The sequence below is a fragment of the Pyrus communis genome, chromosome 3 (genome assembly GCF_041283825.1).
Source record: "Pyrus communis isolate YQ-2024b chromosome 3, ASM4128382v1, whole genome shotgun sequence".
Lineage (NCBI taxonomy): Eukaryota > Viridiplantae > Streptophyta > Magnoliopsida > Rosales > Rosaceae > Pyrus > Pyrus communis.
Genome location: NC_142567.1, coordinates 20,194,881 through 20,266,763, shown reverse-complemented (window position 1 = coordinate 20,266,763; position 71,883 = coordinate 20,194,881). Strand labels below are relative to the sequence as shown.

At 36.2% G+C, this 71,883-nt stretch overlaps 5 protein-coding genes across 9 annotated transcripts in view; 2 read left to right on the top strand and 3 right to left on the bottom strand.

Annotated features, from left to right (window-relative positions):
- Window positions 1-335, top strand: part of LOC137716511 (uncharacterized) — a 5,751-nt gene extending 5,416 nt beyond the window's left edge. For both annotated transcript variants that reach the window (XM_088691241.1, XM_068455967.2), the window contains one exon: window positions 1-335. This exon is cut by the window's left edge and continues 453 nt beyond it. In XM_088691241.1, coding sequence (XP_088547367.1) covers window positions 1-180 — 180 coding nt within the window. In that variant the 3' untranslated portion in view covers window positions 181-335.
- Window positions 336-14,997: 14,662 nt separating this feature from the next.
- Window positions 14,998-18,360, top strand: LOC137716110 (splicing factor U2af small subunit B). 3 transcript variants are annotated; one of them, XM_068455505.2, is made up of 7 exons: window positions 14,998-15,129; window positions 15,569-15,655; window positions 15,773-15,854; window positions 15,992-16,118; window positions 16,198-16,629; window positions 16,859-16,881; window positions 18,070-18,360. In XM_068455505.2, exons 1-5 carry the CDS (start codon window positions 15,043-15,045, stop codon window positions 16,607-16,609), a joined length of 795 nt encoding a protein of 264 aa, XP_068311606.1. In that variant the 5' UTR covers window positions 14,998-15,042; the 3' UTR covers window positions 16,610-16,629; window positions 16,859-16,881; window positions 18,070-18,360. The 3 variants fall into 3 exon arrangements, with proteins under 3 accessions (XP_068311606.1, XP_088547366.1, XP_068311607.1); XM_088691240.1 differs by lacking the exon at window positions 18,070-18,360 and adding an exon at window positions 17,837-17,951; XM_068455506.2 differs by lacking the exon at window positions 16,859-16,881.
- Window positions 18,361-18,615: 255 nt separating this feature from the next.
- On the bottom strand, window positions 18,616-22,022 carry HDA3 (histone deacetylase 3). The gene is made up of 10 exons (XM_068455507.2): window positions 21,876-22,022; window positions 21,307-21,377; window positions 21,014-21,219; window positions 20,385-20,407; window positions 20,243-20,293; window positions 19,983-20,146; window positions 19,575-19,652; window positions 19,380-19,464; window positions 18,994-19,105; window positions 18,616-18,901 (listed from the first exon to the last, which is right to left on the bottom strand). The coding sequence occupies exons 1-10, from the start codon at window positions 21,886-21,888 to the stop codon at window positions 18,841-18,843; spliced, it is 864 nt and encodes a 287-aa protein (XP_068311608.1). The 5' UTR covers window positions 21,889-22,022; the 3' UTR covers window positions 18,616-18,840.
- Window positions 22,023-24,632: 2,610 nt separating this feature from the next.
- On the bottom strand, window positions 24,633-25,930 carry LOC137715515 (uncharacterized). Its single transcript, XM_068454864.2, has 2 exons — window positions 25,194-25,930; window positions 24,633-25,077 (listed from the first exon to the last, which is right to left on the bottom strand). Exons 1-2 carry the CDS (start codon window positions 25,600-25,602, stop codon window positions 24,884-24,886), a joined length of 603 nt encoding a protein of 200 aa, XP_068310965.2. The 5' UTR covers window positions 25,603-25,930; the 3' UTR covers window positions 24,633-24,883.
- Window positions 25,931-44,297: 18,367 nt separating this feature from the next.
- On the bottom strand, window positions 44,298-51,888 carry EMB1211 (MORN (Membrane Occupation and Recognition Nexus) repeat-containing protein). Of its 2 annotated transcripts, none has more exons than XR_015960845.1 (11): window positions 51,129-51,870; window positions 50,870-50,941; window positions 50,316-50,405; window positions 50,029-50,202; window positions 49,408-49,498; window positions 48,458-48,520; window positions 48,299-48,365; window positions 47,605-47,708; window positions 47,314-47,440; window positions 45,129-46,961; window positions 44,298-45,000 (listed from the first exon to the last, which is right to left on the bottom strand). XR_015960845.1 is itself a non-coding variant. In XM_068455120.2 (11 exons), the coding sequence occupies exons 1-11, from the start codon at window positions 51,794-51,796 to the stop codon at window positions 44,569-44,571; spliced, it is 2,631 nt and encodes an 876-aa protein (XP_068311221.2). In that variant the 5' UTR covers window positions 51,797-51,888; the 3' UTR covers window positions 44,298-44,568. The 2 variants fall into 2 exon arrangements, 1 of the variants encoding a protein (XP_068311221.2); XM_068455120.2 differs by having other exon boundaries at window positions 46,219-46,961; window positions 51,129-51,888.
- Window positions 51,889-71,883: the final 19,995 nt, after the last annotated feature.

Sequence of the window (71,883 nt, the reverse complement as noted above, 5' to 3'; positions counted from 1 at the left end):
CTTGAAGGGAAATCATCAATTGTTATTCCAAGCATTTTGCTTGCCAGTGTTCCAGTTACCTCGTTCATATGGCTGCAATTTCCATTTCTTGTTGAGTTAGTTATTTCTACGTATGGACCGGGGATATTTGATAGGAACCAAAAAAAAATTGTTTTGAATTCCTATGTTATCTTTAGTTAGGTTTGTATTTGTGTTAAAAGTACGAAACTCACATTTGTGTTGTCTCTATGTTAAGCTTAAAAATTTGTCATACATTAAGAAACTTGTAAAAAGGAGCCAATATATGCGGCTTTCTATTTGGCCAATAATGCGTGTGCATTTTCTATGTTCAATAATTTATGTTCTTCCATCCTAAAAGAAAATTCCAACTTCAATTTAAACTTATGAGTTTTTTTTTTTTTTTTTTGATCTAGGTACCCTTGTTAATATTGTAGAAGAGAGAAAAAGAAAGGGGATTTTAAGAGAAAAATGTTATATTTCGTTATTTGATTACAAAAATACAATTAGAATTTAGAGCATCGCTATATATCGGAAGCTGTTGCTTTTACTGATTGCTATCAATACAATGCGCAGCGCACTACACACTGACAACAAACACTTAGCATGCTCTAAAAAATTTCTCACAAGTTTGGACTTTGAGAACATGAGAAACCTTTTCGAAAATGCTATCAACGTTAACAATGATGAATTATAAGACATTATCTTATGACATATAGTGTATCAATTCGTATATTGGATACACTAAAAAATTTCTCTCACAAGAATCACAATGGGCCAAGATACATGCATTAACCATTGTCCATATATAAATTGATCACCTAGAAAGACAATTAAAATTCCTTGGTAGAACTCTCTACCAACTTCCAATTTCAAGGAGTATGATTTTTTCCCCTCTAGGTGCCTTTCTATTTGAATGATTACAATTAAATCACGTTAACACTTTGTGTTGACTTCTTTATAGGGAAAAATAAAAAGAGGAAAGTGAGAGTGGAGGAGAAAGAATTCTACTCTCAATTCCAATGCCTGCTCTAAGCACTCAACCATCACATTCACCAATGCATGTAAACAACACATGCATTCACCTTATAGAGAAAATTTTCAACTCAGAACATGGGTCAGTATACCACGTGTTATAATATAAGTGAAGAGACACTTAAAAAAAAATCTCTCCGCTACTTGTATTATGCTGTGTTTTGAAAACACTGAAAAATCTCTTGAATTATACCTCTACTAACAAAAAGACAACCAATTTATGTGGTTGTTAAAGAAATGTTGAGAGCATGGGATACATTGTCTTCTTCTTCAATCATAAATCCTTTTTACAAAAATTCTTCCAACTCCTTTTAGAAGTCGAATTTGAATCAAGCTAAATATATATATATATATATATATATATATATATATATATATTTTGTTCGAAATTAGGCTGAAACCAATTATTTTATCCAAGTAAATATGACAAAAAACTTTTCTCATTTTGCATATTTCTCTTTTCACGTGTGAACGGTTGAGATTTAATTATTAACTACTTTTTAGTTAAATCTCAACTATCATTCATTCGAAAGAAAAATGTGGGAATGAGAATTTTCAGCGTACAAAATGTACATAAACGGGAGGGTGTAATTGATGGGCGACCACGTGCCCTAACGCAAACCCTCACGTGAACCCAATTTCACATAAACACGTCCAACTGTCCAAACGAACTCTCTAGAAGAACAGAATTGAAAACTACGATGTCTAATCTCCCCTTCCCTCAATATTTATAGACGTACCCGCCGCCTCCGGCCACCGTCTCAAGCTTCCTCCCTTCCCTATTGATTCGCAAAAACCGAAGACACTCATGGCGGAGCATTTGGCTTCGATATTCGGGACGGAGAAGGACCGAGTGAACTGCCCTTTCTACTTCAAAATTGGGGCGTGTAGGCACGGGGACCGCTGCTCCAGACTCCACACCAAGCCCAGCGTCAGCCCCACGATCTTGCTCTCCAACATGTACCAGCGGCCCGATATGATCACCCCCGGCGTCGACGGCCAGGGCCAGCCCATCGACCCCCGCCAGATGCAGCGGCACTTCGAGGTTTCCCTCGCCCTTCTTCTTCATCGTGTCGAAAATCGGAAATCCTTTTGCCGTACTTGCTTTAATTTGATGTTGGTTTATGCTGTACGAATCATGATTCAACAGAAACCGCTTTGATTTTGTGTTGTTTTTATTGGTAGGGTTGTTTGATTTATCATGGATTTATGTGTTGTTTCTGTGGATTAGGGTTTATTGTTATGTGGATTCCCAGTTTGTGATTTATACGCACACAAATTAAACCCTCTTTTCGTCAAATTGTAGTATATGTATAAGTAGGGATCGTTCTGGACCGGGGATTAGGAGGGATTGTTAATCACTTGGATTTGACTAAAAAAAAACGTAAAAACACAAAATAAATGTATTTCTAACTAATCTAACACTTTAAAATAAATGGGGGATTGGTTTTGGACGAAATTAAACTAAAATAGAAACTTGGAAACAAAACAGATTGTACAAACGAAATTGATGGAATAGAATGAAGAAAAAAAACTAGTTAGAGGGTTCCTTATCCACACATGAACATAAGCATATAATTTGACTCCCAGTTATGACTTCAACAAACGATGAATGACAATGCTCCAAGTTAATTAGGTCCGCTTAAATTAACCGTCAGATTTCCCTAGATTCATTGGATTGAATGGGATACGCATTACAACCAAATTATTCCTAATCAAAGTCTCTCACATGGAATACGCATGATAGAGACATTCAACAAAGATCATTAAGTTCAACGGAAATCATAAACATTGACTAGGCATTCATAACTATGGAATACGCATGTTAATCCAGCCTAGGGTTTACTAAACACAATCGTGACTAGCGATTTTTACTACTCATGAATATAAGTTCATAACGATTAGGTGAAATTCCCTTATATCCTAGCATCAAGTCTTAGGCATGCAAATTAAGTGTCGACCCTCAACCCACATACATAAACAAGTTCTTAATCAAAACAGAAAAGTAACCCACATCTAAAGTTCATGAATTCATAACTGGAGTAAATCAAATCATAACCAACATATGTCCATGGCTTCAAATTCGCCTCTAACTAAAAAGAAATTAGTTTCACATGTTTAACATAATTGAATAACAAGTTAAATTAAACATGAAAACAGAAACAAGAAAAGAAAGAACAAATGGATGGAAAGTTAGCTACGGGGTTCATCTCCACATATGTTATACTTGCATAATAAAACGATTTCCAATTGCATTTCAACAAATCATTAATTCTCAACGCCCCGGGTCAATTAGGTCCGCTTAAATTAACCGTCAAGTTTTCCTTAAGTTAATGAATTGGATGGGTTAGCGCAACGCAATTCACAACATTCTCCAAAAGTCCTTTACGTGAAAAGCACAATAAAGATACAATCAAAGATCATTAAGCATCATGAAAACTTTAAGTGTTGACGAGGCATTCGTTACTATGGAATACGCATGAAACTTATGCCAAGAATTTATTTAACGCGATTGTTTATAAGCAACCTCCACTACTTGTGAATATAAGTTCGTAACTATTAGGTGAAACTCACTTATATTCTAGCGTCATATTGATGCATGAAAATTAAGCGCGCATTCTTAATAAACATTCATAAATAAGTTATCAATCAAACGGTTAAACAAATTGAACCACAACTTATGAAACGCAATTAGAATTAATCAAATCAAAATGCAAGCATAAACATATATTTCGAATCACCCCCTAGCTAAAGGGGGTTTAGTTTATTATAACTTTGAAATCAAAGAAATACCTAAACATTCCAACAACTCAAACTTGAATTGTATGAACGTTTAGGCACTCTTCTCTTCCATTCCTCATACGTACAAACAAAGAGAATTGAATTTAAACATTGAAATCAAAGAAACACCTAAACATTCCAACAACTCAAACTTGAATTGTATGAACGTTTAGGCACTCTTCTCTTCCTCGTTGTTGTAGCACAAGGTCTAAGGATAGTTTGATGGTGTGAATGGTTTGGGGAGTGGTAGTGTGGAATGGAGTGAGGATTGATGGAAATGGAAAGATGGTTTTTGGATTCTAAGGGAGACTCACGGCTAAGAGAGAAAGGGATGTGTTTGTGGTGTGTTGTGTATGAAATGAGATGTCCATGAATGAATGAATGCAAGGGTATTTATAGGAGTAGTGGAGGGAACATATGGCTATGTCATTTGTAGGTGAAGTAGGTGGATGTTGTAGGTGAAGTAGGTGGATGTTGTAGGTGAAGTGGGTGGATGTTGTAGGTGAAGTGGGTGGATGTTGTAGGTGAAGTGGGTGGATGTTGTAGGTGAAGTGGGTGGATGTTGTAGGTGAAGTGGATGTTGTAGGTGAAGTGGGTGGATGTTGTAGGTGAAGTGGATGTTGTAGGTGAAGTGGGTGGATGTTGTAGGTGAAGTAGGTGGATGTTGTAGGTGAAGTGGATGTTGTAGGTGAAGTGGGTGGATGTTATGTTAAGTAATAAGTGATAAGTGATATGATATGTGGTTATGATATGATAAGTGGTTAAGTGGTGATGATAAGTGATAAGTGATTAAGTGATATGATATGTGGTGATGATAAGTGATAAGTGCATGTGGGTTAACTAATGAAGGAAATGCATGTGCAATGACAATGTGTTAGAATGGATGTGTGTTATGCATGGCATGATTGGGATTAGGAAAGGTTTAAATGTCCTAAAACTAAAGAGAACAAGGTTCCAACACTTTGGCTCCAATTAGGTCTTCAATTTCGTCCAATACTTTGGCTTCAAGCATAAGCTATCCGTCCTTAGCCCAAAAGTGCTCCAAAAGTCTCCAAAATGCATCTTTTTGCTCCTTTAGCCCTTTGGACCTACAAACACACGAAAATAGCTTAAAGTACTAAAATAACTAAAGAAACATAACGTAAATGTACGAGAACAAGCCATTTAAGTCGCATAAATATGCTCCTATCAAATACCCCCACACTTAGCTTTTGCTAGTCCTCGAGCAAAACAGAAAAACAAAACAAAAAGAACAAAACACAACCTACACCTTCCAACAATCGTATCAGGGACTTCCAATGCACATGACAAGTTAAAAATCATTATTCTCACAGATTTGAGTCATCTTTACACTTAAGTACATTCTTAATCATAGTCACCACATACTAGTTCACAATTAAGCAATTAAAACACATTTCAAATGTAGTAACATGCCTTTAGAGAATTCCCTCAATTTCTTACTAGATGTACTCTCGTTTTTCACACAGATTTTCTGACTACACACCCTACACTAGGTATATGTGAGAAGATTGATGTAAACATGTAGACGAACACTCACATATGTTATAATAAGGAAAGCATTTTCTGGAGTTAATAAGCATGTTTAGATATGATCTCATGAATGGAATGCTACTACTTAGACGCGAGAACCAGTGACACCATAAGCTCATACCAAGTTCAAACTCCACAATTGAAATACATAACACTCAATATAGAAGTCAAAGGGTAGTAACGGGGCTAGGGTATTGGCTAACAATGAAAGGTGAAGGATAAACAAACATTCTTAAAGCAATAGTGAGCAAAGTATTGAATTAGGCACTTAGAATTCCCTTAAGAACGCAGAAGTCAACTTTGAACACCCAAGGGAAAATCACACAAAACTTAGGGCCATATTCAACTTTTTGGACCCTTTCTTCAACCATCAACGCTCGTGAGTTCATTCTTAGTTATTTTCACTCCTTTTTTTTTTTTTTTTTTTTTTTTTTCTTTTCTTCTTTTTCTTTTGAATCTCAAAACATACATATAAACGTAAGAACAAACTTTTACTCCCCCACACTCATTTTCTTGCATAATGTAACTCAAAAGGAATTCATTTAAGTCATGCTCACTAAACTTTAAGAACAAGGGTATAGGAAAGTCCTACTCTAAGCTAGGTAAAGGGTGATGTGGGTAAACAAGGAATAAAGGCAAAACGAGGCTCAACGGGGTTAAAACTTACAACATATACGAAGTATAGGAAGTAAGGCTATTTGGCTATGGTGGTGGTCACTACACAACTTCTTCTTGAATATGTGTTATGCAAATCAATAACATGCTTTGAATGAAATGGGCATGAGTTCTAGCATTTGGAACTATATGATGAAACGCCTTCTAAGTAGTAACCAAGCAAAGAATAATGAGATCATGCAACGACTTTAGAAAACAAGAAATCACAGATTATACTCTCCAAAGAACGTTATAGGCTCAAGTCTCTCAGGGTTGTAGCGTTTGTTTGAGTTCCTTCCTTCAAGCATGTTACAAAAACGAATTTTTTTCTTTTATGATTGCATGTGAAGTCATACATTATAACCATAACCAAGCATATACCAAGAGTAAATCAAACTTTTCTCTATGTTTATAACTCTTCCTAACCGTCATGCAATTATAAACCAAATCCTTATCATTGTGTTGGAAGGTACCCTAAGACACAAACACACAAAAACGACTCTTAAAACAACTCTTTTTGGGTTTTTCAAAACAATTTTTCAAATTTTTATGGGATTTTCGAATTTATAAAACAAAACACACTAAAACACTCTAAAACAACTTAAAAACACCTTAAAACAGCAAGGAACAACATTAGAAGTTATGGTGGATAAAACCCTACGAATTTGCATCAAAACACTTTAGTTACCCCCCCCCCCCCACACTTAAATCAAACATTGTCCTCAATGTTTTAAGCATAGATTCACACAAAACATAAGTAAACACACAAAAAGCAACTAAACATATTAAACATGGCATAATGTAATTAACAAAGAGAAGAGTTTAGGGACGCAAATCTGGTTATGGAGTGTAAATTCCCTCTTCTCCTTGGTGATTGCATTGAGGCTTTGATCTTTGTGATTCCACAGGCTTACTCTTGAACTGGTTTCTGCCCATCGTTGATTTTCCTTTGTGCTACTTCTTGAACTGGGCAGCAGGATGGTTCTTTTGGTTTCCCCCGAAGGTCTGAGCTTCCTCCTGTTATCTGTTTCTTTGTTCAATCTTTGCAGGAGTGGTCCCTTCTCTGGAAGTGTAACAACCGTTGAAGATGACTACTCGAGAGCAACGCTAGGTAAGCAATCAGGAATAGATTCCAGGCAGTTGGCTCCAGATCGGAAGACTGACTCCAAGTGCCGGCTGATTGCTTCTTTTACTTTGCCATGCAAGTAAGAACAAGGACAAAGAAAAAGACAGGGAAAGAGCATGATATGAGATACTTTTGCTTTTGACCTTGATGATATGAGATACCTTTGCTTTGAAGAAGCGGTGAATGAATCAGCACATGCTTCAATCCGCCGTTTCCTCCTGGGTCATATGTACTCCAGGCATCTGGTATCATCTTTGGGGAAGAAGAAAGAATTGAGTATTTTGAAAGGCTTTGCTGGGAGTGCGCCCTCAGAGGTGAGGGAGAGTTGGGCATTTTCTTCAGGTTTGCCCTGCCATAAAAGACGAAGGTCGACATATATAGAGATAATATCAAGTGGTGGTACTTTTTACCCTTGTCGACAAACGTTTTGATCCCGCAAATCCGGCTCTTTGAAATAGTGGCGCCTCTTCGATCTTTGAATACGCCTCTTCGATTTCTGAGCTGGCGCCCCTTCGATTTCTGAACGACGCCCCCTTCGCTTTCTGAACGACACGTGGTAGTGCAGATGCGGCTCCTTTTGACAAAGCTGCACGCGTCTTCTGAAAAGCAGAGAAAGCGTCGCCGAACTTTGCGCTTGTCGGCTAAAGATGTGTAGATGCGATGATGGCCTCCACGTGTTTTCAGCTTTGTCAGAAATCTTTTGACAAAGTTGAACGCGTTTTCTTGAAAAGCCGAGGGAGCGTCGCCTAAATTACGCCGGAAAATCCGGCTCTTTGAATCGGTGGACGCGTCGTCTTGGCTTTTTATAGAGCTATCAATCACCCCAACACACACACTCTGAAGATTTCCCATTCCTGAAACTCGACTCCGGCCCTTTGTGAAATTTTAACTCCATCCACCCCTTCTCTTTGAACACTTTTGAAAAAAAATGGCAAACTCATCGAACCTTAGCTTAGATTTGAGTCTCAGCAGCGATCCGGTTGCGCCCCGTCAAGGTAATGTATGGCGCCCTTCTTTTTTATCTTCTAACGGTCCTCTTTCAGGTGAAGACTCTGTGATGCAGGACGCCACAATAGCTACAATAGTAGCTAAAAACCTCCTCACTCCAAAAGATAGTAGGCTGCTGTCAGGACGGTCCGATGAGTTGGCCGTTCAAGAGTCCCTCGCACTTAGTGTTCAGTGTGCGAGTTCTGTGTCCAACATGGGCCAACGCCTGCTTGCTCGGTCCCGCCAAGTGGAATCGTTGATGGCCGAGGTGGAAAGACTTAAGCAAGAGATCCAGCAGCTTAAGTACGAGAATAGAAGTTTGCATGTGCTTGCAAATAACTATTCGTCGGGGATGAAGAGGAAGCTTGATGAGCTGCAAGAATCTGAGGGTCGAATTCACAGTGACCGTCAAAGGCTTGCGTCTTATCTCCAGAGGCACCTTTTTCCTGGGTCATCCAGCGCTTGGCCAAGTATTGAGGCCTGGAATGCTCTAGCTCCGATGCCTCCCGCTCCGATGGTTTCCGCTCCGATGCCTCCCGCTTCTATGCCTTCCGCTTCTGCGCCTCGTAGTGGGGCTTCACGCAAACAACCTTTGTGAAGCTCCACCTTTCTCCATGTTTAGTATCTTTCTTTCTTTTTTTTTTTTTTTTTTTTTTCTTTTCTTCTTTTTCTTTTGAATCTCAAAACATACATATAAACGTAAGAACAAACTTTTACTCCCCCACACTCATTTTCTTGCATAATGTAACTCAAAAGGAATTCATTTAAGTCATGCTCACTAAACTTTAAGAACAAGGGTATAGGAAAGTCCTACTCTAAGCTAGGTAAAGGGTGATGTGGGTAAACAAGGAATAAAGGCAAAACGAGGCTCAACGGGGTTAAAACTTACAACATATACGAAGTATAGGAAGTAAGGCTATTTGGCTATGGTGGTGGTCACTACACAACTTCTTCTTGAATATGTGTTATGCAAATCAATAACATGCTTTGAATGAAATGGGCATGAGTTCTAGCATTTGGAACTATATGATGAAACGCCTTCTAAGTAGTAACCAAGCAAAGAATAATGAGATCATGCAACGACTTTAGAAAACAAGAAATCACAGATTATACTCTCCAAAGAACGTTATAGGCTCAAGTCTCTCAGGGTTGTAGCGTTTGTTTGAGTTCCTTCCTTCAAGCATGTTACAAAAACGAATTTTTTTCTTTTATGATTGCATGTGAAGTCATACATTATAACCATAACCAAGCATATACCAAGAGTAAATCAAACTTTTCTCTATGTTTATAACTCTTCCTAACCGTCATGCAATTATAAACCAAATCCTTATCATTGTGTTGGAAGGTACCCTAAGACACAAACACACAAAAACGACTCTTAAAACAACTCTTTTTGGGTTTTTCAAAACAATTTTTCAAATTTTTATGGGATTTTCGAATTTATAAAACAAAACACACTAAAACACTCTAAAACAACTTAAAAACACCTTAAAACAGCAAGGAACAACATTAAAAGTTATGGTGGATAAAACCCTACGAATTTGCATCAAAACACTTTAGTTACCCCATATGAGATACCTTTGCTTTGAAGAAGCGGTGAATGAATCAGCACATGCTTCAATCCGCCGTTTCCTCCTGGGTCATATGTACTCCAGGCATCTGGTATCATCTTTGGGGAAGAAGAAAGAATTGAGTATTTTGAAAGGCTTTGCTGGGAGTGCGCCCTCAGAGGTGAGGGAGAGTTGGGCATTTTCTTCAGGTTTGCCCTGCCATAAAAGACGAAGGTCGACATATATAGAGATAATATCAAGTGGTGGTACTTTTTACCCTTGTCGACAAACGTTTTGATCCCGCAAATCCGGCTCTTTGAAATAGTGGCGCCTTTTCGATCTTTGAATACGCCTCTTCGATTTCTGAGCTGGCGCCCCTTCGATTTCTGAACGACGCCCCCTTCGCTTTCTGAACGACACGTGGTAGTGCAGATGCGGCTCCTTTTGACAAAGCTGCACGCGTCTTCTGAAAAGCAGAGAAAGCGTCGCCGAACTTTGCGCTTGTCGGCTAAAGATGTGTAGATGCGATGATGGCCTCCACGTGTTTTCAGCTTTGTCAGAAATCTTTTGACAAAGTTGAACGCGTTTTCTTGAAAAGCCGAGGGAGCGTCGCCTAAATTACGCCGGAAAATCCGGCTCTTTGAATCGGTGGACGCGTCGTCTTGGCTTTTTATAGAGCTATCAATCACCCCAACACACACACTCTGAAGATTTCCCATTCCTGAAACTCGACTCCGGCCCTTTGTGAAATTTTAACTCCATCCACCCCTTCTCTTTGAACACTTTTGAAAAAAAATGGCAAACTCATCGAACCTTAGCTTAGATTTGAGTCTCAGCAGCGATCCGGTTGCGCCCCGTCAAGGTAATGTATGGCGCCCTTCTTTTTTATCTTCTAACGGTCCTCTTTCAGGTGAAGACTCTGTGATGCAGGACGCCACAATAGCTACAATAGTAGCTAAAAACCTCCTCACTCCAAAAGATAGTAGGCTGCTGTCAGGACGGTCCGATGAGTTGGCCGTTCAAGAGTCCCTCGCACTTAGTGTTCAGTGTGCGAGTTCTGTGTCCAACATGGGCCAACGCCTGCTTGCTCGGTCCCGCCAAGTGGAATCGTTGATGGCCGAGGTGGAAAGACTTAAGCAAGAGATCCAGCAGCTTAAGTACGAGAATAGAAGTTTGCATGTGCTTGCAAATAACTATTCGTCGGGGATGAAGAGGAAGCTTGATGAGCTGCAAGAATCTGAGGGTCGAATTCACAGTGACCGTCAAAGGCTTGCGTCTTATCTCCAGAGGCACCTTTTTCCTGGGTCATCCAGCGCTTGGCCAAGTATTGAGGCCTGGAATGCTCTAGCTCCGATGCCTCCCGCTCCGATGGTTTCCGCTCCGATGCCTCCCGCTTCTATGCCTCCCGCTTCTATGCCTTCCGCTTCTGCGCCTCGTAGTGGGGCTTCACGCAAACAACCTTTGTGAAGCTCCACCTTTCTCCATGTTTAGTATCTTTCTTTCTTTTTTTTTTTTTTTTTTTTTTTTTTTAACATAAATAAAATCAAACGGCATGGAATTGGTCCTTGAATGGAAGGTGATACTTGAAGTGAACCGGCAATGGTTTGAATTCTAGTGTAGGTGCTTGATTCATAAAAAACAGCAAGTTAGTATAAAATGTAAAGGAATTTGAAAAAAACTTACTTGTTTTGTCCGACAAGAACTCAATGACAAACACCACTCCTTTGAAAGTTTCAGGGATATTGGACTTGGCCAGATTGCAAGTGATGGTTATGACTTGTCCAATGTCATCAAATTTAACTTCTTTGGATTTTGTGGTTTCAAGAACGTCCTCTTTGATGAATTCATGACATTCCCTACTTGTCACCTTTGAAAGGGCTTCCAAGATGTCTTTTTCACCTTCTTCTTCCTTGGAAGTCATGAATCTGCAAGGAATAGGGATATTAGGTGGAATGGGGTTAGAACTAATTGGAACAACCTTACTTGAATTAGATGGCGTAGGAGCAATAAGTGCTTCCGGCAAAGGTGCTTCAAATCCTCCCTTCGGATTTACAATGGTTGAACTAGGGAGTTTGCCTTGGTCGCAAAATTGTCCTACGAACTCCGCTATCTGCCCAATTTGCTTTTCCAAGTGATCCAACCTTTTGTCTTCTTGTCGAGCCTCATTGTCTAGATTTTGTGAGCCCTGCACCAAACAAATTAATTCGTTAAGCTTTTGATTATAATCTATTGACGAACTTAAATTTGGTTGGGCATATTGAATATGAGGTTGTGGTGGCTGCCAATATCCTCCTTGTTGAGCATTTTGAGGTTCCCACCACATAGAGTTTGAATGATCACTCCAATCCGAATTGTAAGTATTGGAAAACACGTTATTCCTTGATTGAAGATTAGATATATCAACTCTTTGCATTTGGGACCTTTCCATGAGCTGTGACAAAAGAGAAGCGTTATCAAGTGCCATGTTGTTCTTAACAAACAAAACACAAATAAAAACTAAATCTAAAAGACAATACAGAAACAAACAATCCAAGGGATTAGCAAATTTTCTAATCCCCGGCAACGGCGCCAAAATTTGATGCGTGATTTATACGCACACAAATTAAACCCTCTTTTCGTCAAATTGTAGTATATGTATAAGTAGGGATCGTTCTGGACCGGGGATTAGGAGGGATTGTTAATCACTTGGATTTGACTAAAAAAAAACGTAAAAACACAAAATAAATGTATTTCTAACTAATCTAACACTTTAAAATAAATGGGGGATTGGTTTTGGACGAAATTAAACTAAAATAGAAACTTGGAAACAAAACAGATTGTACAAACGAAATTGATGGAATAGAATGAAGAAAAAAAACTAGTTAGAGGGTTCCTTATCCACACATGAACATAAGCATATAATTTGACTCCCAGTTATGACTTCAACAAACGATGAATGACAATGCTCCAAGTTAATTAGGTCCGCTTAAATTAACCGTCAGATTTCCCTAGATTCATTGGATTGAATGGGATACGCATTACAACCAAATTATTCCTAATCAAAGTCTCTCACATGGAATACGCATGATAGAGACATTCAACAAAGATCATTAAGTTCAACGGAAATCATAAACATTGACTAGGCATTCATAACTATGGAATACGCATGTTAATCCAGCCTAGGGTTTACTAAACACAATCGTGACTAGCGATTTTTACTACTCATGAATATAAGTTCATAACGATTAGGTGAAATTCCCTTATATCCTAGCATCAAGTCTTAGGCATGCAAATTAAGTGTCGACCCTCAACCCACATACATAAACAAGTTCTTAATCAAAACAGAAAAGTAACCCACATCTAAAGTTCATGAATTCATAACTGGAGTAAATCAAATCATAACCAACATATGTCCATGGCTTCAAATTCGCCTCTAACTAAAAAGAAATTAGTTTCACATGTTTAACATAATTGAATAACAAGTTAAATTAAACATGAAAACAGAAACAAGAAAAGAAAGAACAAATGGATGGAAAGTTAGCTACGGGGTTCATCTCCACATATGTTATACTTGCATAATAAAACGATTTCCAATTGCATTTCAACAAATCATTAATTCTCAACGCCCCGGGTCAATTAGGTCCGCTTAAATTAACCGTCAAGTTTTCCTTAAGTTAATGAATTGGATGGGTTAGCGCAACGCAATTCACAACATTCTCCAAAAGTCCTTTACGTGAAAAGCACAATAAAGATACAATCAAAGATCATTAAGCATCATGAAAACTTTAAGTGTTGACGAGGCATTCGTTACTATGGAATACGCATGAAACTTATGCCAAGAATTTATTTAACGCGATTGTTTATAAGCAACCTCCACTACTTGTGAATATAAGTTCGTAACTATTAGGTGAAACTCACTTATATTCTAGCGTCATATTGATGCATGAAAATTAAGCGCGCATTCTTAATAAACATTCATAAATAAGTTATCAATCAAACGGTTAAACAAATTGAACCACAACTTATGAAACGCAATTAGAATTAATCAAATCAAAATGCAAGCATAAACATATATTTCGAATCACCCCCTAGCTAAAGGGGGTTTAGTTTATTATAACTTTGAAATCAAAGAAATACCTAAACATTCCAACAACTCAAACTTGAATTGTATGAACGTTTAGGCACTCTTCTCTTCCATTCCTCATACGTACAAACAAAGAGAATTGAATTTAAACATTGAAATCAAAGAAACACCTAAACATTCCAACAACTCAAACTTGAATTGTATGAACGTTTAGGCACTCTTCTCTTCCTCGTTGTTGTAGCACAAGGTCTAAGGATAGTTTGATGGTGTGAATGGTTTGGGGAGTGGTAGTGTGGAATGGAGTGAGGATTGATGGAAATGGAAAGATGGTTTTTGGATTCTAAGGGAGACTCACGGCTAAGAGAGAAAGGGATGTGTTTGTGGTGTGTTGTGTATGAAATGAGATGTCCATGAATGAATGAATGCAAGGGTATTTATAGGAGTAGTGGAGGGAACATATGGCTATGTCATTTGTAGGTGAAGTAGGTGGATGTTGTAGGTGAAGTAGGTGGATGTTGTAGGTGAAGTGGGTGGATGTTGTAGGTGAAGTGGATGTTGTAGGTGAAGTGGGTGGATGTTGTAGGTGAAGTGGGTGGATGTTGTAGGTGAAGTGGGTGGATGTTGTAGGTGAAGTGGATGTTGTAGGTGAAGTGGGTGGATGTTGTAGGTGAAGTGGATGTTGTAGGTGAAGTGGGTGGATGTTGTAGGTGAAGTAGGTGGATGTTGTAGGTGAAGTGGATGTTGTAGGTGAAGTGGGTGGATGTTATGTTAAGTAATAAGTGATAAGTGATATGATATGTGGTTATGATATGATAAGTGGTTAAGTGGTGATGATAAGTGATAAGTGATTAAGTGATATGATATGTGGTGATGATAAGTGATAAGTGCATGTGGGTTAACTAATGAAGGAAATGCATGTGCAATGACAATGTGTTAGAATGGATGTGTGTTATGCATGGCATGATTGGGATTAGGAAAGGTTTAAATGTCCTAAAACTAAAGAGAACAAGGTTCCAACACTTTGGCTCCAATTAGGTCTTCAATTTCGTCCAATACTTTGGCTTCAAGCATAAGCTATCCGTCCTTAGCCCAAAAGTGCTCCAAAAGTCTCCAAAATGCATCTTTTTTCTCCTTTAGCCCTTTGGACCTACAAACACACGAAAATAGCTTAAAGTACTAAAATAACTAAAGAAACATAACGTAAATGTACGAGAACAAGCCATTTAAGTCGCATAAATATGCTCCTATCAAGACTCCACACCAAGCCCAGCGTCAGCCCCACGATCTTGCTCTCCAACATGTACCAGCGGCCCGATATGATCACCCCCGGCGTCGACGGCCAGGGCCAGCCCATCGACCCCCGCCAGATGCAGCGGCACTTCGAGGTTTCCCTCGCCCTTCTTCTTCATCGTGTCGAAAATCGGAAATCCTTTTGCCGTACTTGCTTTAATTTGATGTTGGTTTATGCTGTACGAATCATGATTCAACAGAAACCGCTTTGATTTTGTGTTGTTTTTATTGGTAGGGTTGTTTGATTTATCATGGATTTATGTGTTGTTTCTGTGGATTAGGGTTTATTGTTATGTGGATTCCCAGTTTGTGAAATTTTCAGAATTGGTGTGATTAAAAAGTGCATCTTTAATATTTTATCATCTTTAAACATTTAGGGATTAATTTAAACTGTGAGTTGTTAATTATACGATCTTAAACCGCCGAATGCTTGCTTTATACGAAGGCTTTGAAATAGTTGAAAACCTTATGAGAGTGTTTGTGCAAATCCTTTTGTATTCTGTATAGCTTATAAGAGTGTATGGGACTTTGCAGGAGTTTTATGAGGATCTATTTCTGGAGTTGAGCAAGTATGGCGACATTGAAAGTCTGAATGTCTGCGACAACCTAGCCGACCACATGGTATGTTATATTCAACGGAGAGTTAAGCTCTTGTTCGGTTTTCCTTGTTTATGTTTTTCGTTCAACAGAAAGATTATTGATATTTGATTCGACTGGGAAATTTATTCATTTGGGCAGGTGGGCAATGTGTATGTTCAGTTTAGGGAGGAAGAACATGCTGCAAATGCGCTTCGGAACCTGAGTGGAAGATTTTATGCTGGTTAGTTTTTCTCTGTATCTTTCATCTTTAGAATTTGGTCTCAACTCTCAAGGTTTCTACTGGTTATGGTTTGTATTCTATGTAGGCCTACAATTTATCATATGCTGAACTTCTGGCCCTTGGTAAATCACTTGCAGGTCGTCCTATCATTGTTGACTATTCACCGGTGACAGACTTCCGTGAAGCCACCTGCAGGCAATATGAGGAGAATACATGCAACCGTGGTGGATACTGCAATTTTATGCACCTGAAAAGGATTGGCAGGTAAGTTTTCTTGTTATTTTTTTGTAATTGCAGAATGTACTGATAACCTAATATTATTTTTACTTTGTTAAAATGTCAGGGAATTGAGGCGTGAATTATTTGGGAGCTATAAGAGAAGGCATAGTCGCAGTCGAAGCAGGAGTCGCAGCCCTTACCGGCATCGTAGCTATGAAGAGCGCTCTCATGGTAGCCAGGGTCATAGTAGAAGGTATGATGATGAGGATCGCTATCCTGAAAGCTGGAGCCGGAGGAACAAGACTGTAAGCCCCGGTCGAAGGAAAGGACGCAGTAGAAGTAGAAGCCCTGGAAGAAGAAGAAACCACAGTCCGATTAGAGAAGGAAGTGAAGAGAGACGGGCAAAGATTGAGCAGTGGAACAGGGAAAGAGAACAGGATGAAAATGCTAGTAAGGTCAACACTGACCGAAGTAACACTAATGGGCATGAACCAATGGAACAACAGTACAATGGCCATGAGGAACGGCAACAATAGCAGCTTCCAGATAAATGAGGGTATGACTACTGAGATTATACGGCTGTATTCTGGTTTTTGCACACGAACACACACACACACACACACACTCTCTCTCTCTCTCTCTCTCTCTCTCTCTCTCTCTCTCTCCCCCACACCCACACACTCGTCAATATATATTATACATGCTCAATCACGAAAGAAATTTATGTTTCAACAAGAAGCATACGTTCAATAAATATAGCTTACAGCACATTTTCCACTTTGCAGGTGGTGTGCAGGTTCATTCTGTGGTATGGAATTGAAATAACTTTGCATTTTTTATCATTCATATTGTGTGACTGTGTGCTCTCTGCATGATATGCCTCAATACATTCCTCCCTACTGCCCTAGATCTCTATTCTTAGATTGAACCATTCACTTCAAACAGTGTTCCTTCATCAGTTTGTCCTTTGTAGAAACCAATTAGGGTAAACCCTAGTTAAGCATTCCTAACAATACTACATTTATGTTTGGACGAAGAAATTTAAGATTACTAAAGAATTTTAAAATGACTGAAATTGAAATGACAGGATTTTATTTTCTAGAATTTGTAAATTTTCTTGTTTGGTTATCCTAAAAGAACAATGGAATTGAATACTGAATTTGTTATTTTTAAACTCTCAATCATAGAAATTGGGAAATGACACCTATTTACATGAAATTTAAACTTGGGAATTGAATGTCCCAAATTCCAAGTTTTTTTTTTTTTTCTTTCTTTCCACGTAGAAATTTTAAATTTCTATATTTATGAATCCAAACAAGGAAAATGGTGCATGTCAACTTATAAATTCTGATTTTTATCCAAATTCCAAGTTTATTTTCCTCATTCAAATATAGTGTTAGTCTTCAAATAGGAAATTCTTTAGAGGCTTGATTATTTGAAGCACAAATAATCAAAAGTTTATCACAAAAAGTAAATTAGATTTGGAAATCTGTAAAGAAAATAATATAACGCTTAGTTCGTAGTAGTATAATATTGTAGCATAGCCATCCCCCTCAGCTAAGAATTTCTGTTTGGGAAGTAGGGGCGGATCGCAGTCACTCTTGCATCTCTGTATGAAATAGGCCCCGTATATCTTTCTTGTTCAATTAGGACGGAAAAAGGTTTTATTTTGTTCTTATTTATGTTCATGAAAGCATTCCCTAGTTGATGTGTTGCAAACGTGTGAAACTTGTTTGCTTGTTTTGCATGCATCACAATTTCAGTCAGGATCTGTGACTACAACAAATCAAGAGTAGTGAATGATCGAATATCATGGTTCAGTCTTGGGTTTTGTTTCCTTCTCTCTTTGTAGCTTAATATCTTTTTCTGTTTCAATTTACGAGAAAAAAAGTCGAGATCTTACGTTCTTTACTAGTTTTGCAGGTTCAGGTTTCCCTGCTTCTATGGTGCATACCTTTTTCTTTTCATTGCAGCTTACCATGGAATTTGTGTACAGGTTTGCTGGTGCAGTGTTTCAGGATTCAGGCGAATGTAGTGGTTATTCGACGTTTGAGGTTTCATTTCGGGAGTACGAAAGTGCCTTTGAATTCCATGGCTCGAACAACTGTTGTAGGTTGTTTACAGTTTGTAATTGTAGTAGTCTAATTATGGTGCAGGTTGCGTGTGGCAACCAAATTCTCTTATGTTGTTGAACGAGTTGGTTGATATATTTGAGATTTCAAGGATTATTATTTGATGTTTTTAGTGGGAATGATCATATTAAGAAGTTATTCGGTTTCTGTTATTATTTATTTGTATATAATTATTTTGGTTAATTTTAAAGCATTAAGTTTTCTTCTTTTATTGGAAATCTTAATCCCTATCAGCCAAATTTAACCCTAAATTTTCTAGGCTAAAAAGAGAGACAAACAGTTGTCGAGCCATGGTTATTCACTCATTTTGAATCCAAAATGACTATGCGATGCAATACAAAAAAATTGCCTCTGACCAACTTCACTTTATTTACAAAATTTAAGACACAGGTAATTGGATTATAGTGCGATTAAAATCAAATTAGACTTTGGGATTCATGAGGAATATCCAATACAAGAGACTAAAACATAGGTCCAATTCAAGATATTAACTATAAATAACAAGCCGCGTATTTCAAAAACCTCGAGGACAACCACTACGCCCAAAACATTTCACACATCACCCTCTCTACTCTGAATTATCAAAATAATTAACATATCATAGGCGTGCAACGCTTCCGCACGTCCCTCTCATTCTACTTAGCGCCGTGCTTGGCCTTGTTGTGAGACGAAAGAGCGCCATCAGAGTTGAATGACCTGCAACAAGCAACACAACACATAAAAACCAGCAGCAAAATACAGTCCAACGCCAATAGTAGCGAAAATAAACTGTTATAGCCTTCACATACTTGCTGCATGTTTTGCAAGAGTGATCACCGCCAGCAGAATTGGGTGTTTGTGGAGTCTTTCCGCCCTTCTTTGCAGGGTGTGGTGTTGCAGTGTGGGCACCCTTCTTTCCATCTGTAACAGATGCAACAACTTTAACAAGTCCATAAAACCAAGCACCAAGTAAAACGAGGGAAATTATCTTGCTTCTTGTTTTCTGAATCAAACTAGAAATTTATATTGCATGTTGTGCAGTTTCCTGAATCGTTATGCATTTACATCACATGTCGTCCATAAAACATGCAAGAAACATTCCTAATACGACCACTAACGCTAGAAAACAGAAAGAATCATTGCAGTGATATTACACTAAAAATGCTTCTTTGTGTGTGAGAAAAAGGAAAAGTACCAGTCTTCTGTGGAGTAACTTGCTTTGCCTTCTTAGCAGAGACGGGAGTTTTTGGGGCAGACTCATTGGGCCTTTTCTTGGAGTCCTGCATAAATAATCAAATTATGAACAATTAGAACTCACAGAAAAAATAAAACTTAAAAAACTAAAAGCGAAAAACACACTAACAAGAACCATATGAATTCATTTGATTACCTTCTTAGGCGTTGGGGTGTCCTCTTCTTTCTCACTGTCCTCATCATCTTCATCACTACTATCAGCTCCAAGCATGTCCTACAATACGAAACGCAAATTTTGAAAGTGATTATTAGATACAAGCTAGAAACTGGTAATCTAAAAGCTAAATCCAATGTTAACATTTGACCCAAGAACCTCCAACAACAAACAAGTTGAAACACAACCCACGAACAAATCTTCAGGACCAAAGAGGAAAAAAATAAAACTCAAACTAATCTTAGACATTGGTTAAAACCAGAACATTTGAAATAAGTTAACTTGTGTGCAAATAGTTCATAATCTGTAGTTTTTTGGTATAATTCATAACACTTTTCATTTCATACTTATAAAGGAATAGCCATATTCTTAAGAAACCCCTTTGGTTACCTCATCAGAACTTTCATCATCATCATCAGAATCATCTTCATCTGAGTCATCAGAATCATCCTCATCCTTAATTGGCTCTTCAATCTTAACCTTCTGCTTTCCAGAAGATTCTGGTTTGACAGCTTTAGTCTTGGGTGGAGCTGGCTTTGCTTCAACAATGTTACCTGTGCACAATCGAAAAACTGGTTAGAATGAACTGAACTTTCCCACGCATTCCCGCGCAACAAAATAAAAAAGAGAAGTCCAAGTGCAGCATTTACCATTGCCAGTAAAATTCAGTGGGAGATCCTCTTCTGATTCACTATCAAAATCTACAAGGAAAATTGTAACCACATCAGCTGACATTGAATAATACATTAACGATAAACACAAAACAGAGAAGTAAAATATAATAGAACTTACCAGATTGGTCCTCGTCGGATTCAGTGGCAGCAGAAACAGCAAGTAGTCAAGGAACACATGGAGAGACCAAATATTGCAACATTCATCAACACTAAATTACAAAATCAGCATTATAATAGTTCCATGCAATACAAAACCCCAGTTCATGAAAACTTGTTTCCCCCCAATGATAACTAGCATGGAGGAAAAAAACATAATAATGAACTCATACAATTTTGATCCCCAAAAGCAATAGATAGAATTGCTGCATGTTTTGCATGCATTTCTACAAAAGACAACTGAACAAAAACTTCATAAAACTACAGTAAACTAAATTTTGAGAACACAATGTAAAACCAGAAAGTACTATAAGCCAATTAACATATTCCCAAATTTAAGGTGCACACCCAACCCAATCCAACGATACTACACCCGCTGATGAAAAGAAATATTCAACAACCCAATTAAAGGTCATCCAAAGAAAGTACCAACCAGCTGAAAAAAAATAGCAATAGGAAACAACTGACTGAGAACCGCTTTTAACATGAGACTCCACCTTATCATAACAAGATTAACGCATTAAGAAAGAAAGTTTAAATATCATGCTCCAACAATCAATTTAGCATAAACACAAACAACTGAAAGGATATTTTGCAATGTAAGTTTTATAACCACAAAAGTGGACACTCCCGCTTTTCAAGTTGTGAGAGAGCTCGAATTCTTTGTCAAAGACCAAGTCAAAGGGAATCTGAGGCATTTTATCAGATGAGAGATTTGCCAAAACAAGCTTCTGGTCTCCGACCTTGACATGGATAACACACTGATCACCTCCCTTCTTTAACTCGCCCAGAGTTGCCTAGCGAACAAGAAACTATTAAGAAACTTGCGAACGCATGCCATGTACAGTGATTCAAAACAAAAATTAGTGGACAAATCAATTAACCTGTGACAAGTGGATAACATAGCTTTCCGCTGGCACTACCTTTACAGGCTCTCCAGCCTTAACTTCAACACCTAAACCAACAAAAACGGAATCGTTATTCAGAGTACAACAATAATTAATAGCATAACATCTGCAAAGACAAAATATCCAGGTACATTTCATTACATAACCACAAAAAGCATATTAATCACCACTGCCCTTTTAAATCCACATTGTCTACAAAAACCCGAATAGGAAACGATGCAGGATACCATTTTAAGAGACCGTAAACCCGAAACGCTCATGGAAATCATCAAGTCAAATAATTACACCGATTTCTGAACACAAGAATTTTAGCAATCACAACAATTTCAATCGCAGAATCACATTCATAAAAGTTATCGGTAACGGAATGCAGAGCAAAATAAAAACACAACCCGTAAGCCAAAAAATTTCAAACTATCGAACACAGAAAGCAAGTTTTCTCAGAGCAGACGAGCAGAGCACACAAATCATAAGAGTAGGAAACCCTAGACAATGAATTCATGCGAGACGAAGAATAGAAAGAGATATAGATAGAGACGAATTACCCCAAAACTCCATTGAAGAACTGTGAGAAAGTGAGAGAGAAGCGGGGCTAGGGTTTTTGAGAGTGCGCGACTGGAGAGGCGGAAGATGGAGGGTTTAAGGGGCGTTTTATAAGCGAATTGCCGCCAGGTTTCGTGCTAGGGTTTTTGAAGACTTCCTTGTCAATCGCAGTGTGGGGATGGGCCTGGGCTTTAGTTTAAAGCGGGGCCGAGGCCCAGATCAGAACGAATGATTTCAAAGAAAACTTCCCGTTGGACGTATTTCTTTCTTGTTGAATAAATAAACCTAATCAAGGTTACAATTAAATAAGATCTAATTACGGACTTGCCAGATTTTAAAAGATGTTATGTGCCTCTGATAGGATATTAATCCGAATTATAATACAAAGGAGATAGATTTTCAAACGAGAAGTTTTATATGAACCCAATCTGAATTGTATTAATTTGGTTACCATTTTAACACAACAGAAAATTATAATTCTTAATATCTTAAACACCCTTTCAGATAAGAATCTCCTCTTCCTTCCTTAGTAGTAATCAAAGCAAACTTGAAGAAGATAACCGTAAGACCAATTTGTTATGTTCATAATTGTCAGTTTATAATACTCATCCCAAAACCATACAATCAAAGTTTTAATTATTGGATTTAGAAGATATTATGAGTGGAGGTAGACGACATGGATTTGCTCTTCGAGGGTATGGTTTTGTTAACTTACCCCTAATATCCAATAAATAATCCCCAATTGGAGGATTTGGAGAAACATCATCACCCTCGTTTTTATTTGATTGTGTCACACGTATGTATAGATACTCAACCTTTGATGTTGTGTTAATAGTTTCCAAAATTTAAAATTACTTGAAGAAGATAACAGTTGTCGGCGATCTTAAGGAGATATTTTGCGCTCACTTGGGTTCGTTTTGCAAGAAATTATAGAGGGTACAGAGGTCTGCTAGGTTTTGGCTTATTCGTTGTAGAGGTAAAAACAACAATGATTACTCTTTTTTATTTTCTTATCAATATCGCAAAATACCAGTTCCTAATTAAATTCTAAAGTAAAACAATTTAATTTAAAAAAAATCCAAACTACACATAATAAAAAATTAAAAATAAATAATAAACACTAAGAGGTAAAAGAGTAAAATTTAATTGAAAAAAAGAATCTAAACTAAACATAAATAAAATTACAAATAAATAATAAAGAATACGATGTAAAGAGCAAGATGCTATTTCTTATTTAATTATGGGCAAACTTGGAAGTTGATTTATATATATATTTTTTTTTTAGTTGGTGTAGAAAATAAAATAATTTGATCCAAATAAAATTTCGTTTTCAAAATCATGTTCAAAGCTGGACATTAATGAAGAGATTCTCAATCATTCAACAAGATTTCAAACATATATCTCTAATACTTTTAAATGATTCCAAATCTCACATTTCTTTTCATTTTGTGATCCTCGATCCTGTTTATGTCATGATGTGATTTAGTTTTCTTCATCATTCATTGCAAACAAAACAATCTCACACTTAATCTGCAACCATTTTTTTCGAATAGTATTTAAAATATCTAAATATTGAGAATAAAAGCAAATTGATTGAATTTGAAGAAATTACGAACTCATTAATATGTATTGAACAAAAAAAACTAATTAATAAGTTGAACACACAAGGGTTTTTTTTTTTTTTTTTTTTTTTTTTTTTTAGAAAAAAATGATATTATCTACACTAAGAGGGAGGGAGTAGGTGTAGTCTCACAATGAGCTAACAATAATGTGGTTCAAATTCGCCTTTGGCGAGAATTGAACCTAAAACCTCTCACTTACAAGTGAACAGAAATACTGCTATACTGTAGTACTAAATGGCAACACACATTTAGTTGGCTTCTTTGTAATGCTCATGTCTTCATTATTGGTAAGCTCATACCTATCAGACTTATCTTTGGGCTTTCCGTCATCTCGCTTTTACCCTTCCCTTGCTTCTCATGGACTCTCAGTATTGGCCTTGATCAAGGAGCTCTTCAATATGGTCCCTCAATGTTCGGCAATTCCGAGTAGTATGACTTGTGCACTGGAAGGAGCAAATACTCGTTTGGCTACTTCTTGGCCAGGTGTTCAGGTACGTAGGGGCTTCAGCCGTTTGAGAAAAAGCTTGTCCCTGATGTTGTGAAGGATGTTGTTGACTGTAATGTTCAGGTTTGTATACTACCTTGACTGTGGTGAAGCTGTCTTATCCCTTCAACCCCTCCTATCGTTCCGTTCCGGCAGAGAGAGAAATGTAATTTTCATATCTATGATCGCACAACCAATTATTCATGATTGACTAGATCATTGATGAAAACAAAATATCCAAATACCCAGGGGATTCCTTAGATATGATGAAAATGGATGTTGTTCTATCATTGATAAGAGGTCTCTCTATAAATAATTCGAATCATTGTTTGAAAAGGGGAAGGAGTCCTCAACTTGTATGGACAGAGAGAGATTTATTCAATGACATACTGAGAGCTCTTAGAATATGTCACCCTTAGGGCTTTCTATTTGATTGTATCAAACTTGTCTATCAATCGTATAGACATTTGAGACTTATGCTAAATTCTCTTCCTATTATATATATGGGTGATACTATTCACACTCTTTTTTACCTTCTACACACCTTTTATTATTTATGTCATTTGATCATCTTTAATTCATTCGACCAGATAGCTGAAAAATAAATGTGTAAATAACATCACCGTATACGCATCTGTCAATCATTAGACACGTTTCACACATCAACTTGAATATTTTGTAATTTTGATACACATTTTGCACATCAACTTGAATATTTTGTAATTTAGTGCACTCGCATAGGAGGCCACTGAATAAATAAGGAGGGCTAAAGTCAGTGACCAAAATACCTTTTTGTTTTGCTAACAAGGAACACTACCCACCTACATATACACACGCTGCCACATGCATTTTTGCAAAAATAATTAACATCTTAATTAATTTTGCCAAAACTAATTAATCCCAATTACAACAAGAAATCCATGAACTTAAGCCACGCAAACCCAGTTCGTGAAACTTTCTCCGCCTCTTTCAAACACGAAGCGGACGACGCCGTCGCTCCCCCGCCGCCGCCACCGCCCCCGCCCACAGCTATTGCGTTTGGGCATAGAAAAAAGTTCCTGGATCCCAACTCCATCAGCTTCTTCTCCCTATCCAAACCTGGCCCAACAAAAAATTATCGCAGTCAGTACGCGCTGGACACGTGTCAATCCATTATATTCGAAGTTAAACGGTGGCCGTTGATTTTATAAAGCGAAAAGACAATAAGCGCTTACTTTCTAAGCTGAACTGCGAGTAATGGAGGTCGAATAACGACGGCTCATCGGAAGGCAAGATTGGACGGCGACCTTCCTTGCCGTACTGCCGCACGGCCGCCGCGACCAAATCTCCGACCTTTGATTCCGGCGACATCACAACATGTACGGCCCCGACGCTCCCCTGGATCGTAACGTTAAGGAGCAGCTTCGTCAGCTTCGGCCGTAATTCCGTCGACGACACCGTTGTTCCGACTGCGTTCCTGAACGACGCCATGTCCGGCACCGTTTTGGGCCTCCGAAGCTGTGGCGGCGGTGCCGCATCCGTGAACTGGCCGTGGAACGATGACGATCGAACAGAGAGCGGTCTCGGCCTGCGGTTCTTCTCTTCCGGCTGCCCCCTTCGGCTAGAAATCGTCGGGCTCGGCATTTTCCGTAAATAACTAATACAGGCGATGACGAAAACGGAAATAACTACTTTTGTGGCGTTTCGTTTTGAGCGGGTGGAGTGGTTCCGGTTACCTCAAGCGGCGGTATCGGAAGAACCTGGGGCGAGGGAAGCCGAGAGCAGGGGAAGAGCTTCGGCTCTCAAGTTTCCGGCAGCCGACAGCAATCATAACCTGCTTGGTATAACCGTAATAACCATAAATCCGACGAGGGCAAAAGCGAGAATATAATGGAAGGGTGGAGAGGGCTCAACAAGGCTTTACGATCGATCGAGAAACCAGCCCCCGCCCTCGTATGGGTTTTATACCCGCAACGAGATAAGGGGTAGCCTAGAAATTAACACGAATTTTCCTAGTGTGGTGACCGGGTACTGGCTATTGCCCGTTAAATAGAGGGAGCGTCGTTTTGTTTGTTTTTTCAGTATTTCGGGGATTTCTCTCGAGTGTTGAATTCTTTTGTGATGGAAAAAAATATCGAGTTAGCAATTTGATTAAATTTTACATAGTGTATTTTTGGTGTTTTATATACCGAAATTTCGACTATAATTATATATAATTAGGGTTACGATTGTTTTTCTATCAGTTATTTGGGTTGAACATAGTTTAGTAACTTTTTAGATGCACATTTTCTCTTCGGCACCTCACAGTTTATTGTTATTTTCCGTGCTAGCATTATAAAATTTTATACAAAAAATATGAAGTGTTAGAAAATTCAAGAAGAGTCTCACTCTGTAACTTTCTAAAATATACCCAAAGTCTGACTCGGAATTTGAAAATTTTAAAGGGGTCTCAATCTCATAATGCAGCAACTTTGCTTATATTCTTGCTTTGTGTCAATGAAATAAAATAAGAATTTGAAATTAGTTTTCTTCTTTTATTGCCTTTAATTTCTTAACATATTATTTATCTCATCCACTAATTTACTTTTGAACTATTATAAATTAATAATTTGATGCTATTGCATTTAATTTTAGGAGTCTTAACAAAACACTTCCGGTACTGTTCAGTTTTAACGAAAAACCACATTTATACATTTCCCTGGTACTATTCACTATACCTTTAAAAAGGGCTTTTCATTAAATGGGAAGTTTTTTTTTTTTACTTTTCGTTAGTTTTCCTTTTAATTTTTTGGTCTAGAAAAGTTACAAATATCTCTACTAATTAATAAAACACTCATTATCAACCAAAATCCTATGAAATTACCAGTTTAACCCTCTAATTAAAACAGAACATGAATAAGAAATATGGGGCATAAATATAATTTCACACAACCAAATTTTGTTGTTTTTCTTAAAGTCTCACCTACATGTAATCCTAACACATCTCTAATTAAAAAAATAAAAAATAAAAAAAATAAAAATAAAAAATAAAAAAAACTTCTCACTCTCACATTCTCTATCACTCTCTTCCTCTATCCTTCTATTTCAAAAACAAAAATAAAAAATTTTCTCACACACTTTGTGTGTGCCCATCTGCTAGTATTATTTATAATTGTTGCGTTCTTGAAATGTGGTTCTTTTTTTTTCTTTAACAAATGATATTATCTACATTAAGGAAGAGGGGGTAAGTTTAGCCTCACTGTGGGCTAGCAACGTTTTGCTGCTATGTGTGCGCATCATTCAGTCAAACCATCTCAGCCTTGGTTAATTGACTCTGGTGCCACTTCCCACATCACCAATGAGCCAATATTTCTTCTCCTACTTCCTACACTGGAAATGACAAAGTCTACATTGGCGATGGTAAAGGATTGTCTATTCATCATATTGGTTCATCATCTCTGCACACTCCACATAATTCCTTTAAACTGAGCAATGTTTTACATGTTCCTTTCATGAAACACAATCTCCTGTCTGCTTATCAGTTTCTTAAGGATAATAACTGTTCATTGACTCTTGACCCTTATGGATCCACTGTCAAGGATCGCATTTCGGGGAAGATGCTTTTGCACGGCCCTGTTAGGGATGGTTTCTATCCTCTCCAAGGTTCCACCAGTCTCCATCAATCTCCCTCAGCTCTTCTTAGCATCAAAGCACCTGTCACACTATGGCACAAGAGCCTTGGACATCCTTCCTCCTCCATTTTCAGAAGGGTTATATCTACTAATAATCTTACACTACAAGGCAAGAAGAGTGTTGATTTTTTCTGCTCAGATTGTGCACTTGCTAAGAACCACAAGCTTCCTTTTGGAGTGGCTTATTCATCAACAACTCAAAGTCTCCAACTTCTGCATTGTGATCTATGGCGACCTGCCTCTGTTACCTCTAATAGTGGTTTCAAGTATTACCTCCTTCTTGTTGATGACTTTAGCAAATATAGTTGGTTTTTTCCATTGAAGTCCAAATCTGATGTATTTTCTACATTTGTTACTTTCAAAAGCTATGTAGAAAACTTCAGTGGCAATAAAATCAAGATTCTGCGCTCAGATTCAGGGGGTGAGTTCACCAGTCACTCCCTTGCTTCTTTTCTTCGTGCACATGGTATATTACATCAATTTAGTTGTCCACATACTCCTGAACAAAATGGTTGTGCAGAGAGGAAGCATTGCTATCTTGTTGAGATAGCTCGAACATTACTTGTTGCCTCTCATGTTCCTCAAGTGTTTTGGGTTGAAGCCTTCTCCACTGCCATATATCTTATTAATAGGCTTCCTATTTCTGGTCTTACAAAGTCTCCATCGGAACTTCTCTTCAATCAGTACCCAGATTACTCTAAACTGAAAGTTTTTGGCTGTCAATGTTATCCCTGGCTTAAGCCTTACATTCCCAGCCAACTGGATGCTAAAAGCAAAAGTTGTATGTTTTTGGGATATAGTCTACAACATAAAGGCTATAGGTGTCTTGATCCTGTGACAAATAGGATCTACATATCTTGCCATGTTGTCTTTGATGAACACTCTTATCCATTCAAGTCCCTGCTGAGTCACAGTTCCAATTCAGAGACTTCATCTCCAGCATATTCTCTATCCTTGGATCTTCACTTCCGCAAATATGTCTCAAGTTCTCCTACAACTAGTACCTCTTCATAATCACCATGTCCTTCTGCACTTACTCTTATTCCTCAAATCTCACCTCTACCTGAAGTTTCTTCATGCACTTAGTCAGTGGATCATTCTCCCAGTTCTGTCTCTCTCAGTAATTCTTCTCTAATGCCTATTCTGCCAAGTCATCCCCCAATTTCTTAGAATACACATCCTATGATTACAAGATCTAAGGCTGGAATATACAAGTCTCGAGCTTATTCAGCAACCAAACATCCAGTTCATGTTGATCTTGACTTTGTTCCTAGTACTTATTTGCAAGCATCAAAGCATGCTCACTGGAGAGCTGCCATGCAAGTTGAATATAATGCTTTAATCTCCACAGGAACTTGGTCTCTTGTTCCTCCTCATCTTTCTCAGAATGTAGTTGGTTGTAAATGGGTTTTCCGCGTCAAGAAAAATCCTGATGGCACTCTTGACAAACACAAAGCCCGCTTGATGGCAAAGGGATTTCATCAGCAAGAAAGAGTTAACTTTCAAGAAACCTTCAGTCCTGTTGCTAAACCCGTTACCATTTGAATTCTTTTTACACTTGTTGTCCAATATAATTGGTTCTTGAATCAATTAAACATTAGCAATGCCTTTCTTCATGGAGACTTAAAGGATGATGTTTACATGCAACAACCCCCATGTTTTATTGATTCCAACTCTTCCCATTTTGTTTGCAAGCTGAAGAAATCCTTATATGGTCTTAAACAAGCTTATCGAGCTTGGTTTGATAAATTGTTTCAAGCCCTTCATACCCTTGGGTTTCACCAATCCTAATATGATGCTTCTTTGTTTGTCCTTCATGGACCTCAGTTAGTCATTGTTCTTGTTTATGTGGATGATATTCTAGTTACTGGCCCCAATTCTCAACTCTGTCAATAATTTATCCAACAACTTAGCACTCAGTTTCCAGTGAAAGATCTTGGTCCTTTACACTATTTCTTGGGATTGGAAGTTCACAGATCTCCCAATGGCCTCTTTCTCCATCAGACCAAATACTTACTTGATCTCCTCAAGAAAACAAATATGGAAGGTGCCAAACCTTGTTGCACTCCTCTTGGGTCTCAGAAGTTGGACCACAGTGGGCCTCTCTTATCCAATCCCATTGACTATCGTTCTATAGTTGGTGGATTACAATATCTCACTTGGACTCGAACGGATCTTGCATTTACTGTTAATCAGATCTGTCAGTTTATGCATGCTTCAAGAGAACAACAAATTCAAGCAGCAAAAAGGGTTCTCATATTTCTTAAAGGTTCTATTTCTCATGGTTTATGGTTTACTAAAGGTCCTATCGCTCTTTCAGCTTACTCTGATGCTGATTGGGTTGGCTGCACATTTGACAGGCGGTCCACCAGTGGATATTGTGTTTTTCTTGGCTCTAATCTCATCAGTTGGAGTGCAAAGAAACAAAGCACTGTTGCTCGTTCCTCTACAGAAGCTGAATATCGTTCTTTAGCTCATACTGCAGCAGAACTCACTTGGGTTTGCAAAATTCTCAAAGATCTTCATTTCCCTCTTCCTACTCTACCTACCCTATGGTGTGATAATATCTCTGCAATCTCTTTAGCCTCTAATCCTATTTTTCATGCTCGAACCAAGCATGTTGAGATTGACTATCACTATATCTGGGAGTTGGTTCTTGCAAATCTCATCAAAGTTCAATATGTTTTGTAGTGAAGACCAATTGGTTGATCTTCACACCAAATCTTTGTCCAAGAGCAGGTTCTCTTTTCTTTGTTCCAAACTTCCAATTGGAATCCTCACTGATTCCTCCTTTAGCTTGAGGGGGTGTAGTATGGCAAATGACAAGTCATCCAATATAGTTACTGTTAAATAGTATGATAAAGCTAAATGTAATTAGTTCTGTTAGTTACTGTAATTAGTTAAGATAGTTGAGGGTATTCTTGTAACTAGCCTAAGGCAGCTAAGGCTATATATATTCACATCTGTGTAACTAATTTATTCATTCAATACAATTAGAAAACTTACAGAGAAAGTTTTCTGTTTCTATAGACTTCTCACTTATAAGTGAAGAGGAATACAACTTGGTCGTAGTACTAAGTGGCTTAAAATGTGATTCTTAGAACAATTAATAACTTATAATAAGTTAAAGAGGAATTTGGCTAAATGAAAAATATATAAGCAATTATACAAGGACAATACTTTGAAATGATTAGAAAATGCCTAATATATTGACTTTCTGACATGATTCAATTAAACGATATCTCATTAACACACCTCAACCCGAAATGTCCATTGGGACTCTAAATCGAGTTGTGTTGGCCGACACTTGGAGGGTGACGAAGCCATAAAGTGTAGTGATGTGGACAAATGTGAGTAAATTTAAACCAAGTGCCTAAGTATAAGAGTGCGCTGTGAGCGGGAATGAATCCATTTCACATGTGATGTCAGAGTATAAGTACAGTACAATAAGATAGGGTGAGAATTATACCATCCAAGGTAATCGTTTACACCAATATTTGCCAACAATCCTCATCGATATGAAAGCTCAGCTATTGAAACCTGAAGGGGCGAAAAACAAGGGTGAGTGGGCCTAAAAATAAAGTTTTATAAAAACCTTTTTGAAAACATTGTAACCCATCGTCGTAAAATAAGTATAGTTTCCAAAATATAGTTATCATGTATAGTATAAAAATATTTACCGTAGCCTGCAAAATCTCAAGAATTCATTACGGCACAATATCTCGTAATTAAGGTAGGATATCCAAAATCATAAAATCTCAATAGTGATATAAGTAAAATTAGGTCCTCAAACAATCTATGCTAGCACACAAGTCGGAATTGTCTAATGCGACCTTTACGACTGAACTGATGCTCATAAATCGCTAGCACACGAGTCGGAGTTGCCTAATGCAACATGTACGATAGAACTGGGTGTAATATACGTTCTAGTGCTACAATCACATGAAGACTGGCGCTAGGCGAGGTCACCTACGAGTTAGAGTTGCCTAATGCAACCTGTATGATAGGACAGTCACCTACTTAGATCTAAGGCGAGCGTGCAGTGTAAAGGTGAACATACACGTGAAAGATTGGCTCTAGCCTTGGGCGAGTTCTAACACCAAGGTGCAGCAATGATGAGCAGACTACATAAATATAAGCATGCCATAATGATTCAATAATTTTAGTCAACATAATAAACTTACCTACGTATCCCATAGGTTTTAGCATATTTCATAAATTCCGTCATTTCGCTAATTCTTATAAACTTTAGTCTAATTCAGGTGTATGTAAGAAATTCTTTTTCAAATGCATAAATGGAAACTATCAATCGTATATATAGACTACAAAAAGGAAAATAATCACTCACCTGAAGTCTGCGCTACAACTCCCTAGCACGAATATCGAGGCATCATGAACGATCGTCGTCTAGAACAATTATCAAATCGCGTCTCATAATTCTTATCAATAGAACACGTAAATTACATAAAACACATCCCCAGGGACATTTTAGAATGATTTTTAACCCATTGACCAAAAGTCAACCGTCGGTCAAAGGTCGACGGTAGGGTCCACAAACCTACGTAACTCGATCTGGAAGATCCACACCTCGGATTTTCGATCCGTAACTTCCCAAGAGTTTCAATAAGCTCCTAGAACATCCTAAAGTTTTGAAACAATCCAATGGTCGGATCTCTACCAATCGCTAAAATTAAGTGAAGGCTGACGTTTAGGTTTAAAAACTTAGAAAACCCATCTAGGAAGATCCATACGTCAGATTTCTAATCCATCAATTCCTAATATCCTTAAATATTACGTACTATAACGTATTAAGGTTTTGTGACGATCTAATGGTCGGATCGTCGAATCATAAAATGGTCAAGTGGTGTAGTATTCCATTTTAGGTTCAAACTATCGAACTATAACAAACGGTGATTAAATTGAAATCAAAACATTGAATTTAACTTAAAAAGACAGTGTCGGCCCACTGGCCACGAGCCGATGCACGTGGTAGTCAGCCGCCCCAACTAGCCGGAAAATCGAACAACTCCAAAAATTCCCAAATTTTACAGGAATGAAGATCTCAATGAGTAGAGCAAGTTTTATACATGTGGCCAAGTCCAATTTGGCCAGAAAAAGCCTCAAATCGCCACGAACCTACCGGAAACCCTAGAAAATGGTGGTTGTCGATTCGTCATCTCCGATACTTTGATGCACCAACCAAGGCTTGGGACTGATTCTTGGGTTCACAAGGAGTCGAACCATGGTGGTGACTTTGGAAACGGCAGATCGTCGCCGTGGGTGCCTTCGGACTTGTCAAATAAGAAAACATGAATTCGTCGTGAAATCTTCACTAACCGCCGTCAAATTGGTGTGGAATTATAAGAGGGAAGGTCGTTGAGTCGAATGGTGATAGTGGGAGACTCCAACTCGCTGGAAAATAGACGAAAATGGCAACGGAAAAAGCTGCCAAAAACTGGGTCAAGGGGATCCGGCCCTAGTTAGCTGCTCTCCCGCTTCTCTCATTTCCCTCCTTGTTTTCTCCCCCCATTGGTCATCTCCTCACCTCCTTCTTCTAGTTGGTCCATCCTCCTCTTTTCCCTCCCTGTTCTCCTTTCCTAATTGGGAGAAATATATACAATAATAATTAGTAATTTTTAGTACTTTTCGGATTTGTAGTTCTGTAAAACCTTCATTGTAACCCTGGCTTCGATTTCGATTTCGCTTACGCCTACACGTTCGTAACGTCGAATGCTTCAAGAATACGGTAAAGTGATAGCCCATACACGTCACGAATGACGGTCAACAAAAGTCAACGATCTCGCCTTTAGTGGTATTTTCGTAAATTCACTCTTTTGAAATTTATAAAATTGTAAAATTAAGAACGGGTTGTCACACTAATAGTATTCTTTTATTATTATTATTATTATTATTATTATGAAATTGGGCTAAGGCAATAAATGAGCAATTATAATAATTTAGTTTGAATTAGTATTTGAAGATAAGCAAACATAAAAAAATTTAATTTTTAAATAATAAAATATGAGTTAAAATATTATTGAACCTAAAGTGCAAAGTTAGCATTATCCATGATACAATTGGAGGTCGAGCTTAGGTAATAAACCGGCTAAATAACGTTTTTTATCTTTTTTTTTTATGTTTTTATTTTAGTTTCTTCAAGTTTGACGGTCAACCGGCCAAGCTGCGTGTGCGGTGTGGGCTGGGTTACCGGTTTTAACTGTCTAGCGGTAAGATCAGTTGTCAGAATGCAACACGTGGATGGATGATTGTGGTGCGGCGGTGAGCGCAACGTTGAGACGTCATGGATTAGGATTCTTTCTTCTTATTTTCATCTTCTTTCATTTTTTTTCCTCTCATATTTTTTATTTTATCTTTTTCTTTCTATAAATAATTCATATGAGATGTTAACGGAGCTTAACCGTCATCGTTCAAATAAAAGATGAAGAAAGAAAGAAAAAAAAAAGATAGGAAAGAACCCTTCTCTGACGTCAAGGTGGCTAATCATTGCTCAGTCAGGGAAGGCGGCTATACCGTTGTTTGAGTTTCACATGCTCAGCACGTGTAGGTAAGCGATGCTAGGGTTACGCTGGTCACTCGAGTTTTAAGCACGTGTCAAAATTAAATGGTTTCGTGGGGTGTAGCCACTTGCTAGTGGTTCGTGGAAGTTTCAGGATAAGCGGTAGGCGGTATGGCAGAGTATGGATCCTCGAGTCTCTGTGGAATTGAAGCGTGAGTGGAGAGGTCCACGTGGTAAAATCTGAGGGGGCTATTGGGCTGGCGGGGACATGCGATTGCCACGTCGCCCAATCAGGTCGTGTGGGCGGAAAACAAAACGAGTCATTTGAGGTCACGGTGGAGTTATGTATTTTGTCGCATACAAATTAATTTCATAATGCGGACAGTCGGTGCAACGTTGCCACTTGTTCTAATTTCCACAAAAACGTTACATCAAGTGAAGTAGACTTTAAACAATTACCCAACTTTAAGAAATGGAAAATGATCCTTATCGGATCTATTTTTTGAAAATCTTTAAAGATTCCTTAATCAGTATCGTTTATCGTATATTGTACAATCAGAAATTATTTTAAAATTTTAAATTTTAAATTAAAATACATAGTGCATAACGAAAACTGACCGTACAAAAATAATCCGACTAGAATCATTTTTCTTAAGAAATATCAATGGAATCTCTTTTTTCTTTTCTTACTTTTTACAAGACGATGTTCTAAATTATGAGAAAATAGTTCTGTTGCGTTTAACGTGACCATATTAATTTGGCCAAATAACAAAACTTGTATTGTAGTGGAGATAATCTCATAAGTAAATGAAAAAATAAATGACTTGCATATAAAATGCCTATATATTATAGTATAAATGTTTTTATAATTATATGATTAACTAATATTACATGTGGTGGTTGGCATGATGGAGTAATTTGTCCTAGTGTGTGTTGAATTATCATATAGACGGGCCACATGTTTAGATTTAACAACATTAGTATTGTCCTAACTTGGTAATTACTTAGTGCATAATCTGTCAGATATGAGATTTTTATCATAAAAGTCTACGATATTAATTAGAGCAGAATTAAAGTATTTAAACTATAATTCTCTCCTTCGACCGCAATGTGGGATTCAACATTGTGTTTAGAATTTAAACATTTATGTTAGAATAACATTAGTTGTGTTAAATTAAAGAAATAAATTGAAAATAAAACTTTTTTTTTTAAGGGAGACAATTTGTGGCAAGTTACGGTTCTATACCCCTTTTGAGCCCGAAGAGGATATGAGAGATTTCATTCTATGCGTAATCACAATCAAGCAGACTTATCAGCTCAGATCATCGAATCTAAAACCTCCCTTTTTTTTTTTCACTCCCATGTATAGAAAGACATGAATTATTAGAACCTTTGCATTCCCACAAAAACACAATAGCTGAAGGCAAGTTTCTCTAACTATTATTATTCTCTTGGTAAAGAGGTGAGAGGGGGCCCAAGAGGATGCTTCTAATCAACATACAAGTTACGCGAAATTTCTTGCGTGCTTTTAGGTTTAGGGTGATGCATAACACATTAGCTGGGGACAAGTTTGATTTGGACCACATCATCAAATACTATATTATATGTACAATTATACAAGGTAGTTAGAGTGGTAGGCAAATAATATATATATATATATATATATATATATATATATATATATATGTGTGTGTGTGTGTGTATGGTTCAAATAATTGTTGATAGTTTTGGCACTTCTACTAAAATATATAGTAGTGTAGTATGGTAATTGGATGTTAAGTTAGGCATATACTAATGGTTAAAAAACGGACTATATTTCTTTGGAGTTAACTGAAAAATGAATGATTAAAAGATTTGTGATAATTTTGACATTGCCACTTAGGACAGTTTAGAATTGCTGTACATTTTTAAAAATTGCCAACACATGTGACTAACAAAGTTAAAAAGAAAAAAGAAGTAAAACGGACCCTTTTTTTCCTTCAACTTTTGGGGGTGAGGGGGAAATTGCATGATTTGACTAATAGGAGAACGAGTATCACATAAAAGAATGATTAATAAGTCAATTTTTTTTTCTTTAAAAAATAAATCAGTTGATGATTTCGTCATAGTAGTTCATCTTTCCAAAGATCAGAATACTCATAAAGAAATTATATATACACGTGTTCCGTGTGCTTATGGAATCTTGCATGTGAAATGACCAAACACTAGACATGAATCTCATCATTTCCACTCCAATCCTTGCTTTATCCCATTTGAAATATAAAGTTCAATGTGATCCAAGCCACTGAACGATGTGCCTCAGTTTTTTAAAAATGACAATTCCTTGTAACCCTACGACAATTTTAACAAACCATCTCTTCAAATATAAAAATCTTTTTATACAATGGTATTAGGGTAGGGGGTTTAGACTGGATCAAATAATGAGCTAACTACAGTTAGATATTCAACTGGTCATTCATAGGAGTAGAATATAGGTTTCTCTATTTACAAGTGGAAAGTAGTTAATACCATTACGTTGGAATATGATTTATAATGTCAGGGTTTTTACAAGAGTAAACTGTCGTTTGACACCCCTAAACTATTGATTCAGTTAAAAGTCCCCTTGAAGTACTTTTTTGGTAAATTAATACCTTAAACTATTTTAAATCAATCAATTAACCCAATTATGGTTTGTTTGTACCACATTTGTGGGTGATGTGGTCTCACCTTTGAATGGCGGCTTGATGTGGTCTCACCTTTCAACAGTGACTTTATGTGGTTTCGTCTTTCAGTAATGACTTTATATGGTCTCACTCTCCAGCGACGACTTTGTGTGGCCTCACTCATCAGTGAAGATCAATGTGTGCACTAGTATAGGTTTGTTGTGTCTATTGTTCTTGTGATGAGGTTTGTTGCGTCTATCATTCTTGTGATGAATTTGTATTAGTGGACCTGTACTTGTAGTAACCGTGTAGTAGTTTTAATTAATTGCTTTTTTGTGTAAATTTACTCCAGATGAATTCGTTGATCACTAAAGCAACATACCTAATAAGCACCCTTATATTTATTTGTGATGATCAATCAAATTGAAACACCATTATCATTTAAAGAAAAATAAAATAAAATAAACTCAAGAATACGTTGCAAAACTCAAGTATGATGATGAGGTTCACCAGCTAGTTAATGTAAAATTTTCCGTCGCATTCTAATCCTATCATCCGAGATTCGTATATGATTCCTTTTAAATTCATTTGATCCATATTTTCTAGAAAGTGATTACATGCACGCAACGCAATATACATTTGACTATTGCTCTTTCCTTCTATAAATAAGTAGGTTCTTCATATATATACTCCTTTCATTTTCTTCCTTTGATAGAGTTTATATCATTTGGGGGATCGATCAATTTCTAGAGACCTTTTCTTTTTAGCTTTTCTTATGAACTTACTTCTTCAAAGGGATAAGATCATGCCATCTTATCGAGCTGACCAAAATATATTTTCCATTTTTTTCTAATATAATTTTTGTTACTCTATGCTATGAATGTCACATCCCGACCCGAGCAGGATCACTTTCCGAACCCGACTCCACCGTAGCGTAATATTGTCCGCTTTGGGCCCCCAACACACCCTCACGATTTTGTTTCTGGGAACTCACACGAGAACTTCCCAGTGGGTCACCCATCATGGGATTGCTCTAGCCCCCTTCTCGCTTAACTTCGAAGTTCCTACGGAACCCAAAGCCAGTGAGCTCCCAAAAGGCCTTGTGCTAGGTAGAGATGGGAATACACATATAAGGATCACTCCCCTGAACAATGTGGGATGTCACAATGAAGACTCACGTGATTTATATATTGGTAATAAACTTTTATATTGATAAATATGTATTGTTTTGGTTAGATCCCATCCATTGATGATCTCCAAAAAAATTTCATCCTCTTATATATTTTCATATGAACATATTAAGCTAAAATTCTGATTGTTTGTTGAATTTGGCTTGAATATATTGTCTTAAAAAAAATTCTTCAAATACCATCTTCAGAAGTGGTAAATCTTCAATAGTCTGGATTATATACAGAGAAGTCCGGCTTTTATTCATTAGATTGGCAAATAAGTAAAAGTAATATTCCTCAATTCAATCATAACTGTTCATTTTCCGTACTGCTGAATAGTCCGAACTATTAAAAAAAAATTACTTAAGAAGGGCCCCTTAATAAAATTTGTACAGTGTCTCCGAAATGTCAAAGACAACTCTTGATAAGTTGGTGCTTGATTCCATACACTATAGCGAAATGATTTTCTTATTCCATCCGTTTCTATTTGATTAATAGGTCTTGAATCATGACAAATTCAAATAATATATATAGCCTTCAAGGAAAGAGATCTTCATTTTCTTTCAAAAAATGGGAATAAGTTGTGGGACTCATTCCACATCGAACTTCAACGATTCGAACTATCTATTATGTAAGTCTCATTTCATAAATCATCTATCCAAAAATTCAATTCAATCCGAAATCATTTGTCCATTTAATTGTCACGATGAAATTTAATGTTTCTTAGAACATAGTTTTCATCAATTTCTTTAAACTCAATTAGATGCCTCAAATATTTCCAATTTGCTAATATTTTGCAAGGATTATGCAACTTGAAAAATAGACGGTTCGAATCGTTGAAGTTCGATGTGGTGTGGGTCCCGTAAGTTCAAAAAATGGGGATTCCCTTCCCCTAATAACCATATATATTTTTCTTTTAATAACCACATGATTGTTTATCTAGGGTAGGCGATATCCACCAAAGTGATTGATGAAAGAAAAGAAGACAAGAAATAGAAGGGCGGCATCACTGGTGCAGGTTGGCCTATCTAGACAGCTAGCCATATATAAGGTATGATAAGCAAGCAAAACACGTGAGCGAAAAGGGCCACGTCGAAGTCGCAGTCTCGACATACATGCATGTAAATTGCAATGCAAGAGTCTAATCTAAGTCCATTTACTTGGACTCGTTCATTGTTCACTTCCAAAGTGGATACGTTTGTAGTTGTGTCCATTATTTACGGTCTTACAATTCAAGGGGACAAGCAATGCATACAACATGTGCATATGGATCAGATTTGGCTCTATTATTGCCGGCTGACACAATAATTCTATATCTCTATCACTCGAGAATAACTTACATGGTACCAGTACACATTTATGTGGTATCTTGTGTCAATAATACAAAGATATATGAATAAAAACTTATACATATATTTATTCTATGAGCATAGAATTTTACCGTAATGGTGTATCCGTGGCATGCAAATTCATGTCCTCTCTCTCGACGTCACACTCATGCATGAATGCCGACCAGTTATTGTGTCCACTACTTGGACAAATTCAACCATTTTACTTCTTGTGGAATTGGCTTAATTTTCTACTTGTTATGTATTTGGCTTTGTTTGGCAGGACACGGTGCCGTGCTTGGACAGGCTTTTCTTTACTTATTTTAGAGAAAATTAGTATTCAGTGTCTAATTACTAATGTTCATTGATTGAAATCTTACTAGTTTTTAGATTTTAATCAAAGTTTTTAGTATTAATGTGTTAATGAATTTATATGTAAGTTACATAATTTTCAAAATAAAAATTAGTAGTTGGTTTAGAATTTTAATACTCCCACCCTTATTAAAATTCCTAATTACACAAACACCCCTTGAGGTTTATCGAGGTTTCACAAAACACCCCTTAAAAATTAAAAGTCTTTTTATAAAAAAATTAATGGGTGCAAACTTATTCATATTTATTTTTTTTATTATAGAAATATTAATTACACAAACACTCCTTGAGGTTTATCGAGGTTTCACAAAACCCCCTCACATTTGAGACATTACACTAACACTCCCTCACGTTTTAATTCACTTTCACATAACCCCTTCAGTCAAAATTTTGCTAATAAATTGACAACTTTACCCTTGTAACTAATTAATTAAACAATAAAGAAATATATTATAAAAATAAAAATAAATAATTAAACATTAAAAAAAATTAAAAACTTCTCCCTCTCTCCTCCTTTCTTTGACTTATTCACACCACCACCATTCTCACCCATGCCTGCACGCTGCCCAAATCCTTCAACTCCTCCACCAAGCATAAGTCATATATTTATCAAGAAGAAAAAGCCATCGATTGATCATTCCACCATGGAAAACACTGCATTGTTGTTGGCACCGGAGAGTTCCGGCGCCGCCATGGCCATGAAAAGCAACCCCTGTATTCTATGGGTTGTACGATCTGGAACCACAATCCGAGATGGGTGTGTGAGGTTTCAGTTGGATATAGTCAGGAGGGAGCGGGACTAATCTAGATTGGGTTGGGATGGTTGCGTGGGAACGTGCTGGGGAATGGGAAGTGGTGAGAGATGAGGTTCAGATGATAAAATTCACAAATCTTTTTTTTTTTCGACATTCTGGATTTTGGGTTCTTCTTTGTTTCTCAAAATTTGCATATAATCTCATCTGGGTTTTGTTCAAATTGATCAAAAAACCTAACTTTGGTGAAAATTTTGGTGTTTAAATTTCTGGATTTCTCAAAAAAATGGTGACTATGAATCTGGAAATACTACATTATGTTATGGACCATGTGTATGGTTCATTCATACAGAGAACAAAGATTAGTCCTCCTTTTTCGAGAGGGTGGGGCGGGGGAGAGGAAAGGGATGATCGTGGCGATGGTGAGACGGCGGGGAGGAAGAACGGTGAGGCGTGGAATTGTGAGGGTTTAGGTTTTCTCTCTTTTTTCCCATTCGATCTTTTAAGGTTTTAATTTATTTTTTAATGTTTAATTTATTTATTTAAATATTTTCTTTATTATTTAATTAATTAGTTATAAGGGTAAACTTGTCAATTTATTTGCAGAATTTTGACTGAAGGGGTTATGTGAAAGTGAATTAAAATGTGAGGGGATGTTAGTTTAATGTCTCAAATGTGAGGGGGTATTGTGAAAATTTGATAAACCTCAAGGAGTGTTTGTGTAATTAACCCATTTTCAATTCAAAATATTTCTGTAATAAAAATATAAATATGAATAATTTTCTCATTAATTTTTTTATAAAAAGACTTTTAATTTTTAAATCTTAATTGTACCCATTCTTATAATTTTTGTAATTTTTTAAATCTTAAATGTACCCATTCATAAATATATCAATTTGTTATATGTAAAATATATCATTTTTAATATAAAATGTAACCCTTTTTTTATATAAAATTCAATCTATATTTTTTTTTTTATGAACATAGGTACATTCTATTTCTTTTATTTGAGAATGTATCTATGTCAAGTTTAATTAAAGAAATTTAATAATGTTATCAAACATAATATCTTTTTTTTTTTTTTTTTGAAAAATGTACCCATGTTTGGTACAATGTTTTTTTGGTTAATTTTGATGAATGTACCCAAGTTTATACATACATACACTATATTGGAGAGCATAATTTATCATTTAATATTTTTAATTCCACAAAGTATAAGTTTTATTTAAAATCTCATTAATATAAACAACTACAAATATCATTTTTTATTTAAAAAATATAATAATCTACTTAGAAATATATTATTGTATTAATGTTAGGGACTTTGATAAAAAACTGAAAACCAATAAGGTTTCAATCATAAAATATGAACAGTTAGGGATTACATCCAAATTCTCCATTTATTTTATTTAGTTTTATACAACCAGACGTCGAAAGATGGAGAATCATCCTAAAACTTGGAATAAAAAAAATATACTTTTAATTAAGTTATGTTATTTAATTATCTGAGATGTGTAGGTTATTGTACATGCAATATGATGACTGCAAGTTTGAAGCATGTCATATATGGAAAGATTTGATTGTAATGTTGAAAGCTCTAATATGTTGGATGCGAACTTGTTTCTATTCAAAGTAATTAAGTAAATCGTAAATGCTCTATAAATAATACTTTGGCTAATTAAGAGCATGGGACAAGTAATTTCATGAAAAAATTCAGTTGTTACAAGTATAACAAGTAATAACTAAGAAGCTCCAAGTATTTGGTACTCGAACATATAATTAATACATGTTATGATATTGGTGCATCTACGATCAAGTTTTTAATTTAAGGTATGGTATATATTAGTAAATCTTTGTTAATTTGGACTAGCAATAATGTAGGCGAGAATCAAACCTAAAAATACTAAACAGTAATGCTAAATGATAGATATTAGTAGTTACAGTTTAAGAAACTAGTGTTGTGGGTATCATCAATATTATTCTATAAACAATCTATGTATTCTGTTCGACAAAGGCTATATTTATGTATTAGAAAAACCTAATCTTTTCATATTGCCTTTTTTTTTTGTGTTAGGCTTAAATGACGTCATATTTGATAAGTGAAGACTGCTTAGAGTTTAAGTCTCCTGAATTTATTCTTCATATTACCAATTGTTTTTAGAATTTGAAAATTGGATGCTCACATCCTAATAAATAACAAAGAAGAATCTCATTACAAGAGAGATGCAACTAATCAAATTGCTAAGGGCATACCCGTGGAAGGTCCTATGTTCGGTTCCTCCTCTTTCTCTAATATCATTCATATTAAAAAAATAATCCTAATTAGTGTGTTTGTTTCTACCAAAAATTCATTTCAAATGGCCACTCAGTACTATGATACAGTGGTATTCATTTTCACTTGGAAGTAAGAGGTCCTAAGTTCGAATCCCGTGAATGGTGAATTCGATACCAAATTAGGTTGCCTATTATGTGACTTAACCAAACTCTCTTCCTTAGTATAAAAATATCGATGTACTAACAAAAATCATTTTAAATGTTTTGAATCTGACCCATAATACGTTGAACAAATAATTGAATGCTTCTCTCTTTAAAAACTAAAATTATACTAATAAATATTAGTTTAATACAAAATTATATTAATAAAGATTTAAGAACGATGTTAAATCAATAAATTCCAAGTTCAGTTAATCTAGCCTTGCAAGTCTTTAAGCTGAAGAATTTGGACTTAAAAACTTGAGTTTTAGAAAAGTCACCATCTTTACGACCACTTTTGATTTGATCCTAATTAAATTTGTAATTAATTTCGATTAAAAACAAAACGCAGCCATGTAAGAATAGTCATGCTGCCGCCATTTTTAATAGTCAATAACAAGTAATTGCAGGTAGCTAGCTGGGTTGTGACATTTCTGCATTCACCAAACTTTAGGTGAGCACATACACATCAAGTTAGGATGAAAATATTTCAACGTATTGGGGCTTAATTTGACTTCAAAACTACTTTCGTACAAATTTTTCTTTGAGTAAAGGATGGATTTGAAAATGGTGCAACATTTGAAATCCTTTCTTTTCTTCCCTATCAAATTTATGTGAGTTTTATTAGTAAAATGTACACTTTTCAGATGCGTCATTTCATTTGGAAATGTGATAGTGATTTTGGTGTAACACATCTATGTCTTTGTAATTATCTCTCTCTCCTCATTTGGGTGTGACATGATGAGAGAGAGTCACGAAGAGTTATCCTCAAGAAAGTAAAAAAAAAATATGTAAAATGTTTAGGGTCTGTTTGGTACTTAATTTGAATTCAAATTTTTAAACTCAAAACACTTTTTTTAAGTTTTAAGTATTAAAAACTTGTTTAATAGGACTGTTTTTAAAAAATAAATTCAAAACTAACTTAGAAATAATGCATATTCTCTAAAAATACAAAAAATGATATTTTAAAGTTTTTAAAGTTAAAGCACACTCGTTTCTTTTCTCTCTCCTCCCCTCTCCTCAGACTCCACGTCTCTCTCTCTCTCTCTTACTTTTTTTTCTTTCAATTCTCTCTCTTCTTTACCTCTCTCCTCCTCTCCATCTCTTATGGTACTATGTTCTTTCTTCCTTTTCTGCGACCCTTATTTTTGTTCAGTTTAAATTTTAAGATTTAAACATTTTAAATCTCATGTCAAACGAGTTTTTGAGTCTTGAAGTAAATTAATTTTAAGAAATATTCTTATGATAAGTTTTGAGAAACGATTACTTTTTTTGAATAAGATACCACACATGCCCTTAACTTTTTCTTACAATTTTTACGAAACCTTTTGCAATATACTGTATGCGTTCTACCAGTCATAAATATGAGACGATCCCAGGAAATGCGAAGTTTTTGGAGCCCAGGAGAAATTGGTGTTACACTAAACATCCTCCATATTATTATTAACCTAAAATACAACGTACAACGATACGATACTGAGAATTACAAAAACACAATAACGGTAACAATGTCGCTACATAGGCCCTCTTCACAACACCTAAAAGGCATTCAAACCCAAACTCCTATCATCCTCACCTTTATTTGTCTCTTGGTTGGATTTGGGGGGAGAACCTCGAGTTTATACATAAAATTTAAGCTGGAAAAAGAATGTGCCGCTTACAAAATTTACCCTTAAGAGTACAAGTATTATGTTAACAAGGGAGATAGCGGCAGCTCGCCATGCGTAGTTTCTTCATACGGGTTCAAACAATGCACTGGGGTGTGAAGCGACAAAACGCTGTATGGTTCCCTCCCTTGCGCTACATGCGGCCAACTACGGTTTCTTGATCTCATCTCTTTTGAGCTTATTCTGGTATCCATAGATGTTGAATGAGATGAGCATAACTGAGATATGGGCCGCATCCGAGATAGCCTCACGTTTGAGGAGATTTTGGCTTCGAAGTTCAGCTGCCTTTGACTAGTGGCTTTCAAGTTTACTTTTGGACCAACCACCGGAGGGAAACTAACTGAATCAGCTGAGGGGCAACTAGAGGCGTCATTGCACGAAGGAATAGTTGTGTTCAGCATCGCTCTACTCTTTTTCCAAGACAAAAATGCTTGTTGTAGCCTGGATGGAACCTGCACAACAACAAGAAGTTGTAAGAACTAGTTCAAATTCACAGACATCACTCAAACTGCATTCTCTGAAAACAGGGCACCGTCAGTTGGATATGTAACAAAAATATTCAAAACACCAGCTGATATACCGATTAAAAGTCCTCACATTTTATGTGTCAATCACCAGCATCTGCTTTCAAATACGGAGTATTATCTTGACTCATGCAGGGTAATATAAAATAAACACTGTTGGCATCATTAAGAGTGCCCTCAACCTTCAACTTATTTCAAACAAACAAGATGGATTAGAAAGTGACAGTGTTGATGATCAAATCCATTAGACATTGCCTATCTTTTGAAGGACTACCATAAGTTGTAACTACTTGACAGATATATAAATAAGCTCCCATAAGTAAAAAATCACTCGGTTAAGTGAAACTTTAAATCTGAACTACCATAAGAACTGCACATCAATAGATGCACACACCCAGATTTATGGTATTCTGAAAATTTTAAACTTTTTAAACTCTTAATTCACAAGAAAACCGATCCATGGTTATCTCATTTGTAAGTATAACCTACGCTCTAATTCCATACTTTCTATTGACTAATTAACTCATTGTACCAACTTATACATCACTTGCGTATGCTATCAAAACTCTTCTTGGCAAGGATAGTGATTAATTGCATAGAAGCATATTTCACATGGAAAGATGTCAAAATCTGTAGTTCATATAAACAAGCAGAGTTCTTGTTTCAATCATAAAAGCAATCAAGTTCAACAGTCTAAATCCTTAATGCAAATATAAACCGTCATCAGCACTAACTAGATACAAAAGATCAAGTCAAGCCTCTACAGAAGGGGATTAATGAGTTTAGAAATCTAATCGTCATGACTCATCCGTCAAACAGTATACAGCGCAATTAATCATTAAGAGGACACTACACACAAGCTAATCCAAAAATTTTACAAAGTTGCTTGGCTATGAGGAAAGGAAAAAATGCTGATTTTATTCAAAACCATGACATCATTTGGACTACCACAATATAAACTTTCCTACTGACTGAGCTAATATATTGATTGGCTATGGTTTTCATTTTTGGTAATCTAAGGCCTTGTATAGCATATATATGTCTTAACATCACAAGATATTCTATTTAATAATGCTGACTTATAGCAACATTTTAATGAAGCGAAATTCCAAGAAATATGTTGTAAAAGAAAAGTTCAGAACTCACTCCAGAGACAAGGCTACATGAAGCAAATGCCAATGAAGACGAAGAAAATGGAGATTTCCCAGGTTTGTTTCCCTTCTGGCCATTTTTAGTTGCATCTTGATCTGCAGTTGCTGACCCAAAACTTGATGGCGCAACATCATCCTCATCTTCCTCTTCCTCTTCCTCGTCCTCATCCTCTTCATCCTCTTCAACTAAGGGTTTCTCATCTTGCTTAGCCGATGCAGCAGAAGTATCTTCTTCCTCCTGCAAACTCATTTCCACCTTCTCTTCCTCTTTCTCTCTCATCTTTAACTCCTCATCCATATCCTCAATTTCCTCTTCCAGGCACAACTCAGCCTCTACAAGTTCAAGTTCTTTTTCAATCAACTTCAACTTCACCTCACTGGCTTTCCTCTTCTCTTCAGTCCATTTCTCTATTTTTTCAAGAACGGGCTTGCATGCATTTTCCACTGCTGATACCACACGCATCCATAAATTTTTCTTCTTCACACCAACATTCCTTCCATAGAAATCATCAAAACCAAGGGGAAGGAACTCCACCTTTTTTGGGTCCACCTCTTCCCCATCTTTTAGAAGTGGCTGCCAAAATAAGCGCACCCCATATTTTTCATCATTGATATAGTTGATTAACCGTCCAGTTCGTGTGTGTAGGATTATGGGATCTTCAGTATATACAAGCTTCGATGGGTCTTCAGGATCAGGCTCTGGTTCCTTGTTAAGAAGAACAAATTCTGGAGTTTCATCTGATCGAGCAAATGTAACATACATTAGTACTAGTAGGCAACTTAACTTTGTCTTTTTTGGTGGAAGACCAAACCACGCATTTATATTCAGAGAAGCACAAAACTAAACGGAATTATATGAAGAAGCCAATGGCTTATGTGGACAGGTGACACCTCTCAAATTTTACAATGGAAAGATAAAAGGGTTCATAAAATTGAGTTTGTCGTATGCCTGGAAGATCCCTAACATTCTGCTTCTTACTTCGGAGAAAGAAGGAAAAAGAAATTCATGCATGGGTGGATGTGCAGAGCAAATTTTTTGAATGAATGCGAGATGAAGAGGGCGTATGTCTATGGATGATGAAACTAATACCCTTTGACCACCAGTATTCAAGCTCAGCAGGCATGGGTATCCTCAGTGGAGCTTTATAGAAGGAGTTCAACCACATTTCCCTTTCTTCATCGACCTCATGCACATACGTTTTCCAATAATCAGGTACCTGACAAAGAAGTATAAATACTTTTATATGAGAAAAGAAGTATTACATGCTCAACTTCTTAAACCTGATCAATCAATTTCCCGACTAATTAAGTACACTGATTTACTTTCATTTTTTGTTACGTGAAAAATTTTACCAGCCATAAACAATTGATGATAACTTACTTCATAAAATTGGTTTATGAAGCCTGGTGCCATCCAAACATCATCATCTTCATAAAAGTAGGGATGTTGAGGATCACCATAAGGTCCCCTTTCCTCCCTAACCACTTTAAAAGAAAAGAAATTCCATTGTCATGAACAAAGGAGAAATCACAGAGTCTACAAAAGCTGAATGGATCTTATGGTATAAACCAGATCTACATGACGCAAGCATTTATAATAGTCATTCAAAGTTCCTATGTACGAAAGTCTACAAAATCAACTAAAACTGCATTTTCTGAGAGCCAGATTATCATAAAATATTAATAATAAATGGAGCAAGGCCCCAACAAGGGCTGTATTCCAACACACTAAATGTATGCAAACCTATATGGGGTGTTGAAGAACTATTGGTATCTCTTCAGTAAAAATAATATGTACATTCCATAGAATACTGAAATGCTATCATTTTTTTTTGGTCAATGTCCTCAAATACTGTCTATATGGACACTTTTACACCTGAATCCGTGAATAAATATACTAACAATATGTAAGCCATGTTCCTGACGATAATGGTATATGTTTTAGTGCATATTTAATTAATCTCTGGCCAGAAACGTCCACCAATAAAAGTTGAGTACAAATTTTCAGTTTCTACAAGATACAACAATTCGCAATTTAATTTTATGGAAGGCAATTATTGGTATTAAAAACATACTTCCATCAGGCTTGTTCACAAACATCCGAGCCTTAGCAGCAGCCACTTCTGCAATACCCGCGTGCATCTGAAAAGCAACCAACACATTAGAGAAATCTTCACACAGATGGTAACTTTCGCCTCTGTATAATACATCAAAGAATGAACATATATTTTTACCGCTGATACATCCTCATCACAACCAGTATCATCCTCCACTAACTCCCCAAAATAGAACCGACCCTGCATGCAAATAGAACGTAAAGTACCTTAACTCAATAACCATAATATAGTATCAAGCCGTTATACACTGAGGAATGCAAACAAGGGCAGAACTTTCACATTATTTGGTGCCGGAAATTCTTGGCATGCCCTACAGGTCATTTGATTTCTTTCCACTACGCATCTTTTATCGCTAAAGAGTATACTGGGATTTCCCACTTTCCCACAATTATTAGAGATAGGCTGTCGTTGTAACCTAGGGATCTAATTTTGAGTTAAGAGATGTTATTAAGTTGTTATGAAGCCCTAGGGTAGTTTACAACTTGGTCTACAACTCGTAGATTGGGAGACGGGGTCTATATCATATTAGGATTAGAAGTAGCAGAAAACAATAAGAAAAAGTATCGATGTTTTATGGAAACATTGGTGGTCTCAATTCACAGGAATAGGAATAGTCATACCAGTATCATTATAGGTCAAGGGAAGCTATAGATATTCTCCTAAAATATAAAACTGAAAATGAAACTTGAAGAAATATAAAACTAACTAATGATGCATCACTGAAAACTTACAGTTCTGAACTTCATAAAAGAAAGCAAAGCATTTATACCGGTACATCAGTTTTGGTATTAAAGCTATATTTTTCCAAATCAACTAGCCATGTCTTGAATCTCAACAACCCTCTTTCTAGAGAATAATATGCCTTACTACCCCATACATGGTTTAACCTAATTTCTTGGATGTTGCTTTGTGTATTTTATCATGACAAACAACAGGAAAAGGTCTCCATTTGTACTTGATAAGAGGCAATAATTCTCCACGCTTTTGATTTCTTCCATATCTTAAAGCTTACAATATGTGTTCAGTTAATTTTTTAAAAGAAATGGCTTAAAATTTCATGCACCTACATAAATGGTACGCTCGTTGATTTCATATACCCCACATCCATGCATTCTGGCATGCTTCCACTGACCAGCATAACGATATCGACCTTTCTCCCTGATAAAGAAAGATCATTAGATAAAATCACAAAACCAGTTTCAGAAAAAGAATATCTATTTATATCTTGTACAGCTGTACAGTAAAATTTGCAATGGCTTGATAAATGGTAAATGAAAATTGTAAATTACAAGCCCTCAGGCCAATTTCACCTCTTCTGTTTGGCAAAAAGGTATATATGCCAAAAGCTAGCTACTCTATACTCACATCTAGACTGTATGGGACTATTTCAGCATCAGATATTTGCTGGTGGCTTGTTACCGTGAAAATAAGATTCTACGGGTTGGCTACTAAACAAGGGGAAGTGGTATCTTAGTCAATACGACACCACTTTAGGAACTCAAGCCCATTGACCAACTATCTCACTTGATTTTACTTGATAATCCATACAAATAGCCATATCAAGACTACATATTGAAAAACTAACCACATCTTACAATCCTAAATAAATCAAATCATTAATATCACACAGAATTCATCAAAAAACAATCCTGATTACAACTGATGTAACATAGAAGCCTATAACTTACGGTTTCCTCCCAAATTGTCTGATCCACTCTTCACTTTCATAAAAGGGTACTTCAGTCTGCCCGCCTGCTTGAAGAATGCTGTCTTCAATATCCATCTCCAGCCATTTCTTATCTTCTGGGGTCATATAATCTCTTGATATTATGTGCCCTTCAGCACGCATTTGCGCTTCAAGCCTTACAAGAGGGTAACAAGTACCTCAATTAGTTTATACTGCACAGAAAAAACTCTTAAAGAACCAACTGCCATGATATACCAGGGAACATATATATAGGGATAATAAACTTACTTGGAACCTGGAATAGGCTCTATATCAGGTATATCAACTTCAACAACCCCATGACCCTCCATGTTATTTTGAAGCCATTCACCTTCATACCTACAAAAAGGATATGAAATTTTATTTCTCACATAAAAAGAATGAACTAATTGCAAGCTAGCCAAATTAATAAACTTAGATAAACATAAACAGGGTGGGGGCCTCAGACAAGGCAAAGTAACAATGCCCATTTATCTATTTATTTTTTCTAATATATTGAACTTGAAAACTACTCTAACCTGACGGAAAAGAACCATAGTGATAGAGCAGACTATATCTCCTGCATAAACTCTTTGATACAAGCTTTGTCCACCACACCCTAGGATGCAAATGTCAAAATACTCACTATCCCGTCATACACCCCATCAAAACAAAATAAAAAAAGATACGCTCGCTCAGCCTATCTTTCTTTCACATTTCTGTGTCTTTTCATCATTCTCTTCTAGCCATTTTAAAGATGTCCAAGATAGTCGTCGACATATAAGAGTACGGTGACAACTGAAATTAGTAAATTATATACAAACCTGACAAGTCCCTGCTCGGCAACGTAGACTCCTTTCCCATGAGCCAAGTCATCCCAGACAGTGCCCTCATACCTTCAACAAGGACCATCATAGCATAATGTGATAAGAAACACGATAAGTTAAAACACCAAAAAGCAACAGCTTTTAACATAAACGGAGTAAAAATACAATCTTTGCAGCAATGTAGAGAATGAACATTCAATTGACAAACTAACTCTACACAAATTTGAATGCAGTAAAGAAAGAAACAAAAACATACGTGCTTCCATCTTCGAAAACATAGCTAACCCATTTGAGAAACTCCTCAATCCTATCCATTTCCTCAATCACAGCCTTGGGATTGGAAATGTCATAGTGGTCATCCGGTATAGCTGGGTAAGGCTTCCGGTACGGGACATAAAACGGGGCAATTGGAGGGTCCTTGCCGGCCTTAATCTCCTCCCGGACAATGTCCCACTCTTCCTCATCAGCCCAAACCGGGTCCCACCCGGGGTTGGTCATCTCCAACGGAGCGTCCCCCCATAACTCCTTCAAGTCCTCCTCCCTCCAATTCTCCGGGTCCTCCGGAAAATCGAAAAGGTCCTCATAAAAGACATAGCTTTCGTCCTCCTCGTCCTGCCTTCTCCTCACTCTCTTCCCCTGGAGCACCTGAGAGAAGAGCTTCATGTTCACCTCGGGTGTATTATCGGCCTCGGGAATATCTTCACCGGGTCGGATGTACTTGAGTGAATCATCCGCTTCACCGCCATCTGGGCCGCCACCACCTCCATCTCCTTCGTACTCGGACGACTCGTCGGAGTCGTACTCAGACTCTGAGTCGTCGGAGGAGGAGAGATTTGCTTTTTCCTCATCTGGGTCGGAATTCGAGTCGGATTTTTGGTCCTTGAGTTGGGATTCAGTGGGTTTGGGCGAGTCTTGGTCCGGCATTGTTGGGGGGTCTGGGGAAGAAGAAGAAGATAAGGTAGAGAAGCAGCTGCAGAGACAGAGGGTTTTTGCCGTTTGGTGTTATTTTACACATTAAAATTCAAAAAAAAAAAAAACAAAAAACCAATTAAATCTTGGCCCATGTCTTGAATTTGGGCCTCGGTTACTCATTCGAAGACCAAATAAACTGAAAATTTTCACATGGGTCCAAGTTTGACAAACGTAAAGGCCCAAAACTATTTCCAACAATCAATATTTTAAACTGCACTAATATATGAAAAAAAGATCAATGTGCAAGTAGGCAAGCACATTGCCTTTACATCTAGTGTTTGAAATATCCTAGATATGCTTGATATTTCTACGAAAATATCTACAAATTCATGGAACGATATGGAAAGAGGGGGTGAAGCCCATATCCACGATATTTACGAAAATCAGTCAATTTCATCGATATTTTCGATATTTTCAGGAAATATCCAGTGTTTGCAAACAATTTGTAAAAAAATTGCGAGAAATATCTATGAGCCTATGCATTCTCTTTTTTTTTTTTTTTTTTTTTTTTTTTTCATTTTTTTCATTTCTTTCTTTATAGTTTTAGTTTACTTCAATAAAACTTGTATTGCTTTCATAACAAAATTTTCAATTAAGTTATATATAATTTATTTTTTCTAGTGAAATGCTTTATTTTATTACTTGTCATTATAAGGAAGTTTTTCTTCTCACATATCACATATTTATTGTGTAACATCCCACATCGTCCAGGGGAGTGGATCATGTAAGCCTTATATGTATATTCTCATCCCTACCTAGCACGAGGCCTTTTGGGAGCTCACTGGCTTCGGATTCCATGGGAACTCCGAAGTTAAGCGAGTAGCGCGCTAGAGCACTCCCATGATGGGTGACCCATTGGGAAGTTTTTCGTGTAAGTTCCCAGAAACAAAATCGTGAGGGCGTGGTCGGGGCTCAAAGCGGACAATATCATGTTACGGTGGTGGAGCGGGCCCAAGATGTGGGGGACCCCAGGTCGGGATTTGACAATTTGGTATCAAAGCCTAACCCTGGCCATGGTGTGCCGACAAGGACGTCGGACCCCTAAGGGGGTGGATTGTAACATCCCACATCGCCCAGGGGAGTAGATTCTGTAAGCCTTATATGTATATTCTCATCCCTACCTAGCACGAGGCCTTTTGGGAGCTCATTGACTTCGGGTTCCATGGGAACTCCGAAGTTAAGCGAGTAGCGCGCGATGGGTGACCCACTGGGAAGTTCTCGTGTGAGTTCCCAGAAATAAAACCATGAGGGCGTGGTCGGGGCTCAAAGCGGACAATATCGTGCTACGGTGGTGGAGCGGGCCCGGGATGTGATGGACCCTGGGCTGGGATGTGACATATTGTTTACACAATATCTAATCATTAATTCTTGATTCATACGTGTATTGTGGCTTCATATGACATTCCCTAAAAAATAAATTTAAATTTCCATGTTTGTAAACAAATTTCCATCATTTTCATCGAAGACAATCGATATATGATATATTCATTGATATTCTGCCTATTGATATTTCCACTGGTACCGATATTTTAAACATTGCTTACATCTACCTTTTTCTAGATTCTTTGTGGGGTGGTTTTATGTTGTCCCAAGTTATCATCCTACTTCGTGTAGTATGGTGATAGTGCTTGAATTGCAATTGTAAATTGTTGGCTGATTTATTACAAGATGATACCACTGTTCTAAAAATCTCCGCCTAACATCTGGGCTTAGCGCAGTCTAGGCCCCACCCAGGCTAGACGGCTGGCCACCGCCCCGATTAGTTCTTAAGCATTTGAAAATTAACAAAGTGTGTTTGGACTCACTTAGGCGTCCGCCTAACCCATTTATGCGCCTTCCTAAACCCACATAGGTTGTGACTCATATTGTGTTTTAATTTTTCAATAAAATGTAAGAGACTTGTTGAATACTTGGATGAACACTCATTATATGTTTGTTCCCCATGTTTTCAATATGTTTTAATACTTTATAATTTATATTTCATTTTATTTTATAATTTATGCATCCCAAAATAATTGTGTGGGTTTTTTTTTTAATTTTTTTTCAAAAGTATAAATTTGCACTTATTTATATCATATATAATAAATTTACTTAAATCTACCTATGCCTCGCCTAACTACATCGGCGCCAGGTCTCAGCCCACTATCTAACTAACGTCTAGCTTCTTTTATGACCTTGATTTTTAGAAATAAAATTGGATCTCTTGAGTTGTTTAGAATTTAATTAGATTATTATACACCCTTGAATTATAATCAAACATTTGGAGTGTAGAAACCAAAACTTCTAAGGAGAAGAGAGGAGGTGCCACTTGATTGGCTTAACTTGATGAAGCGAAAAAGATGCATCCAACTTACTGAAGTTTGAGGGAAAAAGAAGTTGGTTTCTCTTAGTTCACGAGAAGTATGAAAATTTGAAGGCTGATTACTTCGTATTATATATTGGGATGGCAATTTTTCTCACTAGTTTGGTTCCCGCGGGCTTCGTCCTTAATGGGTCGGGTATGAATAGAGATGGAATTTTTTTTTTATTTATCAAATTACCATATCAACCGAATTACCAACCGTACTTTATTGGTTTTGTGTTAAACTTTTTGTGTCACTTGGTAATGGCATGGTAGTGTACCGAATTGAAATTTTCTAGTACGATATTCGATATCACAGTATTACTGTACCATACCGAAAATATCAATATTATATATATATATATATATACACCAAATGGGGCGGAACTAACAACAGCAGGCGGCAAAGTCGTCCATAGAATTTAAAGTGCAGGTGGCAAAGCCGTCCATAGAATTTAAAGTGCGGAAGTAAAACATATAAAAACAGAGTAGCATATCAAAATAATGAATTAAATGTAATGATGCAAATATATTTTGAAAATAAGTTTTATTGAAAACTTACTGCAATGCAGATTACAAACTGATGTTGCCTAATGGCAAATGAAACAAGTAAATAAAGTGGAGCTCGCAGGCATCCTGAATAATATATGTATTACAAGTGTTTGGAAAATAATCTCAGAGAGATGTGGTTGAACTGAGTTCTTAAGTTAAAAACTTATATCCTTCTTCTGAAGATGAGTTCCTCTTTTATAGAGGGAGGAGAATGATTGAAGAATGCCATTTTGATCCGGGAATCCCGCTGGCAAGAGAAGAAAGCTAGCAAAGCTGGCTGACTGATGATCCTCTACTGTGGAGTCACGTTGTTACTTTTACAAAAAATGAATGAATAGTGAAGATGCTTTGATTCTTTTACAAAAGTTAAATGAATAGTGACCTTTTTGTTTTTCACTATTGTGAATAGTGATCTTTTTGTTTTTCACTATTGAAGAATAATGCCTTGTCTTTTGCGGAAAAGATGATAGCAGCTACTGCTGATGATGTTGTTGGGCTGACACAATCACATGGGCAAATAATGCAGTTCAATAATCAAACGGATCTTGAGCATCTTGAAGGTCCACTTGATCAGCCCAATTGACGGGAGGCTGAGACCCTGCATCAGAAGCATCAGAGTCTGAGTCGGAACCTTTCTTTTTCTGTAGCCTTGCTGCTTTAGCCATGAGCTGTTGAGCCAAGTCCAGAAGCTAGGAGGACTTATCAGAATTCTCCTTTTTCTTTGAGCTGGAGGACTTAGAAGGTTTTTCTTTGAGGGAAGATGATGGACTAATGTCTGATAGGGATTGAATCGGTTCCTGGGTTTTTAGCAACTCAGGAAATTGCTGATGAACTGGCAAAGCTTGTGAGGACGAAGTTGAAACTTTGATTGGCAGTGACTGAGAAGATGCCTGGGGAAATTCCACTTTTACAAGATCAATAATTTTTTGGTGGTTGAATTTATCCCACTATTTTACCCATCAGATTCTGTAAATACCACCAGTGTCCACTTCAAAGTTCCATTTGAGAATCCATGGGATCTTGTACTTGGCCATGAGCAATGAAAAAATAGTAACTCTGTTGTTGAAACGACTTCTGTCAAAACTGGGCTGGAAGTTGTTTGTGAGTACATGACGAAGGTCATCTGGAATGATAGAAGAGCTTGGGTCATGGGAAGCCCACCAATCTGGAAACCATGCAGGAAACCGCAATCTGAAATTCTTATCAAAGGTTATGAACCATGAATGACTAAAGTCTTCTGTCTGGTGGAGAAAAATGTTGGTCCATGCTTGGATATAATCATAGTAATTGTAATGATTGTTTGGGATGAGAACATTCTGAGTATGAAGGGGTTTTGTGTGATAAAGGGGAATTCCTCATTCGAGTTCGGTAAGGAATTTTCCAATATGGAGTGAATGATACAATATTTTGTTTTGGTGAGTGGTACTGTAAATTGGCTTAATAGCAATGCTTTCTGTTTCTGAAATGATAGCCTGGTAATATTTTAGGTTTTTATAGGATTCAGTTGGTAAGAAATGAAAATATGGTGGAAGGAGTAATTTGGCAATGCGCTCTGGGGGTTGGTTTTTGTCAATGTGAAGAGGGATGCTAAAAAGCTTTTCTGAATTGGGATTTTGAACATAAGGAGATGTTTTAGCATAGCTAGGTGTTTTAGGTTGTGAAGGTGCTGGAGAACGAACTGAAGAGTAGGGATCATAAGGGGTGGCTACGGCCGTTTGGTAATTTGGTCGGATATTTCCTACTGTTGATCCTAAGGGAGTAAATCTGTTTGTAATGGCGACGGTCGATGAAGAGTCGGGAATAGACTCTTGTTTTACTGGTGCTGGGGTTTGGGTAAGGGTGGCTGGGAGCCTTCGTTGCTGAGTAGTATTAGTATCCATTTTTCCCCTGCAAAAATTCTCTGGTTAGAAAATCTGGTATGCAATTCTGGCTGCCTTTAATGTATTCAATTTCAAAATCAAAAATACTTAATATGGCTTGCCAGCGTGCAAAAATTTGTTTTGATGCAATGTTTTAAACATCTTTTTGTAAAACATGTTTTGCAGATTTGCAATCAACACGAACTAAAAATTTTTGATTTAATAAATCATCTTGGAATTTGCTAATGCATAATACAATTTATAAAATCTCTTTTTTAATAGTACTATAGTTGCTTTGAGCCGGATTCTAAATTCCTGAATGGAAACGAACAATTTGTTCAGGAGATTCGGAAGAAGTTTTCTGTTTGAGGATACCTCCATAACCGATATCGGATGCGTCGGTTTCGACTATTTTGAGAGAGTCGGGAGTTGGAATACCAAGGCAGGGCAAAGTCTTGACATGATTTTTTATCTGTTTAACAATGGAAGTATGATTTTGAGACCATGATGGAGGATTCTCCTTGAGACGATCAAACAAAGGTTTACATTGTTGACGAAGATGGGAATAAAATTCTGAAACATAATTGAGAGATTCAAGGAATCTTTGAAGTTAGGTTTTATCAATAATTTGATCTGGAAATTTATCAGCAAACTGGATAACTCGATTAATTGGTTGGATGGTAGACCTTTAAATATGGTAACCTAAAAATCTAATTTTGGTTTGAAATAACTTAATCTTAGATGCCGAGACAACTAACCCATTGGACCTAATGATCCTAACAAATGCATGTAAATGCTTCCAATGCTCATCTATTGATTTTGAGAAAATTAATACATCATCAATATAAACAATCGAAAAATGGCTGTATTGATTAAAAATCTCATTCATGATATTTTGAAATTCACTTGGTGCGTTTTTCAAGCCGAAAGGCATTACATTCCACTCGTAATGTCCGAAAGGAGTTACAAAAGCAGTTTTGTATTTATCAGATTCATGAATTTGAATTTGCCAAAAGCCTGATTTCATATCAAATTTAGAAAAAACAGTTGCCTAAGAAAGTCTCTTTATCAAGTCTCTTTTGTTAGGAATTGGATATCGGATCCATTCTAAAACATTATTCAAAGGTTTGTAGTTAATAACCAGTCGTGGAGCACTGCGTTCTAATTCTACTTTTTTCTGGACATAAAAAGCAGGGTAAGACCATAGAGATTTGCTTTTACGGATAATTCCTTTTTCTAAAAGTTGATTAATTTCTGTTTTACAAAACTCTAAAACTTCTTAGTTCATTTGAATCGGTCGTACTTTTGTGGGAATTTTTGATTCAATAAAATCTTTAATATAAGGTAGTTTAACAATATGTTGTTTTCTGTGCCAAAAAGGATTTGGAAGATCGTAACAAATTTCTTTAGTAAATTTATCAGAAAACTGGCGAATAGAATCTAATAAAGATTTGTTTGTTAATTGTTCTTCAATTCTTTTGTGAAGAATTTCTTCCTGTAAAAAAGCAATTTGTTGGGATTTTGTAGTAATCTGGTTGAGAGTTTTTGAAACATTATCTTTTTGAAGTTGTTTTAACTTTTTAAGATCTGTTTCCATGCAAAATTCAAAAGTAAATTTTTGGCCAAAAACCTTGGTAGAAATACAGTTATGATGAACTTTGAAAGGATAAATTAATGTAATGAAAGGGAGTCCCAAAATAATTGGATCAGAAATATTTTTAATTAAAACAAATGGAGTTTTAAAACAAATATTTTGTTGACAAACATGGGCTTTGGGAATTTCGTATTTTAACTTCATTGGGGATTGATTTGCCGCGCTAAGTACTTCGGTAGACATGTGATAATACTTAGTAGGTATTAACCCCTCTTGAATACAAATCAAATCTGCGCCTGAATCAATCAAAGCAATGGTTTCTAAATGAAAATCGTCAATTATTATCTTGATTTTAAAATACCATTTTCTAATTCTAATTTTGTCTAAAAGACTTAAAACAAGTTCTTTTGAAGAAGAAGATTTAGTTGAGTGAGCGTCGGAATCAGAATTTGAGGAAGAACCATTTTGTTCTTGGACGAGTTCTTGCGTACGTACTCTAGTGAGTTGTGAACGAATTTCGGTATTTTCGGATTTTAAAAACTTAATTTCTGATTTAATTTGATTAATTTCTTTTTGTAAATCCTTGATGGTTAAATCCTTTTTTGGTTTATTAAACCGTTCCAAATTTGTGCTGAGAGAAATCTTTTGAGAAGAAGTTTGACTAGTGCCAAGTTCATGAGGAGAAATCAAATTTTTGAGTCTTTTCAAATAAAAAGATTTTAAATCAGGGTCATCGACTTTACTAATTAATTTTATTAAAAACTCTTCTTGTTCTTCTTACTTATTAAGCACTGAAATTTTATTACAGTAAGTGTCCGTGCACCCAAACTTAATGTTTGGCGAGGAGACGTCGCTAGAACTGTTAAAGTCGGAGACGGAAAAATCGGGATTTTTATCAGATTGACTAGAGTCGGTATTTCTAATTTCTAAAGCCTGAATAAGTTGAACTTTCTCTTCTTCAGAGATTTTTATTTGGTTAATAACCTTCTTAACCTTGCATTCATTTGCATAATGACCAAATTTACCACACTTGTAACATTTTCTCTTTTTATTTTGAAAATCCTTTTTAGACTTTCGAAAAGGTTTTTTGTTTAAAGATGGTTTTTCATAAAATTTATTTTTTTGAAAAGGTTTGTTGGAAGATCTTTTGTTTTTATAAAATCTGGATTGATGTTTAGAAAACTTGTTGGTTTGTTGGGTTTTTTTCTTTTTACTCGAATGAGCAATTGGAGGTAAACCATATTGTTCACAAAATGTTCCAAGTTCGTATTTAGCAATAGATTTATCTTTATGAACTTGTTTTGAAATCTTCATGTCGATACACATTTTCAATCCTTCCTTTTGAATAACATTAACTATGTTACCATAAGTAAGGGTATGATAAGGTATGACACCTTCTTCATTTACTAAAACATTTCGAATTTTGTGAGCAAAAAGATTTGGTAAATCATTGATAAATTTTTCTTTCCAAAAATTTTGATTACTATCTTCCCGAAGCATAACTCTGGATATGAAAACATCTTTATACCATCTGAAATCACTTAAGGTTGGACACCTTAAATTACTCAGTTGGTCGTGAATACGCGTAGTAACATTGCTGGGTGTTCCTATAAAGTGTTCTATAATCGTATAAAGTAAAGTATTTACTCCGTCAGGTATTCCCTGTCCTATCGTTTCGTCAAAAATGGGAATTCCTTCCTCATCTTTTTTTACCGCAAAGCGTATTTCATCTCTAGAATGAGAAGTTAAGTGCTTCTCCCACCAAGAATGAAGCATTCCAGTGAAACCAGTGACGAGAAGATCAACGATTTGTGTTTGTGTAAAATTGTGATTTAAAATGTAGCTATTAGCAACCATGGACATGTGTTGAAGTTTGTTCAAAAGTTCTTGTTCTGACAAATCGTCTATATTCCATTCATAGAGTTTGTCAGCTAAAACCGAAAATTGATTTTGGATATTTCGTTCTTCAAATTGTAGGTCATGAGGAGTTGGCCTGGGATACCAGTTTTTTGTAAGAGAAGTAGGGTTGACCGAATGAATACGAATACGTTTTAAATCAAAAGTTGGTTGAAGATCAATGTTTTGAAAAACATTTTCAATATTTTGGATAGCAGAACTAGTTTCCGTGTCCTGAGAAGAATCTGGATCAGATGTATTTTCTTCTTCGACAGAAACATTATTGTTTTGCAAAACATTAACAACTTTCTCTTTTTTAAGCTCAGTGGGCATATGATTAATTCTTTGTAAAGTAGTCATAGACTTTAAAGCAGTAGAGCTTGAAGAAGTATTAGTAAAATTTACTAAAGGTTTTTCTTTTGGAGAAGAAATTGGTTGAGACAATTTGTCGATTTTGGTTTCAATTTTTTCTAACTGTTTTCCAATGGTGTGAAGACTTTGGTTTGTAAAATTGTTCTGTTGAATGACAGGTTTAAAACCAGAATCTTCTTTTGGAATTTTAAAAGGGGTTGCGGGATTGTTGGTATTACCAGTGGAAATTAAAATAGTTTCTTTGGGAGGATGACTAGAGGAAACCAAAATTTTGTCTTCCTTAACCCAATTTTCTTTGGTAACAACCGTAACTTTGTTTTTTGTTTCATAATGTTTTTCAATAAAATTAAAGAAAGATATTTCAAATTGGTATTGTTCTACAAAAGCTTTCCATTCGGCATATATGGCTAGTTTTTCTTCATCACAATACTTTTTTCTAAAAATATTTCTTCTGGGAATATTTTCCTCAAAAGCGATGTCTGCTTTAAACTTCCTTCATCGTATTTTATGTGGTTTGTTTAAAGCAAGTAATTGGTGATTCACCGATGTTGTTTCAAAATCAGAAGGAGTTGGAGAAGTGGGTTCTCCTTGGTTTGAAGGATGATAAATAGGATGTGCAACTTGTGAAGAAGTGTCGACAGACTTTAATTTGAGTAAATCATTGACTAAATCTTGTTGTGCAGCTTCCTGCTCTTTTAGTTTTTTGTTTACTAAAGATTTGATCAAATCTTGATTTCGACCCAGTTCATCAGTTGACGTGGATCCAGAAAAAGACTGTCTGCTAGGAGTAAAAGATTTATGTGAATGTACTGATTCACAAGATTTTCTTGCTGGTCTATCAAAATTGATTTTTACAGTGCCGTCAAAATATTGTTCAATGTTGTCAAGATTAACAAGACTGTTTTGGACGGAAACCGGCTTACTTTCATTAATTAAACACCAATCTGAGGGAAGACTGATGTCTGACCACCTAATAGTTCTTGGTACTCTTATGTTTGCGCTTTCTTGGGTTGTTTGGATTAAAAGAGTGTGGTCACGAGGACTTTTGTTCAAAACTTGAAAATTCATGTTTGTGCTAGTGACTTTGTAATAAATTCTAAAAATAAGTGCCAAAGGTTGTGTTCCTTCCAGGACTTGGTACCCGGAGGTTTTGATATTAAGAGTAAGAGCTTTAGTAAGAGCTTTTAAAACTTGTGGATCTGAAAGACTTATTGTGAGATCGGGAAAGCAAACAAAATGGATAGGTCCGTTGTAAAGATTAGATTCGATCATTCCGAGAATACTATCGTTGAAAACAGTAAATCTAGGGTCGCGTAGACATCAAAGGATAGAAGTGTTAAGACCTTTTCGTGTTAATGGTTTAACTGCGATTTGAACTAAACCAATATGAAGATAGTTATGACCATTTTTGCGATGCGCTTTGATTTGTTCTGGAGAAAATAATTGAAAAGTCTAATGTTCTTTCTGCTAAGAGCATAAGCCTTCTCAACTGTTTTGACGTGATGTTCGGATTTAAAAGAGGTCAAAGAACATTTTTTCTTGTAAATATTTTGGGTTGAAACTTTTGGAATGTTCCAGTCAGAAAAATCAATACTTTCGTCTGTTTGAAAATCCAGTTTTTGTTCTTCATTGACAATGTCAGGTATAGTTCCCAAGTTGGATCTAGAGCTAGTTCTGGCCATTGAGCTAGATCTAAATAATCTACTAATGATATGCACAAAACAAGTATACTATATGGAAGACTTAAAAGATTCACCTTCCTCGTATGTCTAGACTCTTCCCCCGCTCATGCCTCTCCTAGGACTTATTGTTTGGACCACGTCTTACTGTTTGGCTGGAAGAAAGAAGAACTGAGGACCGACGATTAAGAAATGCAGATATGATACAAGTATGTGAATAACAATGAACAGATTAGATAGATGCTAATGCAATTACCAACCACTTGGCTCTGATACCGAATGGGACGGAACTAACAATAGCAGGCGGCAAAGTAGTTGGTAATTGCATTAGCATCTATCTAATCTGTTCATTGCTATTCACATACTTGTATCTTATCTGCATTTCTTAATCGTCTGTCCTCAGTTCTTCTTTCTTCCAGCCAAACAGTAAGACGTGGTCCAAACACAGATTGGTGTTCAATTATTGAACTGCATTATTTGCCCATGTGATTATGTCAGCCCAACAACATCATCAGCAGTAGCTGCTATCATCTCTTCCGCAAAAGACAAGACATTATTCTTAAATAGTGAAAAACAAAAAGATCACTATTTATAATAGTGAAAAACAAAAATGTCACTATTCATTTAACTTTTGTAAAAGAATCAAAGCATCTTCACTATTCATTCAGCTTTTGTAAAGGTACCAACGTGACTCCACAGTAGAGGATCATCAGTCAGCCAAGCTTTGCCAGCTTTCTTCTCTTGCCAGCGGGATTCCCGGATCAAAATGGCATTCTTCAATCATTCTCCTCCCTCTATAAAAGAGGAACTCATCTTCAGAAGAAGGATATAAGTTTTTAACTGAAGAATATAAGTTTTTAACTCAAGAACTCAGTTCAACCACATCTCTCTGAGATTATTTTTGAAACACTTGTAATACATATATTATTCAGGATGTTTACGAGCTTCACCTTGTTTACTTGTTTCATTTGCCATTAGGCAACATCAGTTTGTAATCTGCATTGCAGTAAGTTTTCAATAAAACTTATTTTCAAAATATATCTGCATCATTACATTTAATTCATTATTCTGATATGGTACTCTGTTTTTATATGTTTTACTTCTGCACTTTAAATTCTATGGACGGCTTTGCCGCCTGCACTTTAAATTCTATGGACGGCTTTGCCGCCTGCTGTTGTAAGTTCTACCCCATTTGGTATCAGAGCCAAGTGGTTGGTAATTGCATTAGTATCTATCTAATATGTTCATTGCTATCCACATACTTGTATCTTATCTGCATTTGTTAATCGTCGGTCCTCAGTTCTTCATTTTTCCAGCCAAACAGTAAGACGTGGTCCAAACAATAAGTCCCAGGAGAGGCATGAGCGGAGCGCATGAGCAGGGGAAGAGTCTAGACATACGAGGAAGGTGAATCTTTTAAGTCTTGCATATAGTATACTTGTTTTGTGCATATCATGAGTATATTATTTAGATTTAGTTCAATGGCCAACACTGACTCTAGATCCAACTTAGGAACTATACCTGACATTGTCAATGAAGAACAAAAACTGGATTTTCAAACAGACGAAAGTATTGATTTTTCCGACTGGAACATTCCAAAAGTTTCAACCCAAAATATTTACAAGAAAAAATGGTCTTTTACCTCTTTTAAATCCGAACATTACGTCAAAACAATTGAGAAGGCTTATGCTCTTAGCAAAGAACATGAGACTTGTCAATTATTTTCTTCAGAAAAAATCAAAGCGCATCGTAAAAATGGTCATAACTATCTTCATATTGGTTTAGTTCAAATCGCAGTTAAACCATTAACACGAAAAGGTCTTAACACTTCTATTCTTTTATGTTTACGCGACGCTCGATTTACTGATTTCAATGATAGTATACTAGGAATGATCGAATCTAGTCTTTACAACGGACCTATCCATTTTGATTGTTTTCCCGATCTCAAAATAAGTCTTTCAGATCCACATGTTTTAAAAGCTCTTACTCTTAATATCAAAACCTTCGGGTAACAAGTCCTGGAAGGAACACAACCTTTGGCACTTATTTTTAGAATTTATTATAAAGTCACTGGCACAAACATGAATTTTCAAGCTTTGAACAAAAGTCCTCGCGACCATACTCTTTTGATCCAAACAACCCAAGAAAATGCAAACATAAGAGTACCAAGAACCATTAGGTGGTCAGACATCAGTCTCCCTTTAGATTGGTGTTTAATCAACGAAAGTAAGCCGGTTTCCGTCCAAAACAGTCTTGTTAATCTTGACAACATTGAACAATATTTTTACGGCACAGTTAAAATCAATTTTGATCGTCCAGTAAGAAAATCTTGTGAATCAGTTTTTTCACACAAATCTTTTGCTCCTAGCAGACAGTCTTTTTCTGGATCCACGTCAACCGATAGTCTGGATCCACATCGGTGAATCACCAATTACTTTTTTAAACAAACCACATAAAATACGATGGAGGAAGCTTAAAGCTGACATCGCTTCTGAGGAAAACATCCCCAGAAGAAATATTTTTAGAAAAAAATATTGTGATGAAGAAAAGCTAGCCATATATGCCGAATGGAAAGCTTTTGTAGAACAATACCAATTTGAAATATCTTTCTTTGATTTTATTGAAAAATATTATGAAATAAAAAATAAAGTTACGGTTGTTACCAAAGAAAATTGGGTTAAGGAAGACAAAATTTTGATTTCTTCTAGTCATCCTCCCAAAAAAACTATTTTGATTTCCACCGATAATACCAACATTCCCGCAACTCCTTTCAAAATTCCAAAAGAAGATTTTGGTTTTAAACCTGTCATTGAACAAAATAATTTTACAAACCAAAGTCTTCATACTATTGGAAAACAGTTAGACAAAATTGAAACCAAAATCGACAAATTGTCTCAACCAAAATCTTCTCAAAAAGAAAAATCTTTAGTAAATTTTACTGATACTTCTTCAAGTTCTACTGCTTTAAAATCTATGACTACTTTACAAAAAATTGATCACATGCTCACTGAGCTCAAAAAAGAAAAGGTTGTTAATGTTTTGCAAAACAATGATGTTTCTGTCGAAGAAGAAAACACATCTGATCCAGATTCTTCTCAGGACACGGAAACTAGTTCTGCTATTCAAAATATTGAAAATGCTTTTCACAACATTAATCTTCAACCAACTCTTGATTTAAAACGTATTCGTACTCATCCGGTCAACCCTACTTCTCTCACAAAAAACTGGTATCCCAGGCCAACTCCTCCTGACCTTCAATTTGAAGAACGAAATATTTAAAATCAATTTTCAGTTTCAGCCAACAAACTTTATGAGTGGAACATAGATTGCTTATCCGAACAAGAACTTTTGAACAAACTTCAACACATGTCCATGGTTGCTAATAGCTATATTTCAAATCACAATTTTACACAAACACAAATCGTTGATCTTCTCGTCACTGGCTTCACGGGAATGCTTCATTCTTGTTGGGAGAAGCACTTAACTTCTCAGTCCAGAGATGAAATACGCTTTGCGGTAAAAAAAGATGAGGAATGATTTCCCATTTTTGACGAAACGATAGGACAGGGAATACCCGACGGAGTAAATACTTTACTTTATACGATTATAGAACACTTTATAGGAACACCCAGCAACGTTATTACGCGTATTCACGACCAACTGAGTAATTTAAGGTGTCCAACCTTAAGTGATTTCAGATGGTATAAAGATGTTTTCATATCCAGAGTTATGCTTCGGGAAGATAGTAATCAACCTTTTTGGAAAGAAAAATTTATCAATGTTTTACCAAATCTTTTTACTCACAAAATTCGAAAAGTTTTAGTAAATGAAGAAGGTGTCATACCTTATCATACCCTTACTTATGGTAACATAGTTAATGTTATTCAAAAGGAAGAATTGAAAATGTGTATCGACATGAAGATTTCAAAACAAGTTCATAAAGACAAATCTATTGCTAAATACGAACTTGGAACATTTTGTGAACAATATGGTTTATCTCCAATCGCTCCTTCGAGTAAAAAGAAAAAAGCCCAACAAACCAACAAGTTTTCTAAACATCAATCCAGATTTTATAAAAACAAAACATCTTCCAACAAAACTTTTCAAACAAATAAATTTTATGAAAAATCATCTTCAAACAAAAAACCTTTTCGAAAATCTAAAAATGATTTTCAAAATAAAAAGGGAAAATGTTACAAGTGTGGTAAATTTAGTTATTATGCAAATGAATGTAAGGTTAAAAAGGTTATTAACCAACTAAAAATCTCTGAAGAAGAGAAAGTTCAACTTATTCAGGCATTAGAAATTAGAAATACCGACTCTAGTCAATCTGATAAAAATCCCGATTTTTCCGTCTCCGACTCTAGTAGTTCTAGCGATGTCTCCTCGCCAAAAATTAAGTTTGGGTGCACGGACACTTGTTGTAATAAAATCTCAGTACTTAACAAGCAAGAAGAACAAGAAGAGTTTTTAATGGAATTAATTAGTAAAGTCGATGACCCTGATTTAAAATCTTTTTATTTGAAAAAACTCAAAAATTTGATTTATCCTCATGAACCTGGCACTAGTCAAACTTCTTCTCAAAAGATTTCTCTCAGCACCACTTTGGAACGGTTTAATAAACCAAAAAAGGATTTAACCATTAAGGATTTACAAAAAGAAATTAAACAAATTAAATCAGAAATTAAGTTTTTAAAATCCGAAAATACCGAAATTCGTTCACAACTCAGTAAAGTACGTACGCAAGAACTCGTCCAAGAACAAAATGGTTCTTCCTCAAATTCCGATTCCGACGCTCACTCAGCTAAATCTTCTTCTTCAAAAGAACTTGTTTTAAGTCTTTTAGACAAAATTAGAATTAGAAAATGGTATTCTAAAATCAAGATAATAATTGACGATTTTCAGTTAGAAATCATTGCTTTAATTGATTCAGGTGCAGATTTAAATTGTATTGAAGAAGGGTTAATACCGACTAGATATTATCATAAGTCTACCGAAGTACTCAGTGCGGCAAACCAATCCCCGATGAAATTAAAATATGAAATTCCCAAGGCTCACGTTTGTCAACAAAATGTTTGTTTTAAAACTCCATTCGTTTTAATTAAAAATATTTCTGATCCAGTTATTTTGGGACTCCCTTTCATTGCATTAATTTATCCTTTCAAAGTTCATCATAACTGTATTTCTACCAAGGTTTTTGGCCAAAAAATTACTTTTGACTTTTGCATGGAAACAGATCTTAAAAAGTTAAAACAACTTCAAAAAGATAATGTTTCAAAAACCCTCAACCAAATTACTGCAAAATCCCATTAAATTGCATTTCTACAAGAAGAAATTATTCACAAAAGAATTGAAGAACAGTTGACGAACAAATCTTTGTTAAATGCTATTCGTCAGTTTTCTGATAAGCTTACTAAAGAAATTTGTTCCGATCTTCCAAATGCTTTTTGGCACAGAAAACAACATATTGTTAAACTCCCTTATATTAAAGATTTTGCTGAATCACAAATTCCCACAAAAGCACGACCGATTCAAATGAACCAAGAAGTTTTAGAGTTTTGTAAAACAGAAATTAATCAACTTTTGGAAAAAGGAATTATCCGTAAAAGCAAGTCTCCATGGTCTTGCCCTGCTTTTTATGTCCAGAAAAACACAGAATTAGAACGCGGCGCTCCACGAATGGTTATTAACTACAAACCTTTGAATGATGTTTTAGAATGTATCCGATATCCAATTCCTAACAAAAGAGACTTGATAAAGAGACTTTCTCAGGCAACTGTTTTTTCTAAATTTGATATGAAATCAGGCTTTTGGCAAATTCAAATTCATGAATCTGATAAATATAAAACTGCTTTTGTAACTCCTTTCGGACATTACGAGTGGAATATAATGCCTTTCGGCTTGAAAAACGCACCAAGTGAATTTCAAAATATCATGAATGAGATTTTTAATCAATACAGCCATTTTTCGATTGTTTATATTGATGATGTATTAATTTTCTCAAAATCAATAGATGAGCATTGGAAGCATTTGCATGCATTTGTTAGGATCATTAGGTCTAATGGGTTAGTCGTCTCGGCATCTAAGATTAAGTTATTTCAAACCAAAGTTAGATTTTTAGGTTACTATATTTACAGGTCTACCATCCAACCAATTGATCGAGTCATCCAGTTTGCTGATAAATTTCCAGATCAAATTATTGATAAAACCCAACTTCAAAGATTCCTTGGATTTCTCAATTATGTTTCAGAATTTTATCCTCATCTTCGTCAACAATGTAAACCTTTGTTTGATCGTCTCAAGGAGAATCCTCCATCATGGTCTCAAAATCATACTTCCATTGTTAAACAGATAAAAAATCATGTCAAGACTTTGCCCTGCCTTGACATTCCAACTCCCGACTCTCTCAAAATAGTCGAAACCGACGCATCCGATATCGGTTATGGAGGTATCCTCAAACAGAAAACTTCTTCCGAATCTCCTGAACAAATTGTTTGTTTCCATTCAGGAATTTAGAATCCGGCTCAAAGCAACTATAGTATTATTAAAAAAGAGATTTTATCAATTGTATTATGCATTAGCAAATTCCAAGATGATTTATTAAATCAAAAATTTTTAGTTCGTGTTGATTGCAAATCTGCAAAATATGTTTTACAAAAAGATGTTCAAAACATTGCATCAAAACAAATTTTTGCACGCTGGCAAGCCATATTAAGTATTTTTGATTTTGAAATTGAATACATTAAAGGCAGCCAGAATTGCATACCAGATTTTCTAACCAGAGAATTTTTGCAGGGGAAGAATGGGTACTAATCCTACTCAGCAACGAAGGCTCCCAGCCACCCTTACCCAAACCCCAGCACCAGTAAAACAAGAGTCTATTCCCGATTCTTCATCGGCCGTCGCCATTACAAACAGATTTACTCCCTTAGGATCAACAGTAGGAAATATCCGACCAAATTACCAAACGGCCTTAGCCAACCCTTATGATCCCTACTCTTCAGTTCGTTCTCCAGCACCTTCACAACCTAAAACACCTAGCTATGCTAAAACATCTCCATATGTCAAAAATCCCAATTCAGAAAAGCTTTTTAGCATCCCTGTTCACATTGACAAAAACCAACCCCCATAGCGCATTGCCAAATTACTCCTTCCACCAAATTTTCATTTCTTACCAACTGAATCCTATAAAAGCCTAAAATATTACCAGGCTATCCTTTCAGAAACAGAAAGCATTGCTATTAAGCCAATTTACAGTACCACTCACCAAAACAAAATATTGTATCATTCACTCCATATTGGAAAATTCCTTACCGAACTCGAATGAGGAATTCCCCTTTATCACACAAAACCCCTTCATACTCAGCATGTTCTCATCCCAAACAATCATTACAATTACTATGATTATATCCAAGCATGGACCAACATTTTTTCCACCAGACAGAAGACTTTAGTCATTCATGGTTCATAACCTTTGATAAGAATTTCAGATTGCGGTTTCCTGCATGGTTTCCAGATTGGTGGGCTTCCCATGGCCCAAACTATTTTATCATTCCAGATGACCTTCGTCATGTACTCACAAACAACTTCCAGCCCAGTTTTGACAGAAGTCGTTTCGACAACAGAGTTACTATTTTTTCACTGCTCATGGCCAAGTACAAGATCCCATGGATTCTCAAATGGAACTTTAAAGTGGACACTGGTGGTATTTACAGAATCCGATGGGTAAAATGGTGGGATAAATTCAACCACCAAAAAATTATTGATCTTGTAAAAGTGGAATTTCCCCAGGCATCTTCTCAGGCACTGCCAATCAAAGTTTCAACTTCGTCCTCACAAGCTTTGCCAGTTCATCAGCAATTTCCTGAGTTGCTAAAAACCCAGGAGCCGATTCAATCCCTATCAGATATTAGTCCGTCATCTTCCCTCAAAAGGAAAACCTTCTAAGTCCTCCAGCTCAAAGAAAAAGGAGAATTCTGATAAATCCTCCCAGCTTCTGGATTTGGCTCAACAGCTCATAGCTGAAGCAGCAAGGCTATAGAAAAAGAAAGGTTCCGACTCGGACTCCGACGCTTCTGATGCAGGGTCTCAGCCTCCCGCCAATTGGGCTGATTAAGTGGACCTTCAAGATGCTCAAGATCCGTTTGATTATTGAACTGCATTATTTGCCCATGTGATTGTGTCCGCCCAACAACATCATCAGCAGTAGCTGCTATCATCTCTTCCGCAAAAGACAAGGCATTATTCTTCAATAGTGAAAAACAAAAAGGTCACTATTCACAATAGTGAAAAACAAAAAGATCACTATTCATTTAACTTTTGTAAAAGAATCAAAGCATCTTTACTATTCATTTAGCTTTTGTAAAAGTAACAACGTGACTCCACAGTAGAGGATCATCAGTCAGCCAAGCTTTGCCAGCTTTCTTCTCTTGCCAGCGGGATTCCCGGATCAAAATGGCATTCTTCAATCATTCTCCTCCCTCTATAAAAGAGGAACTCATCTTCAGAAGAAGGATATAAGTTTTTAACTCAAGAACTCAGTTCAACCACATCTCTCTGAGATTATTTTCCAAACACTTGTAATACATATATTATTCAGGATGCCTGCGAGCTCCACCTTGTTTACTTGTTTCATTTGCCATTAGGCAAAATCAGTTTGTAATCTGCATTGCAGTAAGTTTTCAATAAAACTTATTTTCAAAATATATTTGCATCATTACATTTAATTCATTATTTTGATATGCTACTCTGTTTTTATATGTTTTACTTCCGCACTTTAAATTTTATGGACGGCTTTGCCTCCTGCACTTTAAATTCTATGGACGGCTTTATAGATATATATATATATATATATATATGTATATATATAGTGTCAATTACATGAAAATATGCTAGATTTGTGTTGGTGTGCTGTTGCCTATGCTTTTTACTATATGGTTGTTGCCTGCAGTTTTTTTATTGTCTCTGCTTACTATACCTACTTGCTTCAAGTATTAAATCATATGAAAGGTATGTATTAGTTACAGAGTTATATGATTGTGCATGTAAAATATGAGATAAGGGCATAAAAATTGAAAAAAAGTGAGCCTTGAATTGGGCTGATGAAAAAAAAAAAATATATATATATATATATATATATATATATATATATATCAGATTTTGGTCCAAAAAAGTCGTCTAAAACAAAATGGTAATTACTATTACCATACCATGTCAACCAAACTATTTAGCATACCAAACTTCGATCATACTGAAAATTTGGCATGGTAATAGTAATCGATTTTACAATGTTAAAATTTTAGTATGGTAATTAGTACGAGAATTTTGGTAATCGATTTTACAATGTTAAAATTTAGTATGGTAATTAGTACCAAAATTGAACTTTTAGAGTAAAAATATGATTTTTCATTAAAGTGAACAGTACTATCAGCTTTTCGTTAAAGCTCCCTCTTTTTTTTACCAAGGCACTAATTATGTCTCATAAGTATCACTTTACTTTGTGCAATTACTCTACAATACAACAGAGGATTGAATACTCTATAAAATTGAACGATCATATTTGAACACTCTGATTTAACTGGTACTAAAAAGATAATTTCATACAGCTACAAATTTAGGCATCAAATACCACGGAGCATTGTAGCCACACCCGGTTTTAAGAGATGATAACAAACTTACGACTTCAAATACAGAGGTAATGCTCAAATCAATTGAGCTAAAAGCTGCTTTTGCAATTACTTTACCTA

Bases quoted from the DNA above. Each gene is read 5' to 3' on its own strand.
- LOC137715515 (XM_068454864.2), bottom strand. From the start codon at position 25,602: ATGCCGAGCCCGACGATTTCTAGCCGAAGGGGGCAGCCGGAAGAGAAG. The intron at 25,078-25,193 runs GTAAGCGCTTAT...TTGTTGGGCCAG, and splicing joins CTCGCAGTTCAGCTTAGAAA to GTTTGGATAGGGAGAAGAAG.
- LOC137716110 (XM_068455506.2), top strand. From the start codon at position 15,043: ATGTACCAGCGGCCCGATATGATCACCCCCGGCGTCGACGGCCAGGGC. The intron at 15,656-15,772 runs GTATGTTATATT...TCATTTGGGCAG, and splicing joins ACAACCTAGCCGACCACATG to GTGGGCAATGTGTATGTTCA. The intron at 15,855-15,991 runs GTTAGTTTTTCT...AATCACTTGCAG, and splicing joins GAGTGGAAGATTTTATGCTG to GTCGTCCTATCATTGTTGAC.
- HDA3 (XM_068455507.2), bottom strand. The intron at 20,294-20,384 runs GTAAGTTCTATT...TTTTCCTTGTAG, and splicing joins ATCCGACGAGGACCAATCTG to ATTTTGATAGTGAATCAGAA. The intron at 19,106-19,379 runs GTACTTTTCCTT...CATCTGTTACAG, and splicing joins AGTTACTCCACAGAAGACTG to ATGGAAAGAAGGGTGCCCAC.
- EMB1211 (XM_068455120.2), bottom strand. From the start codon at position 51,796: ATGCCGGACCAAGACTCGCCCAAACCCACTGAATCCCAACTCAAGGAC. The intron at 50,942-51,128 runs GTATGTTTTTGT...TCCTTGTTGAAG, and splicing joins GTTTTCGAAGATGGAAGCAC to GTATGAGGGCACTGTCTGGG. The intron at 45,001-46,218 runs GTGAGTTCTGAA...GTTGTTGTGCAG, and splicing joins CATGTAGCCTTGTCTCTGGA to GTTCCATCCAGGCTACAACA.